The 66,250-nt window shown below is 56.1% G+C and overlaps 6 protein-coding genes across 10 annotated transcripts; 4 read left to right on the plus strand and 2 right to left on the minus strand.

The window, feature by feature from the left end:
• Positions 1 to 1,984: 1,984 nt before the first annotated feature.
• LOC101910511 (protein PML) lies at positions 1,985 to 11,009 on the minus strand. Its single transcript, XM_055818392.1, has 10 exons — positions 10,915 to 11,009; positions 10,096 to 10,196; positions 8,740 to 9,307; positions 7,751 to 8,328; positions 7,259 to 7,311; positions 6,669 to 6,749; positions 6,363 to 6,579; positions 5,639 to 5,691; positions 2,866 to 3,022; positions 1,985 to 2,777 (listed from the first exon to the last, which is right to left on the minus strand). Exons 1-10 carry the CDS (start codon positions 11,007 to 11,009, stop codon positions 2,203 to 2,205), a joined length of 2,478 nt encoding a protein of 825 aa, XP_055674367.1. The 3' UTR covers positions 1,985 to 2,202.
• Positions 11,010 to 11,188: 179 nt separating this feature from the next.
• Positions 11,189 to 16,467, plus strand: STOML1 (stomatin like 1). 3 transcript variants are annotated; one of them, XM_005232596.3, is made up of 7 exons: positions 11,189 to 11,582; positions 11,782 to 11,888; positions 12,033 to 12,182; positions 12,682 to 12,885; positions 13,703 to 13,931; positions 14,552 to 14,767; positions 15,468 to 16,467. In XM_005232596.3, the coding sequence occupies exons 1-7, from the start codon at positions 11,417 to 11,419 to the stop codon at positions 15,668 to 15,670; spliced, it is 1,275 nt and encodes a 424-aa protein (XP_005232653.3). In that variant the 5' UTR covers positions 11,189 to 11,416; the 3' UTR covers positions 15,671 to 16,467. The 3 variants fall into 3 exon arrangements, with proteins under 3 accessions (XP_005232653.3, XP_027635867.2, XP_055674401.1); XM_027780066.2 differs by having other exon boundaries at positions 14,552 to 14,691; XM_055818426.1 differs by having other exon boundaries at positions 12,772 to 12,885.
• Positions 16,468 to 17,474: 1,007 nt separating this feature from the next.
• Positions 17,475 to 22,606, plus strand: LOC101910853 (protein PML-like). Of its 2 annotated transcripts, none has more exons than XR_008749753.1 (4): positions 17,475 to 17,618; positions 18,280 to 18,749; positions 19,694 to 21,406; positions 21,496 to 21,633. XR_008749753.1 is itself a non-coding variant. In XM_055818401.1 (4 exons), exons 1-4 carry the CDS (start codon positions 17,598 to 17,600, stop codon positions 22,317 to 22,319), a joined length of 1,893 nt encoding a protein of 630 aa, XP_055674376.1. In that variant the 5' UTR covers positions 17,475 to 17,597; the 3' UTR covers positions 22,320 to 22,606. The 2 variants fall into 2 exon arrangements, 1 of the variants encoding a protein (XP_055674376.1); XM_055818401.1 differs by having other exon boundaries at positions 19,694 to 20,271; positions 21,496 to 22,606.
• Positions 22,607 to 22,740: 134 nt separating this feature from the next.
• Positions 22,741 to 27,430, plus strand: LOC101911030 (zona pellucida sperm-binding protein 3-like). The gene is made up of 9 exons (XM_055818414.1): positions 22,741 to 23,857; positions 24,724 to 24,842; positions 24,917 to 25,020; positions 25,246 to 25,423; positions 25,516 to 25,636; positions 26,034 to 26,125; positions 26,308 to 26,450; positions 26,725 to 26,814; positions 26,906 to 27,430. Exons 1-9 carry the CDS (start codon positions 23,462 to 23,464, stop codon positions 27,013 to 27,015), a joined length of 1,353 nt encoding a protein of 450 aa, XP_055674389.1. The 5' UTR covers positions 22,741 to 23,461; the 3' UTR covers positions 27,016 to 27,430.
• Positions 27,431 to 30,964: 3,534 nt separating this feature from the next.
• Positions 30,965 to 33,579, plus strand: LOC101911203 (zona pellucida sperm-binding protein 3-like). The gene is made up of 9 exons (XM_005232599.3): positions 30,965 to 31,333; positions 31,790 to 31,908; positions 31,993 to 32,096; positions 32,306 to 32,483; positions 32,560 to 32,680; positions 32,774 to 32,865; positions 33,059 to 33,195; positions 33,272 to 33,361; positions 33,435 to 33,579. The coding sequence occupies exons 1-9, from the start codon at positions 30,965 to 30,967 to the stop codon at positions 33,557 to 33,559; spliced, it is 1,335 nt and encodes a 444-aa protein (XP_005232656.1). The 3' UTR covers positions 33,560 to 33,579.
• Positions 33,580 to 35,079: 1,500 nt separating this feature from the next.
• On the minus strand, positions 35,080 to 44,758 carry LOXL1 (lysyl oxidase like 1). 2 transcript variants are annotated; one of them, XM_055793650.1, is made up of 7 exons: positions 43,460 to 44,758; positions 38,282 to 38,390; positions 37,089 to 37,226; positions 36,597 to 36,753; positions 36,417 to 36,512; positions 36,104 to 36,219; positions 35,080 to 35,755 (listed from the first exon to the last, which is right to left on the minus strand). In XM_055793650.1, the coding sequence occupies exons 1-7, from the start codon at positions 44,511 to 44,513 to the stop codon at positions 35,749 to 35,751; spliced, it is 1,677 nt and encodes a 558-aa protein (XP_055649625.1). In that variant the 5' UTR covers positions 44,514 to 44,758; the 3' UTR covers positions 35,080 to 35,748. The 2 variants fall into 2 exon arrangements, with proteins under 2 accessions (XP_055649625.1, XP_027635886.1); XM_027780085.2 differs by lacking the exon at positions 43,460 to 44,758 and adding an exon at positions 39,592 to 43,438.
• Between the last annotated feature and the right edge of the window lie 21,492 nt (positions 44,759 to 66,250).

Raw genomic sequence — 66,250 nt, forward strand, 5'->3', positions numbered from 1 at the left:
TGAGGGAGGAGCCCTCCTCACCATGCTGGTTAGGGGCATTGCCTATTTAAGGAGAAGGCTGATCTCCTGGTTTGGGTTTTGGTGGTATCTTTATCTTCTAGCCCCAAGCCACCTCTACTAAGATCAGGTTCCAGCATGAGCCACCACCCTCAGAGCATCCTGGCTGCAGGACCTGACTGGCCAGAGATGATGTGGCTTCTCCTTCCATCCAGACAAGTCTTCCCTCACCTTTGCCTCGCCACTTCTCAAAATATACAAGTCCTGACCACCCCATCCTTGCTTTTGATGGTCCACAGGATGCAAACCTGTCTGGATGCTAGCAGTCTGATGTTTTTATTAGAAATGTAATCCAGGTAACCTTTGTCAGGCTCATTGGGGTGAATCCTTCTCTGTCTTGGACTTCTACCCACCCTGGCCAGCCAACCTGAGTGATCTCGCAGGGGATAATCAAATGCAGAGGAACCAGCCCTTTGGCTCTAATTAGTTTTGCATGATTGTTGAGGGAAGAAATCCATTTTCATAAACAGAAAGGATTTATGCTGCTCCTTCTTGCCTTTTTTTCCCTCCCCTGCTGAGTCCCAAAGCACTTTGCTCAGGGCTAGAAGGGAGTCATTTTATGAATGGTTTAGATTGAGCAATGCATTATTAATAACAGCCAATCAAGCAAGCAGCGTATTATATATCATTTCAGGAGATTCGCTTAATTCAGTGAAGTTATTTATTGCCCATAAAAAACCAGAGAGACTGATTCTTCCTTGTACCTCTGGCTTGGAGGGGGATTTTCATGGGTGTCTCTGGGTGGAAGGGAGGCCCAAGCAGGGCTGTAGCAGCCTGTGGGTGTGTAGAAGCTACCTGTTGGAGGTGGAAGGTGGTGGGACCTTTAGGAAGCCCTCACTCCACAGGGAAACCCCCACTGCAGCCCTTTCCTGTGGGGCTGGGGCTTGCTGGGTGCTGCTCTGCTCACCCTGCAGTGACAGCCCTGCTCTTGCTGGATGGATGAGCTTTACGGCAGCTCAGGGCACAGCAGCAGCTAATCTGGCTCCTGCAGCCCATTGACTTCGCTATTGTTTTACAAGACTTTGATGAGGCGGGTGACAGCAGACAGATGGGGTCTGCTCTCCTCCGGCTGTGCCCCTTGTAGAGGCTGCTCCCTGAACACAACCCTTGATCAGACACCAGAGAATCCCTAGGGTGAAGTGGCATTGTCTGGATCTGGTGACAAGCCCTGCGTGCCACCATGCAGTCGTAAGGGCTCCTTTGGGGTTGCTCCCTCTAAACTGCTGGGTCTGGCCTGATTCTCCCCTGGCCCGGGGAGGGCAACAGGCAGGGCAGGCAAGGGGAGGGCAGCAGGCAGGGGGAGGGCAGCCTCTCGCCCACCCCTGCCTCACTGGCCAAGCTCCAGCTCCAACAGCTCACAGCTGTGTCCAGGCACTGCTTGATCCGGGGGCAGGTGGCGGGGTCTCCCAGAAGGGGGGGGTCACGCTTCCTCCCTGTCTCCCCGCAGTTTCCAAGCCTGGCAGCTCCCACCGCCCAGTCTGGGAGACCCTCACCGCGTCCCTTTCCTGCCCGGCTTCACCCACGTCGAGCCACCCAGAGGACCTGTTCATCCCCGCCCCGTGTCCAATACAGCACCCCAGGCGCCCCGGTGATGGTCGCAGTGCCTCCCAGGTACCCGAGGGACCGCCGGTGGCTGCAGGGGTGCGTGTGCGGGCACAAGCAGCGGGGACCAGCCCTTGCACGCCCGGCGAGCGCGGCTGTGCAAAGAGGACACCTGGCGGTGTGTGTCCCTCACTGCCGTGTCACACAGCCCCGGCTGGGGCCACCGGGGGCCACCTCTGCCTCTCACCGGGGGCCAAATCCAGGCTGCGGGGGTTTGGGGAGGGGGGGCAAGGTACCTGCTGCTGCCCGGGCAGGGCGAACAGCGCTCCGAGCATCTCTCCTCCCACCTGACCGGGGAAAAAAAGGAGGGGTAGGGATGCCCCGATGAATTATGTTGGCCTGCGCTGTGTAATTTATTTTATAAAGATATTAATTTGGGTGATTTCTTCCCCCTAGAACTGACCCAGGGTCCTGAACCTTTTAAGCCCTGTGCTGGCAGCAGAGAGGGTCTGCGAGTCCTGTTTGGCACCACCACGAGCATCCCTGCATCCCTGGTGCGTTTGGCCTGAGACCTGGCCAGCTCAGCTCACCCCACAGTTGCGCTCACGCCTCTTCCAGCTCCCAGAGGATGAGGTTGCGCTGGGCCAGGATCTTGGCCGCCCTCCTGGTGAGCAGCTTCTCCCGCACCAGGGGCTGCAGGGTGGTGTAGCTCTGCAGGTTGCAGTGGGTGAACATCATCCCCACATCAGCGCAGGCAGGGAGCTCCAGGGCTCCCCAAAGCTCCTGCAAGGCCTTGGCTGTGGCCAGCGTGCTGTCCTTGTTGAGATGCTGCTGCAGGTGCCTTCTCATCAGGTTTTTCAGGTCGTAGGAAGATGCCTTGGGCAGCTTTTCTTTGATCAAGGACAACATATCCACGTAACCACCCACTATGTGGCAGAATTCCACTTTCATGCCTGTGGCATCCAGGGCTTTAAAGAGAGCGGGCATCTCCAGTGCCCAGAAGTTATAGATGACGAGGATGGGCCTGGGGAGTGGGGAGAGGTACCAGAGGAGGTGTTGAATCCCCTCCTCCATGGTGACGCCCTGGGAAAGCAGCGTCAGCACCGACTCTGGCGTCTGAATCAGTGCCTTGAAGGTGTGCTCTCCATTTGCTGCTGCCACCTCCGTGATGTGGTGGGCTGCAGAGGGGAAAGGATCAAGCTGGAGTAAGTATCTGGGGGTGCCCCGCTCTGCCCTGCCCCCAGCCCCAGGAAAGGCAATGCTCACTTTTCTGGTCAAGCTTCAAGCTGAAGAACACTAAGGTGTTCAGCTCCGACCTGTCGTCCCAGGGGCTGGTGGGGCCAGTGTTGTGTTGGGGTGAGGTGCTGCTCCCAGACCATGTGGGACTGGAGGACTTCTTGATGTCCTTGAGCTTTCTGGAAGCCTGCAAGAGATTGGACAAGGGGGCCAAGTCCCCTCTGCTTGCTTGGACTTGGCTGGGAAGGCATGTGGAGCACCCTTGGGTGCACCATTGGCAATGGGTAAGGTCCTGGTTATGCACAATGTCATGAAACTCAGTCTGATGTCCTGGCACTGCCAGGATGGGTTGGGTGTGTGCTGTACCTCAGGACTGTGCTAGCCAAGGGGAGCCCTGTTGAGAGCCCAAAACCAGGGTCTGGACTAAGTGGGCAAGAGCAGAGCCCTGAATGAAGCTCATCCTAAGCAGGCGGGGGCCAGAGGGACACAACACGCAGGTCCTGGGACTTGTCCCTTTCTGCACATCTCATGTGGATGCAGCTCATGCAGGGACATAAACGTGGCTGAGCAACCTCACCATGTGAGATACTGCTAGATCTGAAGATCTGGTTGGTGTCTAGAGGAAAAGAGGACTAAATCAGGCCAGGAGGAGGTTCGGTGCCTCTCCAGGCTCAGCAGATCCAGTGCCTACAGTGGTGCTTCCCAAGGGTGAGTAAAAGCAGCCACACCAACCATCCCCTGCCTAGCCTCAGCAGGGGTGGGCATCCACAGCAAATAACTCCCTACGGGAAGAGCAGGACAGCAAAGTATTCAAGAGGCTCCCAAGCTGGGTTTCCTCCCTCCTTCGCCCAGGGACACCCTGCAGTGATGGGGTGTCCACCTCCCTCTGCACCAGCACTCTGCATCTTCCCCTGCAGTCCAGAAGTGGCGGAAACATGGCTGGACCGATGTCTGCAGGCACTAAGCGCTCCTCAGCTCACGGGACATGGGGTTGCTTAAATGCCTATGGGCTTCCTCTGTCTGGGAAGGGACAGGAGAAGGATGGTACCAGTGGCGGAGTGGTGGCAGCGCCCTGTGTCCCCCTCTCCTGGTTGTGCCCAGAATGACCCATCTGGCCCGAAGGGAGTTAGATGAACCAAACTCAGCAACAAAATGTGATCACAGATGCTCTTGTTACCCAAACCAGCAACAAGCAAATTGAATTTCTATGCAAAAAGGTTTTATTGAAGGGTTAAGCAGAGGGAAAAGGTGTGGGATTTGAGGGGAAGAAATTAATCCGTGCAGAGACACACGCTTGTAGCACCGTGGTGGCCGTGGGCAATGGAACCGGGCAGAGCCAGATGCTGGCGATGCTCTTGTGGCTTCAGCTCAGTGTGCAGAGTGTGACAGTCCCCAGGTGACCCCACAAAGGTTCCTCCCCAGCACCAAAATCTCCTTTTAAATGTCTGAGCCTCTAGACAGGTGCTCAGCCCTTGTCCTCCACACCCTGAAGGCTGCAGCTTCCCTGGGCTGCATCCTGCCGCCTCATCCCACTTTTTTCTCACTCTGCTGATATTCCTTCACTGCCCACTGCCCCTTTTCCAGGCTTTAAGCCATTTTTTCCCAGTTCTCAAGGTTGCGCTTTCCTAGTGCCCAGCACCAGACTATCGATGAGATGTTTATACCCCTGGGACATCTAATTTTCCAGCCTACACCTTTGCTACACCCTTAAATCCACATCATACCAGGGGACACCCGATCCACACAGGGATTTCTCACAGCAAGCCGCTAACATCCCCAAAAGCTCCAGCCCCGGGATTTTTTGGCAGTAGGAGGGAGTGGGAACAGGGTTTCAGCCCCACAACTCTTTTTTTCCACCCCCCCTCTGTTACAGATTAATCAGAAAAGCAAAGAAAAACAGAAAAGGAAAAACTGAATAAGTCAGCAGCAGGTTGGGATTTAATCTGGGAACAGCTTTATTGAAGAGTAAGAAGAGCTTCTGCACTAGTTCATACAAAAAAAGGGGGCTGCTAACCCCTCATTAAGCCAGTGCTGGAGAACCAACTCCACCCAGCTCCCAAATCAGATGTGCTTGCCTCCCTTTCCAAAGAGATCCCCTGCCCTTGCTGGTGATGGAGGATCTCAGCAGGGGTTCCATGCCCTTGGTTCATCTAACCACCTCGGCCAGGGCCATTTGGTTGCAACACACCAGTTTGCAGCATCAGTGCCGTGAAATGTCATTGTAGGGAGCTTGGAAATGTCACTTGGGGGGTGCTCAGATGGTCCCTACTTGCCCTGGTGCCTCCCGGGAGCTTCTCAACCTGTGTAGGCACAGGATTGATGAGCTCCGCGAGCACAGATGCTCATTCAACTTGCAAACTTGATTTTTATATGAAAATTGATATTTTTTTTAAGCTGAGAACAGCCTTCCCAGTGAGATGGAAAGGAAGAGGCCATAAGGACCTACTCAAAGGGGTTGTCTTGGGTGATCAACTGGTGTGGAATCCCACCTCAGAGCAAATCAAATTTGGGTTTGCTGCCTGTGAGAGGGGACCCTGGCTGCTCCAGAACACCAGGTGATACCAGCAAAAGTCTTAGTCCAGGAGAACTAGATTTGGGATGGCCCAGATGCCCACCCACCTGGTAGCAACTGAAGGGGAAGAGAAAGCCATAAGCAAGTCTCTGGCTGATGCTGGGAAGGCAGAAGGCTCAGGTCTGAGCACAGCTGGAGAAAAGGGAAGGCATCCCAGAGATGATGGGGTGCAGCTGCCTCTTCTGCCTGCAGTGTGGCTCAGCAAGGAGGAAGGTCTGGCATTACACTCACCACCGTATCTTCCTCGCTGTCCTCTGAGCTGCAGATGATAATGCTGGTGTCTTCTGTGGAAGGAACAGGAGGGTGTTGAAGCTTCAAGACCGTGATTTTGGATCATGCCGGTCTTCCCATGGGAAGACTGATCTCATCTCCTGATTTTTGCAGCAGAGGACAAATGCTTCTACCAGGACCATGAACTACGCAGCCCTTGGTTACATCCCAAGGTGGGCGCAACCTCTCAACTGCTGTTTCACCCCATGGGCCCTGTACTAGCCCTTCCAGAAGATGCATTTCATCCTCCCTCCTGTTTGCAGAGCTGAGCTCAGGACATCTCATTGAGGGATGCTGCAGCAGGCTGGAGTGGGGCTGGGTGAACTCAGGGAAGAAAATGTGTTTTGTGAAAAATGGTAGTGTTTTCTGCTCCAGAATCCAGAGCTCCTGGAGCAGGTGGCAGGGGAGTCTCTCTGCACACTTACCCTGCTGCAGTTTTTTGGCTTGTTTTTTGGCTACCTTGGAGGAAGGGCATGGAGCTAGATGGAGCATCCACACCCACCCCTGAGCATTGCTCTCATTTTTACCCCCTGGCACCCAGCTCCCACCCTCTGCTTCTTCGACCCAGGGGAAGTTGGCCAAGGCTCTGAGTGCATGGGGGTGCCCAGAGGTTGGGAGAGATGGGGCATCCCATAAGTGTGGGGGGAAATGGGGTAATGAGGAGGGCCACGTCCCTGGTCCTCACCTGCATCATCAGCATGCCTGCTGGTGGCAGGGATGCTGCCACAGTTTTGGCTCGATGTAGAGGTGCTGGGCCCACTTCTGTCATCCCACTGGTGTGAACTGGGATCACTGGGGTCTGGCATGTTGTTGCACTCCAGCTTCAATAGCTTGGGTGAGATTGGGCTGCCCGTTCCCACACAATGTGACCTCCGCTTGGGCCATGTGGTGACAGGGGGAGCCTGGAGAGAAGAGAGTGCAGGGGATGTAAGGTGCTGGGGTGGCAACTCCTAGTCCCCAATGGCTCCTGCCTGGCTGGGGCAGTTCTTACCGGGTTTGTAAGTGTCTCCTCAAGGTTGATGGTGAAGGTGGGTAAGACAGTCTGGTTCTGAGGCTGCACCAGCTCCTCTTCCTGCAGACAGAGTGCGGACCAGCGTTAGGGTGAATGTTGAGACCACCGACCTCTCTGCAGGGCTGGGGTGTCCCCCAGCAGCAGGCAGAGCCAGTGGAGGGGGGCAGAAACATGCTCAGCAGGGGGGAAACTGAGATACATCCTAGCCCTGTGGCTTGGCTCAGTGTTTGTGCTTAAGCTGAGGGTGTTTGGCAGTGCTACAGCCAGGGGAGGCTACAATTTTCCCTGCTGAAATTGAGGGATGGAGCAGCAGGCTCAGAGAAGCGGGATGGGGTAGAAGCACACTTGCATGGTGGAAAATGATGGCTACAAAGCATGTTCTCTGCCCAGGCAGAAACATCCCTGCAGGCATGTTGTTGATGAAGAAATGGGAGTGATGGGTTGGGGAGGGGAAGGCAGACCCTTGAGAAAGGTTTGCAAAGGTCAGAGGAGGGGGGGATCCACATTTCAGCTGATGCAGGAGCCCTCCCTGCATGGCAGTGCACCAGGACAAAAGATGGATATCTCACCAGGTTGTTCTCCTGGGCCACCTCAACCACAGGGACAGATGGAGAGTTAGTGCCTGCAATGGAGAGAACAGGGTTGCAATTCTGAATCAGAGGCTCCAGAGCTCCCACCCAGTCCCAGCAGACGCTGAGCTGGGAAAAACCTGCTCAGCAGGTGCATCAAGGAAGGGGCAGCTCTGGTCTCCTTTCCCTTTCCCAGTCCTTTGGGGTGGGATGACCCAAGGAGTTTAGGATCTCTGGGACCCAGAAGTCAGCATCACCAGAGCCTGTCAGAATTGTGGGAGACCAAAAAGGAACTCTGGCCATATAAGCAAAGGAGCAAATGCTCGCCCCAGTGGAAATAAGCACTTTACAAGAGTGAGTCTTGGCTCACCTTGCTGGAGGGAGATGGCTCTAAACCCTGCACGACCCAGAGCTGGGCGATGGCTTTCTGAGCTGGTCCAACTACTGACTGCCTGTGGGATGGGTGGATCCATCCCCCTGGCAAGTCCTCACCTGGGTGCCCCGTGACACGCTCCACCAGCGCCTGCAGCCTGGCTTTGCACTCGCTCAAGTCCCTGGGCTGTGCTCGGTCCCCAGCCGCTGGCAGCTGCAGTCGCTGCAGCTCCTCCAGCGAGCCCTTGATGAAGGGCTGCATGTCCATCACCTCCTGCTCTGTGGCATAGAGCCTCATCTTCTCCACCAGCTGCTCGCCTGCCTCCATCCGCTGCAGCACCCCTTCCACACGCTGCAGCTCCCTCATCAGCTCCCGCCGGCCCTGCTCCTGCCGCGCCTCCACCAGCCCCAGCAGCTCCTCTTCCTCCCGTCGGATCAGCCGCACCAGCTGCTCCACGCGCTGCTGGATCAGCTCCCGCATCTCCCGCTCTGCCTCCTCCAGCCGGGCGGCCTCATCCTGCAGCGCCACGTAGGTGGCCTCAAAGCCACTTCTCTTCTGCCTCAGCTCCTGGCTGATGGTGCCCAGCTCCTCCTGCCTGCGCTGGGTCTCACTGCGGATGTCGCAGAAGGAGGCATGCTGGCTGTCCAGCAGCGCGCAGATGCAGCACAGCGCCTTCTCACACGTCTTGCAGTAGATGCTGGAAGGAAATGGGAGCATCCTTCAAAGCTGGTACATGAGCAGAGGGAGAAAAGCATTTCCACTGTGCTGGGCATGATTCTCCCTCCCCAGGTGACAGCAGAGGAGTTTAACATGAGAGGAAACTGAGGCATGGGACAGGAAAGGGCTTTGCCTCATGTCACCAGCTGCGGGTGTGGGTATGAAGCTGGGTGTTCAACCTACCTTTGCTCCCTTCCCTCCTCCTGGGGACCTGCCAGCCCCTATCATACTCTGCTCCTGGCCAGGATCTCACTGGGATTGCAATGGTTGCTCTCCAAAGGCAGGTGATAAAACCCCCTTGTCTCTGCCTTCCTGGCAGAGTTGGTCCTGGAGCAGCAGCCCCAGAGCCCTTGGTGCAGGATGGGATCCAGGGACAAGGCACCACTCTCACCTGGAGATGTAGCCCTGGTCAGCGTGACTGGGATTGGAGCACAAGAGGTTGCAGGACTTTCTGGTGTCTTCCAGGAACTGATGGGCTGACTCAGCACAAAGCTCCTCCACCCTCCTGGCCTTGTGGCTCCTCTTCTTGAAGAACCACTGGTGGTCATCAAAGCACTTGGTGCAGAGGAACTCCTCACACTCACAGCACCACACCACCGCTGCTTCCCCCCGGCACCGGCTGCAACTCGGGCCACTGCTGTTACTCATCTTCTTGTAGATGCTGAGCCTGGCCTGCAGGTTGGTGAAGAGCAGGTTGTCCATGTCGGGGATGCCGCTGGCCTGCGGGATGGCCGTGCAGCACTTGGGGCACTGCCCGATGGGCTTGTTCTCACTCAGGCAACCGAGGCAAAAGGTGTGGAGGCAGGTGAGGAGCTTGAGGTTGGGCGATTCCTGCTGGCAGCCCTCGCAGAGGATGAACTGGAAGTCGTCCTCCACCTTGGAAGGGTGGGCTGGAGGGGAGCACGGGGGTGTACCCGGCTGGGGTTCAATCTCCGTGGGGGCAGTGGCACCGTCTCCATCTAGGTGGGATGTGGGAGAAAGACCCCATTGGAGCACATGAAAAAGAGGAGGATGGCAAGCTCAGTTTCCCCCGTGGGGGCCATGCAGGCCACCCATGGGCAGTCCGCTTCACCCACGAGTCCAAAGGGAAGCGATAAGTGAGCCACAGGGTGGGTGACTGGCTCCTCACCCTCCCTCCTGCTGAGGGCAGATGGGTGGCAGCACCCCGGCAAGGAAAAGCATTCTCTTCCGGGGATTCTCTGCTGGCTGCAAAGGGTTGTGCTCCCTCCTGCCCTCAGTGTGAGACCCTTGGAGGCTCACGTCCCCCCTCCCAAAACTCTTTCCCTTTGGGGGATTTTGGATTTCAGAGCTGGAGGATGAGAGGGCGATGACACAAAGCTGCAAAGGGACGTTTCCTTCACTTTGCTGTCAGTTCCCTCCCCTGCCCCGAGAGCAGGGGAGGGCAAAGGGGGGGGCCTGGCGACGGTCCCCCCGGGCTCCTGCAAAACCTCCCGGGCAGCACCAGGATGCTGGCACCAGCCACCAGTCCCCAGAGGTGCCCCCTCCCCATCCCTCGCCCCCTCAGACCTCCCCCAGCCCAGCAGCACGGGCAGGAGGTCCCCGAATAAAGCAGGGGACCCTCCGCCTTACTCCTCCCCACACCCATGCGATGGGTTTGCACCCTAAAAAGTAACACCCCCCACCCAAACAGGCAATCCCCGCGGCTCCCTTTCGGGGGAGGCAGGGCCAGACTTTGCCCCCCTCCCCGTCCCGCCTCTCCCTCCCGAAAGGCGGCGACCCCCGTTACCTGCCGGAGGTCCGGGGCTGGGCGGCCGGGGGGCGGCGGGGCTGTCGGGCATGCGAGCGGCGTGGCCGCGCGGCACTCCACGCAGCTTTCGTTTCTCCAGCCTGACAAAGGGAGGAAGAGGAGGAGCTGGCGGGAAGAGGTGGGGAAGGCAGGGGGGTTCCCACTCCCTTCCCTGCCTTCCCTCTGCCCTGGGGCAGGGGAGGAAACTTCGCCGGGAGGGGGCACGCAGGCACCGGGGGGCGCTTGGCTTGGCACCGGGGATGCAGGCACCGGCGGCGGGGATGCTGGTACTGGGGGGATGCTGGTACAGGGGGGATACAGGTACCAGGGGGATGCAGGTACCGGGGAGATGCAGGTACCAGGGGGATGCTGGTACAGGGGGGATGCTGGTGCCAGGGTAGGGGGGGAAAGGTGGCAAAGCTCTGCTTCAGCTGCTAGATAGGACCCCCGAGCTGTGCTAGGGTGCATGTCTGGGTGCTGGCTCGGCTGCAAGGGCAGCTGCTGTGTCTGGGGCAGGGTCTCAGGCCCTCGCTTCAGCCAAGGGGGCTTTAAAACTGCCCTCTTGCCAACCCCCATCCCCTACAGTGCTGCTCTGGGCTGCTCTTTGCGCTCCACTACCCTTTGCATGCCAGTGAGAGGGAGTGGGAGGGTTTTGGCACGGTAAGAAGGCCATGCTGGACAGGAATTGCTGGGAAAAATACCTCTCCTGCTTCCCTGTGGGGCTGGGTACCCTCTGGAGCCCCCCAAGGTGAATGTGCAATGGAGGATGCCATGCCTGGCAGAGCAGTTCCTGGGCAAGGCCTCTCTAGGAAAACTCACCCAGCCGTGGGCCGTGAACCATGAGCCGTTTTGTTTCGTCCCTGTGCCGTCAGCAGCCACATGACAAGCGGACCAGGAAGCACAAGTGGCTGCATCCTTCCCCGCCAGCATCCTCGCTGCGTCTCCGGTCCCCACGGCCACAGGGCTGGTGGTGGGGACACCCCAGGGGTATCTCCCAGCTCCAGGGGGCTGCGAAGCAGAGGGCAGCTACGGGGCTGCAGCTTTTGTCTCCCAGCTCAGAGGGTCGCTGGGAGGATATGAAGACCCCAGCCCCCCAGCCTGGGTGAGACCCCCGCAAGGAACCCCCCCGAAGGATTGGATTTCTTCTAGCAAGCATCCTTTGTGATCCAGTGGCACATCAGGACAGGGAGGTTTGTGGGCAGCTGGGCAGGGACGTTGGATCAGGGCAGGGACAGGCAGAAGCCGTGCTGGGCACAGAGGTGGCTGAAATGGCAGCGGGAAGGTGGCCTTAGAGGGCTCTGAACACCGGGAGCAGGACCCCATGCAAGGCACCAGCACCATGTTCAGTCGGTCAGGATACCAGGCCCTTCCCTTGGGAGACTTTGACCGCTTCCAGCAGTCCAGCATCGGGCTCTATGGTGCCCAAAAGGGCTTCTTCTCCTTCGGATCCAAGGAAGACTCTCTGGGACCGGCCAGGAATACCACAGGTGAGTCCCAGCCTTAGAGGGGAGTTGCTGCCTTCCTCCCTTTTGCCACTGTTGCTGTAGGTGCTGTGCTGGCTGGGTGCCCCCCGTGCTGTTGTCTTCCCTGGGATACAGGGTACATGGGGGGAGAGGCTTGGATGGGGGTTCACGGGCAGGGCAGGGGGTTTTGGAGCAGGTACATCCCTCTTTCATCCCCTTGCAGACACCTCCCAGGGCTGGCTGTCCTGGATCTGCCATGGGATTATCACCTCCTTGGTCTTCTTGCTGATGGTTGTCACCTTCCCCATCTCAGGATGGTTTGCCTTGAAGGTAAGGGAAGAAAGCAGGTGAGAAGGGGGATGACAGCCCATCCTCCATGGCAGGGACTGTTCCCAGCTCCCCTTGCTGGCATAGCTCCTGGCACTACAGGATCCAGGGTTTTGCTTCTGCCCTGGTCTGAACTTCCCGTTTCAGATCGTGCCCACCTACGAGCGAATGATCATCTTCCGCCTGGGCCGCATCCGGGCGCCACAGGGACCCGGCGTGGTCCTGCTGCTGCCCTTCATCGATCACTGGCAGCGAGTGGATCTGAGGACGAGGGCCTTCAATGTGCCCCCCTGCAAGGTGAGCTGGCTTGGGCCTCAGGGCAGGATGGAGAGGCATCCCTGAAATACCCAGAGCAGGTGGATTTTGGGATGGTTTGACCCTTGGTGCTGTGCAGGGACCCAACTTTCAGTTCCTCCGTCATCACGGCGAGGTGAGGGGAGTTGTAACTGGTGCTGGGAAGCCAGAGTCCTCACCTGCCTGAGCTGAAAAGCTCCTCTGGACTTTGCACACCTTGCTCAATGGGTGTTCCTGGCTGGAGACCTCTCAAAAACATCAATCCCTATCCTTCCCAGATGTCATTCAATAACAGCCCTGTGCTAGAAACTGTCCTCACCATTCAGTCTAGTTTAATCTAATTATTTGGGTTGGTTTTGTTCCTAATAACCCTCTTAATAAAGAGATCTAGGGCTGGTTGCCAGCTGGGAAAGAAGTGAATGCTTTTGCTCCCAGGCTCTAAGCAGAAGGGTTGGGCCATGGGGTAGAGAGAGGAAGAGATCGTGACTCCCCTCTGCCTCAGCTGACCTCCAAGGATGGGGCAGTCATCTCCATGGGTGCCGACATCCAATTCCGGGTGTGGGACCCCGTGTTGTCTGTCATGATGGTGAAGGACCTCATCGCAGCCACCCGGATGATGGCACAGAACGCCATGACCAAGACCTTGGTAAAGAAGAGCCTCCGTGAGATCCAGATGGAGAAGCTGAGGATCGGGGAGCAGTTGCTGGTGAGGACTGCCCCAGCCCTGTGCAGAACCCCCTTAGGTCCCTCGAACCCTTGGGGTCTTGGTGTGGAAGTAACAGTAAGGAAAAGATGGAGCTGCTGAAAGTCCATCTGACCATAGACCTGGCTAGGGAAGGGAGCTGGGAAAATGTGGTGATTAGCGAGGAGCAGATACCTTCAGCCTGTGGATCTCTGGAGCTTATCTCTAAGGACTTTGGCCACACAGAAAAGCCCATGTGTTGTTAGCACATTTGACCTCCATATCTCCACCAGGAAAATGACTGGGGGGGGGGCTGCAAACTGGAAAAGGCTTTTGGGGAGAAAAGCAGGACAGGTCAGTGGCAGAGAGGGGATAAGTAATACCCACGGTCGATGTGGGCCAGGCCAAGATCTTGTGGGTTGAATGCCTACAAAAGATGATGTAAAAAGAGGCTGGAGGGATATACTGGTATGTCCAGCATGGTTTGGAGGCCAGCCATGCTGCCCGGTGGAGCACCACACCAGGCCATGTTGCTCAGGGGGGAGAAAGGAAGGAGGCCAGCCTGGGAGAGAGCCATGGAAAGGGGAACAAGACAGACCTGTCCTCCCTGTCCCAACCTCCTCCAGGCTGGGAGAGCAAGTAGAGGAGCAGGGTTGAATGTGAGCGTGGAGGAGGTGGACTGCTGAGCCTGGTCCAACACTCCACATCTAAAGCTGGTGGGTAGCAGAAGTGTAAGCTCTGGGATGCCCACGGTTGGGGGTGCTATGGTGGGTGGTCACCATAGCCATACCCAACTCTGCCTGGGCTGCTAACGCCTCTCCCTTTCTTCTCGGCTCTGCAGCTGGAGATTAACAACATGACCAAGTCCTGGGGCCTAGAGGTGGACCGGGTGGAGCTGAGCATGGAGGCTGTGCTGCAGCCACCCCGGGAGAGCCTGGTGGGCCCTCTGGCCACCATGCCACCCGTGCCTGGGCTGGAGGGGCTGGATGGCACCATTCAGCAGCTGGCTGCCCATCTCTTCAGCAGCACCCTGGCTCTGGCAGGCAGTGGGACCAATGCTCCAGAGGCAGGTAACAAATCCAGGGCCACTGCTGGGCGATGTCCATCACGCCTGATGACCTTTTTGTGCACTGGCTGTTTGACAGAGGAGTCAAAGTCTGGGAGATATCACAGTCCTATGAGCACAGCACAAATAGTCTGGCAGGGGGGAGGAGAGAGGACCGCTTTGGGCACAGATCCATACAGCACATGGCACAACAAAACCTTTCTAACAAGACACCAGTGGTGGGATGGGGGAGGGTGGGACCCGATCTGCAGGAGCCTGGGCTCAAGACCAGCTCAGATCTCAGCATTTCCATCAGTCAAACCCAAGCCTGAGCTTGCTGAGAGAGTCACACCTGAGGAGAACACGGATCTTTTCCCAGAAACCCTGAACAGTTTGTGCTCCGCTATTTCTTTCAGGGTTAATCTTCCAACCCCCAGTAGCAGGGGGAGAGTAACCCATGGCAGGCAGAGAAGCAGGTGTAGGAACTGGCAAAATCAGTTGTCCTCTTCTGGCTTAGCTGGAAACTTGCTGGATGAGTGGGTTTTTTTGCTCTGGAGACCTTTTCTGGTGGGTCCATGCAGACCAGCAAAGCTCACCACCCGAAGGTGTCTCCTCAACCCACTTCTGTCCCGTTGTGCCCTGCAGATAGTGTGGAGACAGTGAATGAGGTGGAGCCTCCCACCGCTCCCCTCCTCACAACCCCGAGCAGTGCCTGGAGGAAGCCCAGTGCAGATGAGCTGTTCTCAGCAGTGGAGCCTGTCCTGTCTGAGGCCCTGGTCAACCAGGTGGGAGCATCCTACCAGGTCAACATCACCCTGCCCAGCGGCGCCCAGAGCACCTACTTCATAGACCTCTCCTCAGGTCACCACTCTTTGGGGTTGTTGTGTTGGAGGTGGGAGGGTGTTTTGTGCATGTGTCCCCTTTGCATGCTGTGAACCCCACCGGGCTTGGTGGTAGCTGGTCCCAATCCAAGCCCATCTGGCAGCTCCATGAAAGGCACCCCCCAGAGTCCATCAGCTGAGCACTGAACTTTGGTGTCCATGGCCTTGAGTCTGTGCTCCCTGGAAGTCCGAAGTATAACTTGGTTTGGGTTAAACCCATGAATTTTCCTTCAGAGAGTGTTGATAGAAAATTGGCAGCCAGGTCTCCTCATGGCTGGCCAAGTGGGATGGCTCAGCGACCTTAGGGTTTGTTGGCTCTCACATGCCACCAGCCCAAGGGGGTAGTGATGGAGGGACATGCATGGGCAGTGCCTTGGGCCACTGCTATGCTGGAAGATGTTCCCCCATCCCCCTCATGGTTGCTGATGGTTTTCTTGGTGGCCATGGCAAAAGTACAGGGCTTGGAGGTGGACCACTGTAACAGGGCATTGGCAGAGCAATACAAAGGAAATTTATCTCCTTAAGGAGTAAGGACCCCTGTCCCCACAATCCCCCTGCCAGGCCCTTGCTGTCATCTGGCCCAACTCAATCCTTATGAAATGGTGGGGGGAAGTGCTGACAGGCAAGGCTGGGTCGTGAAGCACCCTGTTTCTCCCTCTCCCACCCATTGTGTCCTATAGGCAGCGGGTGGGCTGGCCGCAGCATGCCTGAGGGCAGCCCCGATGTCATTCTGGAGGTGGCAGAGAAAGACCTGCAGGACCTCTTCTTAGGTGACCTGCGCCCCTTGAGTGCCTACATGAGCGGGAGGCTGCAGGTGAAAGGTGACCTGCATCTGGCCCTGAAGCTGGAGGAGCTCGTCAAGGCGATGAAGCAGCGTAGATAGAGCATGCGTGTGGTTGTGTGTCTGTGTGCATGTGTCTTTGTAGGTGTGCGAAGGCGGGGGTACACATAGAGGTGTTGTGCAGTGGGGGCCTTGCCCTGCTGGACCTCCTGCTGCCCTCCCTGTGGAGGCTGCAGGAACTGGGTGAAGACCTGAGCAGGGAAACTGAGGCTGAGCTCCATTGCCTGTCCTTGTCCTTGGCTTTACCTCCCCTGCCCATCCTTCTCTTATGATGTTACGGGATGGGAACCAGTTGGTACCCCAGCATGTGCCAGTTTGCTCTCAGGCCCCATGGCCAGTGTGCCACCAGGGCACGGGGCGATGTCCTGATGCCCTGACAACAGGCTGCATGGCCAGGCATCTCAGACTGGAAGGGACATGAGCTGAGCAGAATGGATAGAGAAGAGCATGGGGACACTGTGGCCAAGGACGGTAGTCATGGGCTGGGGTGGGCAGCCAAAGCGGGGCACGAGGGCTGGCTGGACCAGGCTGGGATGCCACCAGCGGGCTGGAGTTGGGGTCCAGCATGGCACTGATAATGGGATACTGGCACTTATAGGGAAGGAGCAGAGATGGCATTTTGGGGAACGACCTGTCTGGAGGTACCTGAGCCTTCCCGACACATTGGTTTGTAATAAGTGATTGCGCTTATTTGTGCTTCAAAGTGCTTTTGCATGCGTGCTGTGAGGTCTGTCCACGGGGGTGTGTGGACTGTATATAGCCATATATAGATATTTATTTATTTTGTAAGCTTCCTTTCTATCAACTTTTGATGGACAATAAACCTGGTCTGCAGCCTTGGGCAAGATGAGCTGATGACTTATGCAGGCAGCCGGGGCTGCACCCCTCGGTGCCTCAGTTTCTCCAAGGGACCCTAGGGTGCTGTGTAAAGAGGCCATGTGCTGGTCAGGGCATGGGAGCTGCTGCCAGTCAAGGAGGCTGTGTGGTGGGACTCCATCTTACCATACGGTCGTGACGAACACATGAAGTCCTGTGGTGGCGAGGAAGCGTTGCCAGGATGCGGCATGGCTTCTCCAGGGATGCTCAGCTCCCCAACAGCACCCAGCACCCCAAGGGTTAAAAGGTCTTGGAGCTCCAAGCAGCTTTACCAGCCCCCAGGATGTTTTGCTGGGACAAGCCCACTGGTCTTGCTGGCCTAGCAAGGGGCAAGGGGGAGGCAGGGGCAAGGAGAACTGAAATGTCTCCAGAATTGAAGTGTTTGGAATTGAAATATTTCACGGGTGAAATCAGGCCAAGCCTGGGGCTGGGTGCCACCAGCCTAGGCTAAGCTTTAGAGATCCTACAGGGATGAAAAGCCCCGAGGAGAGGTGGCAGTAGTGCCCCACCGTGCCCTCTCCCTTTGGGGATGCCGGGCTAGGGGAACCCCAAGTGCTCCTGGTGGTTCCCGTTCATGGTGGTCCCCATGGTGCAGGGGGTACCGATGCCCTGCAGGAAGGAGCGAAGGAGGGCCAGATACAGCCCCCCCAGGACAAAGAGGGATGTGGAGAGCGTCTCCAAGGCGGGGGATGGTCCCTGAAGCCCCCCCTCCCAGAAGGGTGCAGACGGATAGGGTGGTCGCAGCAGCAGAGACCCCTTGCACAGCCCCCCCGGAGCCGGGCAGGGCACTGCGCCCTGCAATACATGTCCTGGGAGATGCTCTTCCTTGGGGAAATGCCTTTGGTGTTTTTTTTTTTGGGGGGGGGGGGCTGTTCTTGGGGTCTCCTCCCAGTTTCCTCGCTGCTGGATGGCCGGGAGGAGCTGGGGGTGTAACCGGGGCTGGGAGCGGGCTCTGCGCAGCGCGCCCCCCCCCCCCCCCCCCCCCCCCGAAGGAGGAGTCAACGGCAGCACCGAAGAAACCGAAAGTGCCGGCGGCAGCGCGGGCAGGGGGGCTCGAGGGGGGTCCGTGGGGCCCTGCCCTGCCCGCCCCGCCATGGCCGGCAGCGGCTCCCGGGTGAGCGCTGGGGGGTGCGGGCGGTGGGCTCCGGCCCTGGGAGGGGGGGTCCGGGCCACCAGGAAGTCCCCGGTCCCAAGGCGTGGCCCTTTTTTTTTTTTGGGGGGGGGGGGGGCGCGATGGGGTTAAGAGTTTTGGGGTGTTCCCCACCTCCTCGGGTTGGTGGGTGGCAGGGAGAGGAGAGATGGTCCCCAATGCAGCCACCCCACCCCAAGCCCTGCAAAAGCACAGATACAGGAGGGAGGAAGGCTGGAGGCCAGAGGGATGGGCTGAGCGAGGGGGGGGGCGGCGCATGGCTGGGTCATGGCCCCCACCCTGCCAGGCTGTCATCCTGGGGTCTTTAGAAGCTTCCTGTGCCCCATCCTCTGCGCTGCCCCCTGCAGCCCTCCCTAGCCCCATAGCCGGGGGACCATCTTGTTCCCTCTTTGCTAGAAAGGGATACGCTCAGCAGGGCCCCATCCGTCCTACCTGACCACCGTCCCACCTGACCACGCTGCACGGGCCATAGCTGCCCTGCTTATGGGGCCTGAGTATCACTGGTGGGAACTGGTTGCTCCAAGTAGGGTTTGCAGGTCACCTCCCCCTCCAAGATGTCATTTCAGAAGCTCTTAAAAACACACCCCAGCACTCATTCCTCTTCCTCTGTTCCTCCCTCCACAAGCTCCTAGAGGATGACTTCCAGTTCATCTTCTGCGAGGGCTGCCAGCAGGAATCGCCCAACCTCAAGCTCCTCACCTGCCTCCACACCTTTTGCCTCAGTTGCCTGAGCAAAAACAAGCCTGTCAGGCAGTGCCCCAAGTGCTGCACGGCCATCCTGCAGGCCAGCGTCATGGACAACCTGCTCTTCATCAACCTGCAGGCCAGGCTCAAGGTCTACAAGAAGATCATGGATGGAGCTGACTTCTTCTGCAACAACTGCAAGAGAGCCGGTGAGTTCTGGTGCTCCGAGTGCCAGGAGTTTCTCTGCACCCAGTGCTTTGAGGCCCACCAGCACTACCTGAAGAGGGAAAGCCATGAAGCCAAGAGGGTGATTGACATCAGGGCAGGGTCTGCTAAGGACTTCCTCAAGGCTACCAGAAGGACTGGTAACTTGTCCTGCTCCAACCCGACCCACAAGAACCAAACTGTAAGGTAGGTCTAAGGAGGTCTGTCTCCAATGCGTGTGGTTTCTTGTCACAAATATCTTTGTCCTCGTTCATGATGGTACTGAACAGCATGTTCTCCACTGCCCTGATTGGCACCATGTCATGCAGAAGATGGGTGGGAAGTAGTGACTGGTGGGCTCTAGGGCATGGAGGGAGGGTTTGGATGAAGCCAGGTTTGAGGTGATGACAGGAGAGGGTAGAACGAGGGAGAGGAGTGCATGGAGTTCTCCTTGCTGGGGTAAGGAGGGTGAGGTTGATGGAGCTTAGCAAGAAGAAGACCTTGCTGTGATAGGCAGCAGAGTGTTTTGCTGATGGTACTAGACCATCTTGGAGAGGATTTGGGGAATAACATGGGTGCAATGCAGGACAAGATTTAACTGGGTAAGTCCAAGAAAGAGGGGAAGAGGCAACATCATCCATGGAGGCCAGCACTGCTGCTAGCCACGATGGCCCAGATGCAACCCCTCCCTGGTTGTCCCTGATGTTCCTGGCCCACCACTTGCCAGGGCTACCAAGACTTACATGAGAGATGATGTTCTCCACTCCCCACTTGTTATATTCTTGCCTTAGGCATCTTATGGAGATAAGGTACTCTTTGGTCTTATGTTTTTATACATAACCCCAAGAGGCGCTCATAGAAGGGCAGAGAGCTCATTTCTTCACTGCCCGTGTGGTACATGGAGAAGTGTCTACCATAACATTTGCACAGTCACGACAGTGACTTTCACCAGCCCAGCAGATGAGCAGAAACCCCATGGAGACAGTGAACCAATGTGTTTTTTTGCAGTTGGGAGAGTATAAAACCAAATGCCCGTCCCAAACTTGGTGGTGACTTAAATTCAATGAATGAACTAATTTGCAATTTGATAAATGAATGAATTGCAAAGTGCATGGTCTAAATTACCGCTTTACTTGTGCTTGGCCTTACAGCATCTACTGCAAGAAGTGCTGCAAGCCTATGTGCTGCATCTGCGCGCTGCTGGACAGCCAGCATGCCTCCTTCTGCGACATCCGCAGTGAGACCCAGCGCAGGCAGGAGGAGCTGGGCACCATCAGCCAGGAGCTGAGGCAGAAGAGAAGTGGCTTTGAGGCCACCTACGTGGCGCTGCAGGATGAGGCCGCCCGGCTGGAGGAGGCAGAGCGGGAGATGCGGGAGCTGATCCAGCAGCGCGTGGAGCAGCTGGTGCGGCTGATCCGACGGGAGGAAGAGGAGCTGCTGGGGCTGGTGGAGGCGCGGCAGGAGCAGGGCCGGCGGGAGCTGATGAGGGAGCTGCAGCGTGTGGAAGGGGTGCTGCAGCGGATGGAGGCAGGCGAGCAGCTGGTGGAGAAGATGAGGCTCTATGCCACAGAGCAGGAGGTGATGGACATGCAGCCCTTCATCAAGGGCTCGCTGGAGGAGCTGCAGCGACTGCAGCTGCCAGCGGCTGGGGACCGAGCACAGCCCAGGAACCTCGCTGAGTGCAGAGCCAGGCTGCAGGCGCTGGTGGAGCGTGTCACGGGGCACCCAGGTGAGGAGGCACTTTGCCAGGTGGGCTGGGGAAGGGGGGACTGAAAAGAGAGTTGAAGGTTATATCCCTGGTTAGACCATGTTCTCCACGAGGTTGAGGTCTCCTTCCACATGGTGACTTGATGGACCTGTGCCTCCAGCATTTGCTCATGTGGTGAGCACACTCCAACCTCCCCCAAGGATGGCTGGGTGTTGCTGTGTCCATCGTTCCCAAAGCAATGCTTGTCTCATGCCCTTGTGGGGTACAGCGGTCCCCCAAACGCAGTGGTGCTGGGAGGGAACATGGTGAATCACTTGGGATGGAGCCATGCCATGGGTTGAAAGACAGAGGAGGTGAGTGGCACCTGGAGATGGGGCGCGTGGATCAGGGGCTTGCTGAGGCTGGTGTTCACAAGGAGGAAGCAGGTGGAAGGGTTGGATCAACCACACATCCTCTCTGAGAAATGTTTGTGTGGGTGACATGTGCCGGTCCCTCAGGGGTCATAACCATCCTCCAGGCCTTAGTGTCCTGCCACTCACTGACCACTTCTGCTCCTCACATCTCTAGTCAGTTTGTCTTTGCTCAGCGCCTTTGTCCACAACCGCCTGGGGCAATTCCCCTTTCTGGTTGTTGTTTACCGCCTTGGGACTTGGGACGGCTACCCAACCGGGAAGGTGAGACGTTCCCCCAGAGCACTTCCCCCAGAGCACTCCCCGACAGCGATGGCAAGAGGTCCATGACCACTGCTAGGTTTGCCCAGGTCTTCTCCCAGCTCTTCAGCAGAAGCACCGTGGTGGAGATGGTGGTGGTTTGGCAATGGTGAAGGCCTTGGCATCTGTGCTGCGTGCAGGGACAGGTTTGGTCAGAAGGTGGTAGTGTCCTTCCAGAAAATAGGGGAGGGGGGGAAGAAATGGGAGGAAGAGGCTTTATGGGGTCTTCTGCTCCGTCCCCCTGCTGCTGTGTTCAGATCTGGGCTATGACCAGTGTTCTCCTTGGCCCTATGTGGCCATCCACCACTGAGCTCCCCAGGGCAAGCTCATGGGCTATGGATGATCCATAGAAGAGCCCAAGGGGTAGGGGTGATGCCCTGGATGGAGCTTGGGGTTTCCTGGAGAGGAGCTGCCTCCCACCCCACACCTTCCATCTCCATCACATGGTAAGTATTGTCCCCCCATCTCCCCTCTCCACCGCACCAAGGCTGGGAGGACCCTCTGAGCCCTGATTCTTCCCTTCTGTTTCCTTCAGCCCCCCTCCCCACAACAGGTACCTCTGCTCCCCAGCATGACTCCCCATCTGAGGATGAGATCACCCTGATCCATGACCTTGAGCCTCCCAGGGAGCAGTGCCAACCACATGGAGGTCTCCCCATGGGGCTGCCTGCCCACCGCCAGCCCTGTGTCCCTGCGTCAGACCCATCTGGTGGCAGAGGAGACATGTGTCCAGGCCAGGAAGGGGATATGCCCCTCACCCAACCCACTCCTCCAGCCCTTCTGATGCAGAGGGATGAAGAAGCAGAGGAAGACTCGGGATCAGCCCACGGCAACACTGTGTCTCTTCTCAGGAGCATTCAGGACTCTCTGGCCTCCCTGCAGGAAGGTTTTGGTGGCTGGGCCAGGTCCAACATGCAGCAGGTGGACAAGTTCCTGAAGATCAGCGATCGCCTCCTGCAATCTCAGCACAAGGCAAACAAGCACCTGGTGTCCATGACCCAGGAGGTCCAAGCCATGTCCCACTCCCTGGCCACCATTGCCTCTGCTGTGGGACCCTTGCTGCAGCCCACGGCCAGCACATGGGACCCCCCTACCACAGATGACTGGCCATTGCTGCCCTCCAACATGATGGAGTTATTCCCTCCCAGCACTCTGCAGAAGCATGAACGGCTGGTCCCAGCAGCTGCCACGGCCCCTTCCCCCAGCAGACCCCATTCTGCTTCCCCCCCTGCCAGCCCAACACACTCAAAGACCCCCAGCCCAGCCTCCAAGGGAGAATGCCCCAAATCAAGGCACCCCACCAGGGGCAAGCGTGGTGGGAAGCCCAGCACCAGACTTCAGAAGCAGAGGAAGAAGTGAGGGTCTGCAAACCAGAACATTTGCCTGGACTGCAGCCACTTGGAAACCCCTTTAAAGGTCCCAGTGGAGGACTTGCAGGGTGATTCAGCTGGGTCAGCCTGCCCCAGTCCACTCCTTCTGGGGACCATGGAGGAGACAACCTGCTGCTGCATCATCCCAGGAAGGGATGGACTACCCACCATGAGGACCATTTTGCCCCAGGTCTAATAATTCTAATAATTTGTAAGAATAATGATTATGTATAATACCTAATAGCTTTAATATTATCACTGATAATGATTATTCTATTAATTATTTTACTGCCAGTCATTTCAGCACCACTCCTGCCCAGGAAGCTGGTGGCTGTTCAGGAAACTGGTTCCTGTTCAGGAAACGGTTAAACAGCCATGTGTGCACAAGCATTTTCCGCCCTTTTGCTGAAATCCCAGGAAGCACAAGGAAACACAAGGAAACAGGGGTGACCATGTCAGTGTGGATGCCACCATGCAGAGTCTGGTCCTGCAGGACCAGGGATGTGGTTCAGGCCAACCCATGGGGATCTCCTCCACGAACCTCCCTTTTCCTTTTATCCTGATTCGAATTTAAGTTTCCGCTTCTTCCTCAAAAAAAAATCAGCTTTTGCTTGGTAGTGAAGAGTCCCCTGCACCCTGGAAATGCCCCGTTGCCCTTGATGTGAGCAGCTCCATGAGAACCATCAGCACCTTTGAGGAGCTGGGGACAAGGACAAGTTTGAGCACATGAAGAGTAGGTTCCTTGGGAAAGTGTCACCTCCACACCATCCCCCAGCTGCAGAAGGGCCCCATGATCTAGAGGTGGGACATATGGTCTGGAGGTGGGACACATCTCTGGATCTTACAGAGCTGGCTGGTACCTTAAACAGGAGGAAAAAAAGCAGTTGGCTGCACATCAAACTCATCACCTCTCCCAGAGGGAGACCTCCCAAGGGACCCAGTCCAGCACCTCGTTAGCTCATTAGAGCCCACCAGGATGGGTTCCCCAGGGAACTGAGTGCTCTCAGCTGTTGCCAACTGCCTTTATGGGAAGTGTGCCGCTCACCTGGGTTAGGAGCAGCTGTGGGAGATGTGGGCTATAAAAGGTCCCTGGGCAGCAGTTGCTCCTTGTGCTGGACCCTGGTAGGCAGGATGAAGTCTGGAAGCAGCCTGGGGTTTGCTCTTTTCTGCTGGGTTTTTGGGGAGGTTGTTTCTTACAACCCCTGGGGCTTCTTTAGAGGGGAGGCAGAGCTATGGCGGTATGGAGGGGATCTTTCCTTGGGACAGCCCCGTGCTTTCTCCCAGCCCTGGGCATGGGTGGATGTGTCCCAGCTCCAGGCTGTGGCCCCACTGCACCCCGTGGCTGTGCAGTGCCAGGAGGCGCAGGTGGTGGTCACGGTGCACAGGGACCTCTTTGGTACGGGGCGGCTGGTCAGGGCTGTGGAGCTGACCCTGGGCTCGGCTGGCTGCCTGCCTGTGGCCCCGAGTGCTGCTGAGGGCACCGTGACCTTCGTGGCTGGACTGCACGAGTGTGGCAGCACCCTTAAGGTAAGGCCTGGGGGGGGGGGGGGGCAGCATTCCTGGGGGGGGGGCTGCCTCTTGGCTTGCACCTTGGTGCCTTGGGGTGCTGACTGGCAGGGTGTCGCGGTGTAGTTGGGCTCAGGGAAAGGCTCCTAAGCCTTCCCTGGAGGCTGAACATCTCAGTCTGCTTTTCAGGGGCAGCAGGAGCTTTGCTGGGGGTTGTGTGAGGCGGGAAGGGTAGGCAAGAGGCAGAGAAATTTTTTCCTGATGAATACAAAAGTATCTAAATCTTCCAGGACTACTTAAGCTGGTGCTGCCACCTCCAGGGTGGAGCCCAGAGGAGCTGATGCTGGGAGCCGCTGCACCAAGCCAGCAGTGGATGCTCACCTCGGGAGGCACCCGAGTGCTCCTACTGCTGCTGGGGTGTAGTGTGAAGCTGCCTGTCACAGAGAACTGAAATTTGAAGTGATCTCTCCCCTAGGACAGGCTTGGGCTCAGGAGGGTGAGCAAGTGACCCCCCCACCGCCATACTCCAGCCAGCAGATATCTTCATTAAATCCCCCTGAGCAGAAGTCATCCTCTGTCCTGGAGGGCAGACCTTCTTGTCTGTTGTTCTGGGGTACAGGAACTAGAAGAAAAAAAAAATAATTAGCTTGAACACCTCTGTGCGCAGCTCGGCTGAGCAGAGGCAGTCCTGGGAAAGGCTGGAGCAGCTTCCTAGTCCTGAGCATCCCTGCAGCAGGCTGAGCACCGCTCCCCTGTCTCCACTACAGATGCTGATGGCCAGAAGAAATATCTCAGCACTCTGTGTCCAGGCTTAAATGTGCTGCTCTGTGTGTGGCTGAAAGAACAGGGCTCTTAATGACTGGGTAATGTGTCTTGTCTTTCCCCAGGTGACCCCTGATGCTCTAGTGTACAGCACGAGCTTAAATTACAATCCAGTTTCTGCTGGCAACCCTGTCATCATCCGCACCAGCCCTGCCATGGTTCCAATTGAGTGCCATTACCCAAGGTGAGCTGATGTGCAGGGATACGGAGCAAACCCCCCTCCTGCCCCAGAATTTAACTATGGGCATCTCTCCCCAGGAGGGACAATGTGAGCAGCTATGGTGTGAAGCCCACCTGGGCACCCTTCCACTCCACCCTCTCTTCTGAGGAGAAGCTGTCCTTCTCCCTGCACCTCATGAATGGTAGGTTGTGGGTCAGGGTTGTCCCTGGTGCAGGGCACCCTGGGCTGGCCGTGCTTCCACTAGATGCACAGGTGGTGCTGGTGTTGCCCCAGGGCTTCTGGAGCAGCTGGGATTTGGTACAGTTCTGGGGAGTGCCCTTGGACCTGTTGGGCTTCCCTGGGTGGAAGCAGTGAAGGACAAGCTGGCTTCCCATTCATGAGTACCTGCTGACCTCTCTCCTTCCAGATGACTGGAGTGCTGAGAGAGTCTCCACCATATTTCGGTTGGGAGAGGTCCTCCACTTCCAAGCTGGTGTCAACACTGAGAACCATGCACCTCTGAGGCTCTTTGTGGACAATTGTGTGGCTACCCTGACCCCGGACAGGAGCTCCTCTCCCCAGTATGCTTTCATTGACTTCAGTGGGTAAGAGCTGGCTGTGCCCTTGCTTAGGGGTGCCTTTCTGCATGTTATTGATATCTGACAGTGAGATCCTGCTGGCCTTCGCTTTCGTCTAGGTGCCTGGTGGATGGGCAACTGGATGATGTGACCTCAACTTTTATATCCCCAAGACCCAGGCAAGATGTGCTTCAGTTTGCAGTAGATGCATTCAAGTTTGCAGGAGACTCCCGCAATCTGGTAAATCCTTTCTAAAGCAAGTGGATTCTCTTGTCTTAAATGGAGTTATAGCCTCGCTCTGTTAAGGTTAAGAAAGTTCATGTGGTTTTTTTGTCTAGAGTTACATTCCCAAGGCAACTGCCTCCTAGCAACGTAGGAATGAGGTCACGCTGTATTACTGGTTCTGTGTCATGGCCCTCTGAGCCAAGGATCTTCCTTGGAGACCAGTACTGACACTGGCCAGGACAAGCCCTCCTGATCACCTTCAATAGCTGAATGTTAAGGGGTTTGAAGGAAATGGAGGGGCTTGAGTTGCCCTGGGGAGCTGGTAGTCCCATTGGAGACCACCTTCACGGTGCACAGGAAAGCCATGAAGGTGAAGGACAGCCTAACCCTCTGTTCTGCCGGGCCTCCCCAGATCTACATCACCTGCCACATGAAGGTCTCCCTGGCTGACCAAGCTCCAGACCCTCTGAACAAGGCTTGCTCCTTCAACAAAGCCAGCAGCCTGTGAGTGTTTGAACAGCAGCTTGCCTGGGGGTGAGGGGCTTGGGCTTTGCATTTGGTGTGTCACCTTCTAGGAAGGTGGGGCTGGCCATCTGGGTGGGTGGCTTTTGGCCTCTTCTAGGACATCTCAAAGCACGTGAGGGGTTCCTGCCATAGGGTGGGCTGCTCACCAGGCTGTCTTCTAGCTGGACTCCTGTGGAAGGCACCAGGGATGTCTGCTCCTGCTGTGAGCTGAGGAGCTGTGGCTCAGCCAGGCACTCCAGGAGGCTCTATGCTCCCTCACAATGGCAAGGAGGACGCGTCCGGAGAGAGCTGCCCTCCCAGCTCGGTATGTCTGTGCCCTTTGGGCTCTGTCACCATCATGGATGGAGCTTTGTGCAACCTGGTCTAGCAGAAGGTGTCCTGGCCCATGGCAGGGAGGTTGGAACTAGATGATCTTTAAAGGTCTCTGCCAACCCAAACCATTCTGTGATCATGGTCACTTGCTCAGAGCTGGGTGCCTGGAGCTGCCTTACTACCTGTTGGCTCCTCAGTGCTAGTCCAGGACTTGGGAGAGCTAGGTGTTCAAATAAGCTTGAGTGTTCAAAGGTCCTCCCTTTCAGATTCTGTGATGAAAGAAGCAGATGTTGTGGTTGGACCTCTCTTCATCCACAGCTGGCAGGACCACCCAGTTAGGAGGAAGCCTTCCCCAGGTAGGGTGAACCCAGGGAAGGTGGATGGCTTGTGTGGCAGGTCCTGGCTCTGGCCCATAACCACCCCTTTACTTCTCCTTCCTACATGCAGGTCACTTGTGGATGGTGTTGGGGCTGGCTGCGGTTGCTGGGTTGGCCATCCTGATCATCGGTGTCCTGGGAGCTCTGGCTGTCTGCTGGAAAGCCAGCAACCCTGTCTAAGTCACTGGCTTCAACTTTTCTAGTCTGTCCAAGAAGAGAATAAATGGGAGGACTGTGAGGCTTGGTGGGGAGACAAGTCTTCCTAGAGGTAGACAAATACTAATCTTCATGCTAACTTGTACCTGTGCCTCTTTGCCTCCCTAAACCCAGTTTAGATACCTCATTATGCTGAAGCCCTGTCCTCAGCAGAGCTTTGTACAGTCTTGCACCCCCATGAACTCCTCCCTGAGCACCCAGCTGGGAAGTGATGCGGGAAAAATAGCCACCCAGATGCTCTGTTTTCTTGTCTGTAGAAGCTTGGAGTTGTGTTTAGCCCCAAAACCTTTTACCTTTCTGTGGAGCTACTCGGGTCTGCTCCATACTGGTAACTCCTTACTCAATAAGCTAAGAGTTTAATAAAACTTTGATCATTCTCCTCCTGTCTAAAGCTGTTTCTGGGAGAGAAATCAGGCTTTGCTGGGTGAGGAAGGGAGCATGACTTGAGGGCTGGTGGGTTGGACTCTTTCTGGGACAGGCAGGAATTCCAGCGCCTGCCCCAAGGACTGTTTATACATTTCAGCCAAGGCCTGTTACACATAACTATGTGTAAACAGTCCTTGGGGCAGGCGCTGGAATTTCTACTCTTGCTGCCCCCTCTTCAGAAAGGGACTTTCTGATATGTCGGAGTCACACTTGCACTTTTTCCCCCCCCTCCCAGTGCTGTGAAAATTTGGGCTCTTCTGCTTAGCAGTGTAGCTGTAATGGGGCACAAACATCTTGCCAAAGCAGAGTCCTGCTGCTCACAGTAGCTGGGAGAGGTTCCCGCTTTAGGCAGTGGTGGGAACTGGGTGAACTGAACATCTTGGGATGCAGTGTTTGTTTTCAGAGCTAATTCAGGTGGCTGGGTTCATGGAAAACAGACATGTGAGGCGCTGGGGCTTGCTTGCCGCGTGGCTGTCTCTTGAGCTGGTTTTACAGGGAGCAGGAGGACTTTAGCAACCTCTTTGCCTGCTCCAGGGGAGCTGGGGCAGTGCTCTTGGCTGTGGGGGGCAGGAAAGTGGTGTCTCATCTTTGGGTGTCATCCAGCACCCTGAAGACCCTCAGCCAGGTGTCCTTTGATAGATGTTGCCTTGCACAGAGGTTCCTTTGGTACAAGGTGCCAAGCTGGACTTGGGAGTTCAGGTCACCTAAACTACTGTCTCAACCCTTCCTTTGCTGTCAGTTTGGCTGCTCACAGCTCTAAATGCAAATTTTGAGGCCCTCCCTCATAACTAAAAATTAGTTTTGGCTTGGGTCAGGGAGCTGCACACTGAGTTTAGGCTGCAGTGGTCAGTGCAGCTTATTTTCTCATCCATATAACCTGTTTGTTGCTGGGAATGTTTTGCAGCAAGGTGGGATGTAGGAGCTTCTAAGGGGAATAGCTGGGAGAAGTCTTCACTATCCCCTGGGAGCTGTGAGCTACATGGTTTTGGGGCAGAAGGGAGAGGAAGGGCCATGGAAATGTGCACGGAAGGGGTCTCAGAAGGTCTCCAGTGCAACACTAGATGTGTCAGCCTGGTGCTGGCCTGGCTGAGGATGGCAATGGCTGTGGGGGAAGATTCCCCCAATCCTAGGGCTGCACAACCCTTCGGAGAAGAAGTATTTCCTCGCTCAGCCTGAACCTCCCAGACTGGGAGTTGTGTTGATGTGTTAAATCTTTGCATAACTGATTTCTTCTTGATCAGCATCTTTTCTAGATGCCCAGTACCCTGACCATCCCTTGGCACATGTGTTCTGAGCTGGCACTGTCTCTCCAATGAAAACCCTTCTCCATGCCACTCAGCACAGCTGGCCTGCAGCTATTCAGCCAAAATACTTCTGCTGCCTCCAGGAAGGGAGACATCGGCCAAATCTGGTCTGTAAGGGAGCTGGGGGATGGGGAAACACTGGATTTCCCAAGCAGCCATCCTGCTCTGGCAGCCCCTGCCCTTTCCTGGGCAGCATCCCTGGCTCCAATGAGGCTTGACTGTGCCATCTGATGAGAGGTTTTTTACTTGAAAGCACATCTCATTTTTCCTTAAAACTTCTTGTTATAAGTCCCCCCCATTGTACGAAAGAGAAAAACACTGGGGTTTGTGCTTGTCCGGTGCCCTGGGCCTTTCTGATCTCTGCCTCCTCCAAAAAAAAAACTCATGCTTTTTCCCAACTGTGCTGGTCCATAGCCAATGTGCTGTGCTTGGAATAAAGATGGACAGCTGGTCCTGGCAAGGGCTAAGCTGGGAGCAGAACTCCCCTTTTTCATAGAGAAACACCTCTGCCCTGAGTCTGGGTGTGTGACCCGTGAGAGGGATTTACTCTCCTGCTGGGATCAAGCCCTGGTACCCAGAGACCCACAACCTAACCCCAGAGCTGGCTCCTGAGCTCCGGCGCTATGGGGTGAGACCAGGCATCGCCTGTGGTCCTTGCAGCCAAGGACCCAGCCAAGCAGTGATGTTCTTTCCCCCAGGAGGGGGTCAGCTGCTTATTTACTGATTCAGCATCATGGGCTGGTGTTATCTTCCCTGACGCATGCACTGGGCTCGGTATGCTGGAATCCCTGGCATTTCCACACAAGTGCCAGCCTCAAGGTATTTTAAACATGGAGGAGAAGTCCTGGACTTGCTGACAGCAGCAGGGATGGGGAATTGGCTCCTGGGGGAAAGGCAGAAGGTTTTTTGCTGGCCCATAAAGCTTTACATGGGTGGTTTTTGGGGTTGTTGTCAGGCACAAGCTAGTCCCAGCCCCAAACCTGGTGTGATTCCTGCTAGGAGCAGGCTGGCCAACACCTGCCCCAAAACTTTCTGTTTCTTTTCATTTTCCCAGAAATGGCACAGCTTCTCCAGCTTGAACATCCAAACCAGAGGCTTTCTACTGTCCCTAGAGCTTGCCAGGGGTATCTCAAAAAATAGAGAGGGATTTGGGGTATAAAATGGAGCACCCCATGTATGGAGTCTATGGGATGCTTGCAGAGCCCTGGTAGGGGAAAAGTGTTCAAAAGAAGGGACAGAAACTCCAATACCGAGGCTTGAAAACATGTCTGGTTTATTTTTAAGCAGCTTTCCCTGTTCTCCAGCTGTGACAAGCCAGGCAATGCCCAGCCCTGCTTGTGGGGGGTGGGATACAAACCGGGGTGCTGCGGCACGGGTGGAGTGAGTGCTTTGCCTTCAGCTTCTTATACCCTGAGCCTGTTTCCTTGAATGCAACAAAACAAACACAACGGAAAGAGCTGGAGAAGGGCAGGAGAGACAAAAAAGAGAGGTTGTAGTGCTGCAGCTAATGCCCTCGCTGCCGAGGCTGAAGCAGGGCTGGTTTGGCCCAGGCTGAGAACACCCACACTCGTGTCAGGGGTGAGGGTTCTCCATCAGCTGCTGCTGCCTGAAAGTCCCCATCCCGGCCCTGCTGAGGAGCAGGGGGATGTGTAAAGTCCCCATTCAGGCTGGAGCTGTGAGTGCGTGGGCTCCCCAGCTGCCCCAGCACATCAGCATCTGAGCGGAAAACCAAAGTCCCAGGGGAAACAATGGCGCCGGGCAGGGATGGTCCCCATGGAGGGGATGGGAAGCACCCGGATTGGGATCATGGATCCTGTGCTCCCTGCCGCTGTCACCTCCCCAGCAGCCTTGAAAAGCCCCTTATCACCTTATAACCTAAACAAGTCTCTTTGCACCAGTCTCCCCGTCTCCGGCTTCTGCTGAGTTTTATAAACAACCTTCCCCAAAGAGGCTGACAAGGATGTTTTCTTTTGCCTTGGGCAGCCCAGGAACAGGGGGTCCCCACACCCCGGGAATGACGGGGTTGTGCCTCCCCTCTCCCTGCACCTATGAGGGCTGGCCTTTGGGTGCCATTGGTCCCCAAATGGGAGACCAGGGGCGGACGGCTCCTGCTCCAAAGTGGATATAAAGGCTGGAGGAGCAGCTGCAGCTCTCTGTGCTGGGATTTGCTGGAAGAAGGCAGGATGGGACCCGAAAGCGGCTTGATCCTCGCTCTTCTCTGCTGGGTGGTGGGTGAGGTGGCTGCCTACCCACCCTGGGATTTCTCCTGGGGTGACCCAGCAAGCCGGGGGGTGCGGGCAGGCCCCCACACCTGGTCCTGGATGGAGGACCCCCAATCTCGAGCCATCTCCAGCCAGCAGCCGGTGATGGTGCAGTGCCAGGAGGCTCAGCTGGTGGTGACGGTGCACAGGGACCTCTTTGGCACTGGCCGCCTGGTCAATGCAGCTGACCTGACGCTGGGGCCAGCAGCGTGCAAGCATTCCTCACTGAACCCGGTCCACAACACCGTCATCTTCACCGCCGGCCTCCACGAGTGTGGCAGCATCGTGCAGGTAAGTCCTTCTCCCTGTGGTGCTTCCCGCCGGTATTCCCCCTGGGAGCATCTCCAGGCTGCGGGGACCGTGCACCGGCCATCCAGTGTGATGCTGGGGGGAGCCCTGTGTGCCAGGCACAGAGCCCCATCAGGGACCAGCCTGGGGGAAGGACAAGTGGCTATTTTCCCCATACTGGAGTATTTTTGCCCCACGGCTGCTTTGCCCTTTCAGCTGGAAACATGCTGACGGTGCAAAGCCCCCACGTCAGGTCCATTTCACTCACATTTTGGCCCATTAGGAAGTTTAACTTGCTGAGAATGAGGCCGGCCTCCTTCATCCCTTTTCCACCGGCTTTTCCCCCCTTTCTTTGGATTTCCCCGGCATTTCCCACTTAGGAAAGGGTGGCTATGTGGCTTGGTTGTGGTGGGAGGTGGGGTGGCCTCTCTGACAGCTTCTCACTGCTTCCCTGCCCAGATCACGCCAGATTCCCTCATCTACCGCACACTCCTCAACTATGACCCCAGCCCTGCCAGCAACCCTGTCATCATCCGCAGCAATCCCGCTGTCATCCCCATCGAGTGCCACTACCCCAGGTGAGGCCTCCCCATCCTCAGTACCCCCCCAGTCCCTGGGGACCAGCACAGGGCTGTATCCTGATGCACAAGGTCCTTGCCCAGGAGGGAGAATGTCAGCAGCAATGCCATCCGGCCCACCTGGGCTCCCTTCAGCTCCACGCTGTCAGCAGAGGAGAGGCTGGTGTTCTCCCTGCGCCTCATGAACGGTAGGTGGGAAGCCATACCGACCTGCAGACAGAGATTTTCCACCCTTTTCCCAGTGTGGGGAACTCAGGGACCCAGCACCCCACTGGGTACACCAACCTACCCCATGCCAAACACCAGCACTCCTGCTTTTGGGCTAAGCTCTGGTCCCATGGACACTTGGGGACAGTCAGAGCCACCCCCACCTTGTCACCGCGGCACTGCCTTGCAGAGGACTGGAGCGCTGAGAGACCCTTCACCGGTTTCCAGCTGGGTGATGTCCTCAACATCCAAGCAGAGGTGGGCACCGAGAGCCACGTGCCGCTGCGGCTGTTTGTGGACAGCTGCGTGGCCGCCCTGAGCCCCGGCACAGATTCCTCACCCCACTACACCATCATCGACTTCAACGGGTGAGCCCCGGGGACCCGCCTGCAGCAGTGCTGGTGGGGGGCTCACTGGGATGCTGACCCTCCCTTCCCACCTCAGGTGCCTGGTTGATGGGAGGTCAGATGACACCAGCTCTACCTTCATCACCCCGCGGCCTCGGGAGGACATGCTGCGCTTCAGGATCGACGTGTTTAGGTTTGCAGGAGACACCAGGAACCTGGTAAGGCTGCGTGTCTGTCCCCCTGCCAGCCCCAAACCAAGCTGGTGTTCCCCACCAGTGGGTCCCCACCTCTTTCCGTTGCCCTCCCCACAGATCTACATCACCTGCCACCTGAAGGTGACCCCAGTGGACCAAACCCCAGACCCCCTGAACAAGGCTTGTTCCTTCAACAAAGCCAGAAACACGTGAGTAGCTGCTGCACCCTGCACCGGGATGTGGCACACCTGGGTAGGTCCCCACCAGCACCCTGCAACCCAGCACAGCACGGGTGTCACGGTCACCCCCATGATGGGGGTCATGGACCCAGATTTAGGGGGGGCATGAATGCTCCATGGGTGCCATCAGAGCTCTGGTGATGATGCTCCCACCCTGCTACAGCTGGGCACCCGTGGAAGGCACTCGGGACATCTGCAGCTGCTGTGAGATGGGCAACTGCGAGTCCCCTGTGCTCTCCCGGAGGCTCAACCCCCTGGACCAATGGCCCAGCCGCCGCTTCCGCCGCCATGATGCCAACGGTAAGGTCCCCATGGGGATGGAGGGGACACCCTGGGGTTGTGGAACATGCCCGCCTCATCACTCCTTCCTCCCTAGGGAAAAAGGCTGAAGCAGACGTGGTCATCGGCCCTGTGCTCCTCTCGAGGGATGCAGGCGCCGTGGGAGAGTGGCAGGAGGAAGGTCAGGGTGAGTCCCGGCGGGCTGTGGCCCCATGTCACAGCCCTGGTGACAAGCGCTAACAGCCTCCTTGGTTTTGCAGGTGGGGTGAAAGCGGTGCCCAGTGTGGGGACAGGGCTGATCTGCATGGTGGCCGGTGTGGGGCTGGCCGGCGTGGTGCTGGCCGTGGGCATGGGGCGCAGGAGGTGCGCCCGTGCCTTGGCCTGAGCGCAGGGCGAGAGCGGAATAAAGCCTGGGAAGGACAAAGCGTGTCGGTGCTGCTCCTCTGCAATGGTACCCTGGGGGCGGGATGGGGCTGGGTGCCCTGCTGGAGAGGGAGCATCCATCCCTGGCACGTGGCTGTGGGGGTGCCAGAGCCCCCCAGCTCCCGGGGAGGTCCCTTCACATCCTCACCTGGGTTTCGGACCTCTTTGGGGCTCAGCTTTGGGAGCTGCCCCACTCATGGGTGACACCGGGAACAGTCCCCTTGCCCTAGAGGAATCCCAGCTGGGTCCTCTGACCTCTGGCCACTGCTCCTGGGGGGGGAGGCTGAGCCTGGGGTGGGGGGCTCGGGCTCGGCCAGGGAAGGACCCCAGCTCCCTCGGGAGGGCCCTCCTGGAAGGGGACAAGTGACAGCCCCGGCACTGGCACCCCCCCCTTGGGGGCCACCCACCCGAGGTAGGGGCATGAGGTAGGGGCACTCCGCTCCGGTGAGGGGCCACCTGCCGGGCCCCTGCACAAGCTGGGGGGGGTCGGGGCTGCCTGTGGGGATCCGAGCCCGCCCGGTGCCGCCTGCGGGGCAGGGGAGCTGGAGACGGTTGGCCGTTCCCAGCCCCCAGATGCCGGCTGGGGGGGCGAGAGCCGGGGGGCAGCGGGTGTCGAGCAGGGCCATGGGACCCTCCGGCAGCCCCGGTGCCGCCTCTGTCCCCAAACGGCCGCGGGGCCGAAGCGTCCATGGCGCAGCCGGGGCTGGGGGGAGGCAGCCGGGGCTGAACCCGAGCTGGGGCAGCCGCGGGGGGAGACGGGGCGGCCGTCGGTCGGGGCTGAATGAGCCGGAGGGTCCGTTAGGGCGTCGGGGGGGGCGCCCGGGTGCCCCTCAGCCGGAGCGTCCCTTACCTAGGGCGTGCGGCCCCCGGAGCCGAGCTGCTGCCGGGCCGGGGCGTCCCTCGGCGGGGCGGGGGCCGGGGCTGCCCCGCTGCGTCCCGGGGCTGCGCGCCTGGCAGCTGCCCCCGGGCCGGGGGGCTCTTCCCGAGGAGCACCCGCGGAGCCCACAGCCGCCCCGAGACCCCCCGCAGCCCCCCCGGGCCCCCGGGCGGAGCCTGGCGGCGGGCGGGACCCGCTGGGGACAGGAGGTGGCCGGGGTCGGGGTGGGGGTGGTGTCGAGGAGAAAGGGGGAGCAGGGGTTGGGGCGCAGGGGCTGATACAGGTCTGTGGCTCCCGAAGCACAGGGGATGTCACCAAGGGGGTGGCCGTGTCCCATGCTCCTTCCCAGGCAGGGCAGGCGGAGGAGCCCTTGGGGTGTTTTGGGGAGCGCAGCCTTCCCTGCCCTCCCCACGTGTTGTGCCCTTTGCTCTCCAGCGTTAAAGGACAACGTGGAAAAGTCAATGGCTTTCCTTAGGTCACCCCTCGGGAGGGACCCATATCCCATTCCTGGACTGGGGCCATCCTGGGACATCCCTCCTTTGTGGGCCGTCGTGTGGCACCACGGCCTCAGTTAAACACCGAACCCTCAAAAGCAATGTGTTTTAATGATTTCTGGTTTTAAAGCTTGTGAAAATAATAATAATAATATTAATAACAATAATAATAAACCAAGACTTCCAGTCATCTCAAGGACTCCCTCCCTATTCTTAAAAGCCAAACAGACGGAGCGAGCCCCTGTTACAGTGACGGGATTTCCAGCACCTTTGGTCCCAAAGTAATCAGAGCATCCCGGCATGGCAGCCGCCTCGAGAAGAGGGGTTGAGCATCCCTGCCAGGGCAGCACCTCCAACTCCAGGCTGTCGTCTTCCCCTCCTGGGGAGGCGGCATTGCCAGAGACACCCCCCCAAAAATGCCAAAGGGGTTAAAGACTACAGAGCTCTCTATTGCTAATATGCGATTTACATCATTTATACTGCCATTTATGGGCCCGCCCCTGCCTTTATTCCAGCTAAACCTCAGCATCAGTTTCCCTTAGGAAATGGAAAAAACCCCAAAGGTTAAAGAAAAGTTAAGTATAAAATTATATTTTGCAGAGTCATTCTCGCTTCCCCTCCTTTTAACGTGAAGAAATGTTTTTTGATTTGGGGGCAGGGGGGTCTCGAGGAGCTGCTGATGGGCTCTGGGGTATCCAGTGGGAAAGAGGAGCCAGCTCAGGCACTTTCAAGAGGGGGTCAGAGGCTGGAGCAGGTGACGTCCCTCCGGCCCTGCTCCCATCAAGATCTGAAAGAAGACAAAAAAAAAATATCCCAGGAGTTGGGGAATGCGCTTAGGAAGACATTTAAAAACGTTTCAAAAGCAGAGGGGAGGTTCTTTTGAAACTCAGCTTTGTTCTTCCCCAGAATAACAAGGAAATTCAATATAAACACCCCAAAAGGGAGCAAGACACGACCCCCACCTCCACCGCTGCCAAATCCAGCTTTTTTTTCTAATACTCACAGAGAAAACCCAGATGCAAGGGAGGAAAAACAGAATTAAACCACTTGGGTCCAACCCCCATCTCTGGGTTTTTTTGAAGCTGAGGGAAGAACAGAGGAGAGATGGACAGAGGACAGACCGACATCTCCTTACTGTGAAATCTTGCAGTTTGTCGTGGCGACATAGCGTCCGGTGTAATGGATGTTGCACCTCACCACGTTGTTGGTGAAGTCCGACTCCAGGACAATGTATTTGGGGTTCACTTGAACCTAAAAATGGGGGAAAGGGGAGGAAAAACACCCCCAAAAATGAGTAACAGGGGAGACGAGCAGCCCCTAAACCCATGCTAAAGGGATGGCACCAAAGAAGGTGCATGGTCCCGAACTTCATGGTTGAGAAGATCCCAAGCCAACCCCAAACCAGTAATGTTCTCCCCTAAAAAATCTCCCCCAACGATCCCGGCCACCTTTAAGACGTAATTCCCTGGCTGCACATCCGTAATATCGATCCACTGGCAATCGATGTCGGCGTTGTAGGTGTCGTAGCAGCCTGGGCTCAAGCCCTGCAGGTAGAAAAAGGGGGTTGAGGGGGTTCTGGGAGGGGTGAACCCTGAGAAGCCCTTGGAACGTCCCCCCCCCAAACACACCTGGGTGTGGGCTGTGCAGGCGTAACGCTTCAGGTTGCCAAAATCGCAGGTGGTGTCCTCCAGGCAGAAGCTGGCTTTGTGGCCCTCGGCCACCTTCCTCCCTGTGGTGGCATCCAGCAGGTCATAGTGGCTGAACTCATCCATGCTGTGGTAGTGCCTGGGGATGGGGATGGTGAGGGGGTGACACACAGTCAGGGTGGCCACCCTCATGGTGCCGGTCCCTCCCCAGATGTGATTCTGGTGGCTCCCCATCAACTCCAGATCCACACCAGCTTGCCAGCTCCCTCCTTGGGGACATTAATGGCAGGAGCTTGGTGGCTTTAGCAACAAAGAGGCAAAGCAAGGTCACCCCCCACCCCCCACCCCAAGATCTCCAAGCAAAGCCACAAAAATGGGGAAATGCCATTTAAAACAGTTTTTTAAATGCCATTTAAAAAGCCTTAAAACTGCAGTGCAAAGGAGGGCTGGCGGAGGGGAGGTGGGGACACTCACTGGTGGCAGCTGTGCCACTCCCAGCTGTGCCGGGGCCGGCTGGGCAGAAAGTCGGCTGTGCCCTGGTTCTTCACCCGCTGGGGAAACCGCAGGAGCACCCGCACATCGTAGTCGGTGGCTTCAGCGGTGTAGGCAGTGCTGGGGACGTCAGGAAAGGTCAATGCCCATGGCCCCCCTGCCCTTGGTCCCAGCCCCGGGGACAGGAGCCCCCCCAGGCGCAGGGCATAGCCTCAGTGCTGGCACCCTGAGGAGGAGAATCCCCAGCAAGTGCCTCTGTAGGGAGGGTTTCCTCCACGGAAAAGGAAATTACGAAAAAAGAACGAGAGAAGAGAAGGTCCCCTGCCTGCAGCACCTGCCAGGCACCTTCCTCTGGGCTTTGCTTTGCTCTGTGCTTTGCTTCAGACTTGGCTTTGCCCTTTCCTTTGCCCTTCCCTCTTTCCTTCTCCTCTCCTTCATCCTTCTCCTTTCCCTTTCTGCTTCCCTTTCTCCTTTCCTCTTCTTTCGCCTTTGTTTCTCTCCTTCATCCTTCTCCTTTCCCTTCCTGCTTCCCTTTCCTTTTCTCCTCCCTCCCCTTCCCTTTCCTCTTTCCTGTTCCCTATCCTTCCCTTTCTCCTTTCCTTGTCTCCTCCATTCTTTTCCTTTGTCCTCCTTCTTCTCCATACCTCTTCCCTTTCCCTTCCCTCTTCCCTATCCTTCCCTTCTCCTCTACCCTTTTCATCCTTCTCCTCCCCTTTCCCCTTCCCCTCCCTATCCTTCCCTTCCCTTTCATTCTGTCCTCATCCTTCTCCTTCATCCTTTTCCTCCTTACCCTTCCCTCCTCCCTTTCCCCCTTCCTTCCCCTCTCCTCCATCCTTCTTCATCCTCCTCCATCCTTCTCTCCCACCAGCACATCCCTTATTGCCCGCTGGTCCCCCCACCTGCCCACTCCCCATCTCCCCCTCGCCCCAGGACCTCGCTCTCTCTCCCGTGTCCCCATGTACACTCTTGCCCCAGGACCCCCCTCTCTCCCCTGTGCCCCCATGTACCCCCTTGGCCCAGGACCCCTCTCTCTCCCCACATATCCCCTCGCCCCAGGACCTCCCTCTCTCCCCTGTGTCCCCATGTACCCCTCACCCCAGGACCCCCCTCACTGCCCTGTGTCCTCATGTCCCCCTCGCCCCAGGACGCAGCCCACACCCCGTGGCTGCTCCTACCTGGCCAGGCACTTCTCCTCAGCTGCGCAGCGCAGCGAGTACAGGTGAGCTCGCTGCACATAGGTGGATGCTTGCACATAGTTGGGGTCCGGCACCAAGTCGGGGAGACCTGCCAGGAGGATGGGGACAGCCCTGAAGACAAGGACAAGGCTTGGGGACACAGCAGTCCCTGCTTCGAAGCAGCAAGCCCCGACCTAGTGGGGAAATTTTGCTTCGGTCACCACCACGTTTTTTTAATTTTAAGCTGCAGACGGAAAATCCTCCCTTCCCCTCCCCTTCCCCTCCAGTTCCTGCTGGCAAATCCCAATCCTCCATTTTCCTACACCGGGATTGCTCAACCCGTCCTCCTGCAAGCAACTATACCCAGCCCCAGCTGCTCGTCGTGCTCGGCTGCCCTGTGAGGGGTTATTGGGGTCCCTTGGAGTCCCCCAGCTCCCACCACTGCAGCAGCCAGAGACAGGGGGTGACATAACCCCCAAAAAAGCAGGGGTGTGTGTCCCTATTTCCTGCCCTGTTCCCTGTTTTCCACCACAAAACAGGGGTGAAAGTGGGGGCTCTGCTAACCCCGGGGCCTCTATGCCATTATCCCTCCCCTCCTCGAATTCCCGATGTTGCCCTGCGCTTGGGGCCAAGCCGAAGCGGGCTGTGGACAGACAGCGGCAGGGATGGGCGGGGGCTGCCTCACTTTCCAAAAGAATTACAGAGCCCAGCTGGAGCTGGCACTCCCCCCCAGCAACACCCTTTCACTCCTCCCCCTCCCAAAGGCTCCTCTGGGACCACCAGCTGAGAAAGCATCCTTACATCTGCACCTCAAGAAGGACTGGGGTGGGGGGGAATGCTCCCCAGGCACTCTGTGCCTCAGTTTCCCTTCTCCTAGCCCTCTGCAAAGTCAAGCCCTGCTCCACAACCTCTGCTTAGCACCTCTCCTTCCTGTGAGCTCACCTGCCTGTCCACATCCCTATGCTCAGCCCCATCTCCCTCCCGGTCTGTCCCCAGCCCCATCCTCATCCTCATCCTCAACACCAAACCCCTTCCTGTCCTCATCTTCATCCCCATCCTCATCCTCGTCCCCATCCTCGTCCTTGTCTTCATATCCATCCCCGTCCTCATTCTCAACCCCATCCTCATTCTCAACCCCATCCTCATCCTCATCCCCATCTTCATTCCCATTCCAGTCTCCATCCTCACCCCCATCCCCACTCTCACTGCCATCTTCACCCCCATCTCCATCCCTGTCACCATCATCATCCCCATCCTCACCCTTCATCCCCCTTCCCATCCCCACACCCCTCCCCATCCCTCATCCTCACCTCTATCCCCTTTCAAGGGACCAGGGGTCTCCAGCCACACCAGTTCCACCCTTTGCACCCAGTTTCCAGCACATTTCCTTTTTTTCCCCCCTTTTTCCCTTTTTTCCCCCCTTTTTTTTTTCCACAGGCAAAAAGAACAATGCCTTCTTGTTCCTTGGCCTGCCTTCCCTCGAGGGATCACGTCACTCCTTTGGAGCTCATTTCCTGCCCCGCTTGCTTGGTCATCGCTGCTGATGTAATACCCAGGGGGGGCCATGTACGCCAGGGGGGAAATTGGGAGAGCTTGGAAAGACTTTTTCCCCCCACTTAAAAAAAATTAATAATGAAAAAAGCAGTGCAGAAAGACCCCTGGGCCCTGTCCCGCTTGCGAGAGGAACATTTGTCATCATTTATAAAACAGCTTTTCCTCCCTGCTGTTGTTTATAATAAATTCTTGTACGCTCCAGAGAGAAACCCGACTCCTTTACCAACGGGGAGTTTTATTTTCCCCCCACGACGGAGCTTGCCCTGGATGGCCCCGTTGTTATTGTAGGGTCTCACGCCTGATTTTCAGCTCAGACATGGCAGCAAAGGGTCAAACCGCAAGCGCCGGCATCGCTGGGGTTAATGAGATGGCAGGATCGGCCCCACCATCCTGCAAATGTCCCCTTATCTCAGCAGGGCACCAAACTGTCCCCATCTGGGGCTGGCCAAGTCCTGATCCGTTTTTGCTGAGCCAGCACTTCTCCACCTCCAGCAAGTCAGGGGGCCTGGCAGCCCCCCCCTATCGCCTCTGAAAAGGGACAACCACAGCAAGAAAATGTTTGTTTTTCCTCCCCCACCCCTTGGCCTGCCCCGGGGAGCTGCCAGAGAAGATTTCCTTCTTATTCACCGTGAAAATTAGAATAATAAAAAAAAGCAGGCCTGCTCCCCACCGAGCTGTTTGTGCAGGTGTGCTGGGCTTAGCCGAAAAATCCCAGCCCCAGCAGTTTTCAAAGAGGGCAGCTGCTTTGCCTCCCTGTGCACAGTCGTGCTGGGTCCCAGCCCTGGAGATGCAGGGACCACTGAAGGGGGTGGCTGTGAGCAGTGGGGACAGGGACATGGGGACACCCCCGAGCGACCAAGATGCAACCCTTTGTGTCCCCATCCCATCCCCACAGCATCCCTCCTCCAGCACCTCCAGATTCAGTCCTTCACCCCCACATCACACTCCAGCCCTGCAGCATCCCTTTTCCAGCACCTCTTGGCACTCCTCTTCATCCCCCCATCCCACCCCCACTGAATCTTCTCAAGATCCCCTGTTGGTTGTTAAATGCCTGAAGATGGCAACAAAATCAACCTAAACCCATTCCCAATCCCACAAAAGGAAGACTTTCCCAACAAGATTGTCATCTCCTGGCCCAGGTGCCCCATTCTCAGATGTCACCACAGCCACCACAACTCAGCCTTAGTGGGTACCAAAATCCCCCATGGGATTTCCAAAACCTGCTCCCATTCAACAACAAACCCCAGACAATCTGTTTCCATGAGGGCAAAGCAAAAAAAGTCTGCTGGAGATGGAGAAAAGCAGAGGGGAGGGGTCCGAGGAGGGGTCAGGGTGAGGAAGGCCCTGGGGATGCCTCCTGGGGGTCAGCTGAGAGTGGGGACCCCCAGTGAGAACTGGCACCTTGGTCAAACCCCACAAGGAGGGGCGAGGTATCTGCCCCCATGGCTTAAAAGGACACGTGGGCTTGGCTTTCACCAGCCAAGACCTCCTTTGCATGAGATGATTCAGCCCCTGAGCAAGCCTTGGGTGGCACTTGAGTCCTCTGCAGAGGCTGTGAGCAGGAGACACGAAGACTTTTGGTGTGTCCTCCCCATCTCCTTGCCAAAGCTTGGTCTTCCCCTTCCCTTGACCAAGCCACATGAGATGCTCCTCCCGCACCTCCCCCATGGCCTGGCCACTTAAAGATTTAGGGCTGGAAGCTCTCATATCTCAAGATGTCTTCATTGGCTGGTTTGGGTGGAGGGAGGCAGATGACCCACGATGCTCACACAAGCCCCAGTAAACCCCCACACAAGCCCCAATAAACCCCCTCATAAAAACCAGTGGGATCTAATTGCTTAATTAACCCTCCAGGTGCCCCAGCGAGGGGCCAGGAATGCCGCACATTCCTGGCAGAGCCCCGTGGGATTAGGAGGCTCTTAAAGAGCTTAGGTGCATAATTAACATCTGATTCAGCTTTATAAAGTGTTTTGACTAATTAAGAAACCTGCCCAAAGGGTGGCCCTGCAGGTGACAGGCTTGGAGGTATTTTTGGTGACCCCCAGGGAGGTGACAGCTTTCCCCAAACAAACTTTGGTTGGAGAGAGCAGCAGGTGACCCGGAGGAGAGGCCAGGCAGCAGGGTGGCTGCAGAGAGCCACCTCCCTGGGCTGGTGGGATGATCTTTATTCCCTTATTTAGATTCATTAAGGAAAAATGTAAAGGAGGAGGCTGGGGGCTCCTTCACCGGGAGGTAGGTGTCCCAGTGGTGGGCTCATTGGCTAACAAGGGTTGTCCACCCACCTGTGGGCAGCCCGATCCCCCTGGCAGAGCCACAGCCCCATCACCTCCTGGCCCAGCTTCCAGGTATCCTTGAAGGACACAGCCTTTGCCAACAGGAATAAGATAAGCTTGGCAGGCATCTTCCCATTTCCCTCTGTCGCCTCGTGTCATCTGCAGGGCAGCTGTCCCCAGACATCCCTCCCCAGAGACACAGGACTGCCAGCATCCCTCACCCCTGCATCCCTCACCCGGCAGAAGCGGCTGCTCCTGGCAAGGTAGGCAGAGATCTGGAGGAAGACCTTCTCTGCACAAATTCTGTTCCCAAGCTCTTTCCCACACATTTTCGGCAGGGCTGGCCGGACCTCAGGCTGACCTAGCCCGGCTGCTCTCGCTGTGTTTACTCACTTGCACGCAATGGGGCAGGGCTGGGATAAACACTTCCCCCAGTACAAACCCTCTGGGATGGGTTTTTCTCAGAAACTAGGGATGGGGCTGGATGGGTTATGGGGTCAGACAGGTCAGAGGCTCCAGCTGACATGGGTTTCCCAAGGGACAGGCAGGGAACAGATCCCCCAGGCTGCTGCTCCTCACGCCCTCCAGCCTTGCTTCCAATTTCACCACGGAGCAAAAACACTCTTGGCAAGCCTCAGAGAAAAGCCACAGGATTTCATCAGGATCGGGGTCAGTAGGACGTGAAATGACAGCGTCCCTGCAGCAACCTTGGTCCCCTGCTGTGGCCGGCACAGGGAGGTGATGGGGTGACTGGCCCCCAGTGAGGCAGCACAGATCCAGCTATGAACTGAGCGTGCCCTGGCACAGGGCATGTGGCCAGGATGGCCCAGGACACGGCACTGTCCCACCCCAGGAGCACGGTGTGTCCCCAGTCCACGGCACACAGCCACCCCATGGATGCAGGATGACCAGGGACATGGCATACGGCCACCCCAGGAGCTGGCATGACCCCAACCCACGGCACACAGCCACCCCACGCAGGCGGGCTGGCTGGGGACACAGCACAGACCCACTCCACAAAAATTCAGGGTGACCTGGGACATGGCACAGCCCCAGTCCAGACCCCACTGGGACTTGCTCCTTCACACACCTTCCCTTTCCTCCCTGTTTTTCACCGCCTCAAACATCATTCCCAAAATATGTAGCATCTCTAACAGCCCCTTGGTGGCCCCTCTGCCACATTTGTCCCCATAGCACTGCGGCAGGCAGCATCCTTGGAGTGCAACTGGCCCCAGACACGTGCAGAGGGCTGTGCCCTTGGGGACGCCGTCTCCCCCAGGTGATGGAGCACCCAGGGCACCATCCCACCCCGGGGAGCTGCCACCCACCCCGGGGTCCCCCCCAGACTCACCCCGTCCGCCGTGGCTGGGCCTGTAGACGCTGCCCACGCTGACCCGGGCTTGGCTATCTGGGACGGCCTGCGGTATTTCGGGGCTCCTGGCAGGCAGGTAGGACTCGGGGTGCGGAACCCCATAAGGCTCCAGCGCCCGAAAAGGCGGCTGTGGCTGCGGCTCATAGGGGGGATACTGGCCCCCGTACCCAGTCCCGGGTGCCTGCAGGTTGTCGGTGGGCGCGATGCCCTGCCCGGTGGGATGCTGGCTGGCATACGAGTCCGAGCCGCCCTGCTCCGGCGGGCCCCCCGCGTCGTGGTACAAGCTGTGGGAGTACCGGCGGTCCAGCCCATCGGCCGGCTGCGGGGCGGCGGGCACGTAGGGGCGCTCGGCCGCCGGGTAGTAGCCCTGGGCTCTGTAGGGGCTCTGCTCCTCCCCGTAGTCCTCGTAGCGTGCCCGGGGCTGGAAGGGGTACACCACGCTGGCACCCGCTGCCGCCGCCGCCACGGCCGCCCCGCCGGTGCCGGTGCTGCGGTAGTAGGTGTACGCCTCGTCGTACGCCCGGGGCGCCTCGTAGGGCTCGTACTGGGGGGCGAAGGGGAGCTGGGGGTACGCGGGCTGCCCGGCGGAGGCGTAGGCGAAGGAGGAGGCGGAGGAGGCGGAGGAAGGCTGCCGCAGGCGGCCGGCAGGCCGGGCCCGTTGCGAGGGGGTGCTGTCGCCCACCGGCCCCTCCCGCCAGTTTTCGGGCACCTGCCCGAAGCCGAAGGGGTGCCGCGTCTGCCCCCGCACCGTCTCGGAGCCCGGCCGCGGCGGGACGGCCGGTGCCTGCCGCCGCACGCTGCCCGTGCCGCCGGTCACCGCTCCCGCCAGCAGCAGCCGGTTCCCTCCGGGTCTCTCCTGCCCCGGCGGCACGTACTCGGCGCCGGTGTTGAGCAGGCTGTACACCCGGCCGTTGTTCTCCCACTGGATCAGCTGCCGCCAGGGCTGCCCGCCCGCCTGCTGCTGCCCGCCCGCCAGCAGGCACAGCCCGCAGCCCAGCGCTGCCCACAGCCCCCACGCTGCCCGCCGCGCCATCCCGTCAGCGCCGGCCCCGGCCCCGCCGCGGCTCCCCCAGCGCCCGCCGCCCAGCCCCGGCGGAGCGGCTGCCGGGGCGGGCGGAGCGGTTCCCGGGGCGGGCGGAGGGGCTCCCGGGCCGGGCGGAGCGGCTGCCGGGCCGGGCGGAGCGGTTCCCGGGCCGGGCGGAGCGGCTGCCGGGCCGGGCGGAGCGGTTCCCGGGCCGGGCGGAGCGGCTGCCGGGCCGGGCGGAGCGGCCGCGCTCCCCGGCGGCGGGAGGGGAGCGGAGCGCGGGGGGCAGCGGCGGCCCGGGTCCTAGGCACCGCCTCCGGCACGGAGCTGCCCTCCTGGAGCGGGGCGGGGGGGCTGCGGGGGGCTCCTGCGCGCGAGATGCAGCCACTCGGCGTCAAACGCTGCGCTTTTGGGGGCTTTACGCCTTTTTTTTAACCCTGGAGTGATTCACGCCTTCAGCTTTGGGGCGAACGCTGCGGGGTTTGGCCCCAGTACCGCCTGCCGCACGCATCCTGCCCGCCGGGCGCCGGGAGGACGGGCTGCGGGGCGCTGGCTGCCCGCCCAGTGCAGCCGCTGGCGTAAAAACCCGAAATGTTGGGGGTTACACTTTTTTTCACCCTGGCACTCTGCACACCTTCGACGTTTGGGTTGAATTCTGCAGGTTTTGGTGTTGTACAATGGCCTCAGAACAGTGTTTGGGCTCGTGGAAAGCATCGGGGGGGGGGGGGGGGGGCAATGCCATGTGACCCTGCCCCGCTTCCCTGCTCAGAAGGACCCTGTTCTTCCCCAAAGGGACCCAAATTCACACCAGTGACTGTCCCACCGGAGGCCTGATACCAGGGTGAGGGCCTGGACAAGCACCTTCAGTCCCTCACGAAAGCTTTCGGCAGGTTTCAAAGGGGAAACTGTGCCAAAAAAATGGAGCTTCCCCCCAGAATTTGTCTGTTGATGACAATTTGGGGTTTTTTCCCTTGCTTTTGTATCCCAAACGAAGACGAATCCTGCACAAAAGGTTTTAAGCCCCAGGGAGGAATTAAAACCAAAGACTGATTGGTAACTCAGGGCTGGAAATATTAAACAGAAAGGCTGGGTGGGGGCGAGGAACACATCTGGGGGGCCCCAACCCTGCTGCTGGCTGGAGCCAGCCCATGTGAACCCCGAACCCATCACCATGCTGGGGCCATCGCCCTGGCTCGCTCCTCCACATCACCGCATGAAGAGCCTGGGCAAACTGAGCCCCAGGGCCTCGTCCTCCACAGGGACGCCCAACACCCCCCGCCCCAGCCTTTTTACAGCCCCGCGACCCCAGCCTGGCATCCACAGGGGGATATTTCAAGGCAGAGATGAAGCTGGGAAAAAGCATCCCAGCATCCTTCCCTCCATCTGCCACCCTGGGGAAACTGAGGCAGCACCCCGAAAGCTGGAGTGGGCAGCCCAGTCCCTGCCACCCCCCTGTCCCCAGAGCTGCCCTTGTGCTGCCTGGCACTTTCCTGTTGCTTTAAGTCCTGACTGTAGGGCCGTGTGTTTTCCACGTGTAGATTTTTCCTTTTCTCCTTTCCCCCCCCTCCTGCTGCGTTTGTTCCCAGCCCCAAAGCTGGGGATGAAGCCAGGATGAGGCCAGGGGCCAAGGCCAGCCTGACCACAGGGGATCCTTGCACCAGGCTTTTCCAGAGGGCCTGAATCCCCTGCGTGGGACCCCCCAGTTCCCTGCATCCCCCAATATTTCTTTGCTTTTCCTTGCTCCCCCTGCTCCCGCCCGCGCTCCTCCCTTCTCCCCGCAGGGACTGGAAATACCAGAGTTGATGTAATAGGCAGTGCGGCTGGCCAGGAAGGAAAGCCTGGCCTAACCTCCTCCTCCACAGCCCCACGGCTGCCTGGCCTGAGTGGGGACAGGGACATGAGGGGGCTGGCCGCCGGTCACTCCCCTCTGCATCGCTCCAGCCCACCAGGCAGCCGGGATCTGGGGGAGCGATAGGACTTCGTGGGACATAGGGACACACACACAGCAGGCACAGGGTTACCCCCACACCGGTGTGAGGCAGGAGGGGACTGGAGGGATGATGGGGGGTCCCTATAGGTTTGGTTCATGAGTGGGGGTCCTGCATGGCTCCGCACCCCATCCCACTCGCCAGGCCATGAGATGCCACCTGGATGTGGTGTCCGAGGGGACAGGCTACCAGCCCCATAACCCTTAACGGGGAGGGTTGGGGACATGCAGGGTCCCACCCTGCAGCCCCACGCAGGTTCAGCATCCCCAGAGAGTATGCAAGAAGGGGGTGGCCAGAGGGCATCTGCCTCAAAGCAGGACCCTGAGCCACCAAGGTGTGACAGGAGGGGCTATGTCCTGCTGTACCGGGGGTCCCACCCCCACTAGATGGTGCCAGCAGCCCACGCTTGCGGTGCCACCGCACCTGGGGTGACAGCAGCGAGGAACAGCCAGCCCTGCAGTGGCTGCTCCCACCCTAGTCCCACAGAAACCCCTTCCCGAGGTGGGGTGGGAGAAGGGGGCAAAGGTGCTGGACTCCCGGAACCATTTTCTCCCCCTTTCTTTTTATAAGGATCCCGCAGGAGTGTATGTGGGTGCCGGCATCCAGCACCAGAGCTGGCAGCATCGTGGGGTGGCTCCCAAAAAGAGAACGAGGCAAAGCCACGGTGCTGGGGAAACTGAGGCAGCGCTGGCCTGGGGCAAGCCCCCAGCACAGCTTCAGTGCCTGCATCCCTCCCCGCCGGGCTCAAACCCCCAATTTCAAGTTAATCCTTCAACCTGTTCATTCTGCTTTCCCTTTGCAGAAATAATTACCAATAAGGTGAATTCGTTTAATTCCCAAGTGACTAAAAAGTCATTTAGCAACTTAATTACTTGAAGACTAGTTTTGTCTTACTATTATTTTTAGGCCATTTGGGATAACCAGTCACGTGAGTAATTGGGTGTCACAATGTATTAACAGGGACAAATGGTCACCATGGGGCATGGTGGCACAGAGGCTCCTAGATGGCTCTATCCATGTCAAACTCACCCAAAAGCTCACTCCCAGAATTTTCCTGCCTCCTTTTTAATACGCATTTTCTAGGACTGACTTGATTTTTCAAGACAGCCAGGTGAGGGAAAGCACGGGGGAGAAGAAGGGGGATTTACCTGAACTTGAATCTCCACTTTCTTGTGCCAAACCAGGTTGTTTCGAGGAACAGCAGACTTCTCCCACAATCAATTTCTAACAACTTATAGCAAAAATCCCTCTTTTCCCCGGTTCTCACCATACCAAGGACCACCAAGCCCCAGGAGCAAGGTCAGCATCCCCCATCTCTTCAACCCCTGTGCTACATGGCTGAGTGGATGGGACCAAGGCCTCCCAGCTAAGCTGGTGACAGGACAAGGACAGCCACGTCTCCCTGCTAGAGCTGGTCTCTTGCTGTTAATATTTCCTCAAAATCAGCCAAACTGAGAGGTGCTACACCCTCACTGGACAAGGAAACCTGCTTGTGCTGCTGCTGCAGAGGAATCACCTCTTTTCCCTGTGACCTTATGGCTTTGCTCTCCCCAGGCAAAAAAAAAAGGGGGGGAGGGAATTAAAAAATAATCAAAATTAAAAGGAAATAGTCAAAATGTTTGTTCTCTGTGCCCCTTTGGTCACTGAGAAAGCCAGGAGGGGAGGCAGCCGTGAGACCTTGCATGCTATGAGTGTGCCAGGTCTCAGCCATCCTTCAGGATGGACCGCAGGGGAGCTGGGATGTCTCCTGCTCCATTCCTTCTTCCCTGTGCCTGTGGTGGTGGCCCTGCTGTTACCTCCTTCCTGCCCTGGGCTGTTGGGAAGGTAAACTGAGGCACAAGGGACTTCCCCCTGGCCAGCACAGGGTACACTCACACTGGGACCTGAGCAAATCCCACCTGGCATTTTGGCATCCATCGGCAGACAAAGGAGCTGGCAGTCAAGGAAACCTGGTGTGCATCCTCCTCCACGTAAGTCACCCAAACTCTCCAGCCAGAGCCAGAGCTTTCAGCAGGGGAACGTGTTTGAAACTTCATTTATCCACTGACCTAAATGGAAGACACTTTATTACTTTTATTTCTGCATCTCTGTTGAAACACTCACCAGGTGGGTGTAAACAAGCCCTTAACGTCTCCTCTGCCAGCTGCCGACAGCCATGGCGGTCAGCTGCCACAACCAATGCCTTCAAAATCCCCTGTTCAACCATCCGCTTCTTAATTTTAAGCATGGGGTAATTTCCAAGCCAGGGAAAGGTGGATTTGTCATCTCAGCCACAGCCATTGAAACTGCCAAACCCTGCTGCCCCACAAAAATCCCCCCAAGCCTTTGTTCCTGGTTTCCCAGGGTGTGGAGAGCATGAAGCGATGCTGTATATCTTCCAGCAGTTAGTGGCAGAGGGATTTTTTGGATCGTCTTGTCCTTAAAAGCCTTTTTCCTCTGTGAATTTGTCTGGCGATGATATTCCGTGGGAAGGAGCTCCAAAGCTGAACGAGGGTTGTGCAAGCTCTTTCATTCCTAGAGCTGGTCTTGAGGCAAGAAGGCATTAAAAGAGGGGAGGAAAAAATCTGATTTGGGGCAATAAAATTAAAAATCAAGCCTGGAGTGAGGTGGCTTCTCTCCTTTTTTCGCCCCAACCTGGACACCACCACAAATAACACAAAATTCGAGAACAATTCCATGGACAAACCTATGGAATGGAGCAGGGAGGTCCCAGCCCTGCCACCACCTTCCCTGGGCTCGGCCAGCTCCTTCCCCACCCCACGGCTCACCCAGGGATGGCTGGGGAGGGTCTGCAAGGGGTGGTGGTCCTTCCCCAAACATGTGCTCCCCTAACTTGCTTTATGGCTTCCCAGTACTTTTGAACCCTTGCAGTGCTCCTCACTTTCCAAGCTGACATTCCTTTGTCATGTTTAGCAATTAAAGGCTATTTTCTACACCACCCCCCCCCCCCCACCCCCCCCCCACACCCCTGCCCCGTGTTCTTAATTAACTTGCTTCTGATTGCATCCCTGTTTGTGTGCTGGCCTCATCAGAGATGCCAGCAAAGTTCTTCAATAACGTCACCCCTGGGCTTTTATAGCCAAGCACAGCTTGGGATGTGAATCCAGGGGGGTTTCTTTTCCAGAAGGATGAGAAACCCCCTGTCCCCAGGAGATGCTGTCCCTCAGCATCCAGCCTGCAGGGGCATCTACAGGCAGAAGGAGCTGGCAGGATCTGTGGCTTCACCCAGATTCCTGGCTCCCAGCCCTACCCGCGCTGAGCATCGCATCCAGAGTGGCAGGGTTTTGGCCAGCTAGTGGAGGAGGAGAAATACAGCTTCTGCAACTTGTTTTGGTAGCTCAGATTGGCCTTTAGTGTAGGACCAGCCACAAGGGACATTAAAGGTGACCAAGAGAAGCATTCTTTTAATCCGCATGGCTGCCTGCTCCCAGCACACTTGCAGGAGTGCCTGTTTTGCTGGAGGTTTTCTCAGCTCTTGTAAATTGAATAAAGTTGCCATCACCCTAATCTCAGCAGTTCTGCATGAGGAACTTTCCCTCCCTTATCTCCCCCAAACTCCTGCCTTGGGTTTCCAGCCCATTTGGATTGCCTTAATGCTTTACAACACAACCTGGCTCTTAGCTAAGCTGGGGAAATCCGTCACATTCCTCGAGGTGAAACTAAAGTCCATGAAGCTTTCCACCATCACAAACCTTCCCAAAGGGCATCTCCTCCGATCTCCTGAGCCTGGCCACCACCACAGTCCCCAAGTGCAAGCCAGCCCTTGCTGGGGGATAACACTTACCCCCAGACAGGGAGGATGGAGTGGACATCTCCAGGGGCATCACCCTCAGCAGCTCGGGGCTCCTTTTCCAGCCTTCCCGTGCTCCCACAGTAGCAGCCGGGTTGGATTTGTGGGCAGTGGAGATCTTCACCCAGGAGCCCAGGGAGAGATGTGCTCTGCACAGGGTGGGCAGAGGCTCCGAAGTATCCATTAGCTGCTGGGAAAAAAAAAAAAAAAGGCGTTAAAGTTTTCTTTGGGAAGTAGGGAGGGGTTTTCTCTGGTGTATTCCCACTGGGAGGCATGGAAGCAGCCATGGGTGCACGGTTGGGTCTGACCGGGCTGCCTGCACCCGGCCGCGCAGGGGAGGCACCCCAGTCACAGCCAGCTAGCAAAGTCCTGCAGGAGGCTTGGTACCTTCATAGCATTGCTCTTTTGATTTCCACAAGGTAAAACCAAACGTTTCCCCCACCCCCATTCCCCTCCACCAAGGCACCGGAATCATTAATCACAACCAGCATTGCAGCACCCAGGGACTGAACACCCCCAGCCAGCCCTCCCCGGACCTGTTACCCCCAGCAGCCAAATAACACCTGAAAATAACACAAACCCACTATTCCCATGGGTAAATTATATTTTTTAAATTATTGTTAAATGTTAATGCAAGCATCGAGGGTTTCCCTGACCAGAAGAGGTGACCCCAGGTGGCTCAGCTGTCCCAGCATCAGCAGATGGCAGCCTCGGCAGCCTAAAAACCACCCACCCTTGTCTCGCATCCCTGCAGCATCGGCTGGGGGGTCTCAGTATCCCCCCTGGGGGTCTTACCCCCTCCAAGGGGTCCCAGTACCGCCCCCCCCGCCGCGGTCCCAGCCTGGCACACATGCAGGGTACCCTGCAGGCTTCACTCATGGATGGCAGGAGATGGAATTAATTAGGAAGGCAGAGTGGATAATAACATGTTTTTTAAAGCATGTTGTTTGCAGCAGACTTCTCTGGAGTGGGTTATTTATAGGATGTGTCTATAACCTAAATAAAGCAGCTGCATTTTGCCACGCTGCTCCGGGGGATGATGCTGGCTGGGTCCCGAGGGGGTGCAGACCCTCCCACTGATGCTCCCCAGGCACCCCCAGCCCCTCCGTGGGTGCAGTAGCACGTTTCAAAGCAAGTCACCAGCTTGAGGACCCTGAGCATCTCCCTCTCAGCAGTAACACTGGTGAAATGAGCCGGTTTAACCAGCAGACCCTCATTAGGGTACTGTGGCCCCCTATGCCTCATCCCCCCCCCTTGGGACCCTGAGGAGGAGGATGCAATGCTCACTGCAGGCTGGACCAGCTGCTTCACTGTGGCTTCATCCCAGCCCTGGGCTGCTGCAAACAGGGAGCAGGAGCCAGAGCCATATCCTGAGCAGGGCAGAGACAGGGCAAAGCTGTCCCACAGCCCCAGTGGTCCCAGCCACAGCCCAGATGGGAACCGGGGCAGTCTCAGATACCTCAGCCCCAGCTCACCCCAAGGGACCCTCACAACATCTGGCAGGGATGCTACAGCCACATCCTCACACCAGGAGCAATGAACCTCCTGCCACAACCCTCTCTGGGGTGGTGGTGCCACCTCCTTCTTCTTCTTCCTCCTTCTCCTCACCCTTTATTCCTTCTGGCTGCCCTCAGGTTTTAATATGTCCCCCAGGTTTAACCCATCGCTGCCCTCCTGCCTGCATCTGCTCTGGCTCCCCTGGGCAGGCTGGGACAGTGGTGGCAGCTGCCACCAGCAGATGATTGTCCCTAAACCTTGCCAGAAGGGCACATGCTTGCAATGGTGTCCCCCAAAACTCTCATTTAATTCACCAGACACAGTCAATAGTGGGGTTGTGACCATGCTCCCCTGTGCCTCAGTTTCCCCCCTTGCCTGGGAGAGGCTCCAAGCCACCAGTGGGAAGCTTGAGCTGATGGCAGGGAGGATAAATAAACCCCAACATGTCCCTTGTCTTTCCTACAGCTTCTTTAAAAGGAGAAACACCACCCACAGCTGTGACAAATGTCTTTGTCTGGCTCACAAGTGGAATAGCTAACACCCAAAGAGCGGTGGCTGCTTATGTTCTGGAGTGGTAGGTGTATAAATAATAGTGAATAAAATGAATAGTTTTGTTTGTTCTGCTCTTATCTAATTTAATAGCTTCTGGGTGAGCAATTACTCTCTGTAACAAGAGCAAATAAGCAGCATTAGCGTAATTGGTTGAATATTACCTTGCTTTATGCTATATAATGCAACATTAGGACCTTAGCACTTACACTTAAAAGAAGGTTTTCTGCTCCAGTCAAGGCTGGAGAGATGCTCAGTGTGGGTTAGCCCTGTTTTCACCCCCAAACTAGCTCCTTTTTGCCATTTCTGGCTAGGAAGAACTGCTTGCTTTCCTTGCTATCTGCTGCAGAAGGTCTGCAGCATGAAATCTCTCCTGGAGGAAGGGATGAGAGATCTTGGTACGGGTCTGGATGCATCTCACCATGATGCTCATCCTCTCCCTCCACCAAAACATGACTGAAGCTGGCCTGGGCAGCCTGAAAACCTCAGCCCTGCTTGTGGCTGGGTTTAAAAGAGAAGGAAAAAAAAATTATCTGTCAGAAAAGCAAGAGAAATCAGCCCATCATCCTGGGCTGGACCAAATATGTACACAGGTTTAAATGGTCATTAATGCATCTCTTCTCGCTTGAAATCATATCTGGGTTAATGTCCTCGCCCGCATGCTCCATGATGGACATCTCCATTAGGAGCAATTGAGAAAGTGACAAGAACTGTCTGGGGAAAAAAAGAGAAATTGGCTTTTGAGTTGGGGAGAGGTGGAAATTTCATATAAATCTGCTTATTTGCTTTGTTGCTGATGAGTAAATGGAAGCAGCAGCTCTGGATCCAGGTGTGTGCCTAGAAGGAATTGGGACATGGTAGCTAAAAAACCCAAATCAGAACAGTTTTGGGATTTTGCTGGAGTGAGAACAAGCACCGTATATTCTCCAACAACCCCAAATGCTTCTCCCCACACCCCTCAGGAGCTGCCACATCTCTGCCCCATGGAGGAGGTGTTCATCCCTGGGAAGCAGAAGTAAAGCCCAATTCTTCCAGGTGGCCCTGTTCCCCTTTGAAAAAGTCCCAGCAGCTCCCAGTCTTTCCAGTTGCTTCACTGGTCTTGGAAGAAGGAACTGGAAAGCTGAAGGGCTCTTGTTCTGGCTGCGCCTCAGTTTCCCTCCCTGTGGGAAAGAAAGAGGGAGGAAAAGTGGACATGTAGACACCTTGAGTTTACCCAGAAGGACAGGGATGTAGCATCCATCCTGTCCCTTTGTCCACACACCACCTCTGGGTGTGGAGCACCCTCAGCCACTCTCATCTCATCTTATCCCATCATCTCTGCTCATTTCACCTCAGCATCCCATCCCATCCCATCCCACCCCACCCCAGGGACCCACTTCCCTGCGCAGGGATGGGCTGAGCCTGGCTGTATGCCTGGTGTCACCCCTGGAGAGAAGGAACCAAGACAATCTCTGTGCCCCCCAGCCAGCCTTGCCCCTCATCAAGGAGGCAGCAGCCAGCTGGGGGAAATAAAACAGAGGATGAGGAGGAGCTGGGAAGGCTGGTTTAACCCCATCAATGTCCATCTGCAGGAAGGGTGGCTTGTCCCCGGGTCCTACGGCAAGAGAGAGATCGCTTGTAAGCAGATATATTGGTCTGCTAAGGGCAGTGTGGAGTGAACTGGTGCAAACTGGTCCCCAGCAGCATTTGACACAGCCCTGAAGATGCAGAGCTCAAGTGTGAGCAGTTAGTTGCTGGAGCGAGGTGTTGGATATCTCTCAGGTGCAAAGAAACATGAAGCTGTGGCTCCTGTTACCTGCGCTGGGAGCAGGTGGGGTGGCTCAAAGAAAGCCATCACCCCCCACCTCTCCAAAAAAACCATGCACCTCACAAAAAGGCCTTTTGCAGGCAAAACACTTGTCCCCTTTAAACGTTTAGCAGGGTTACCTCCCAGCTGGTACAAGGCTGATTATCAATACACTTTCATTTATCCTGCAAAAGCCACCTCATGCCGTGAAGCCACACGTCCGCCCGTGCCACGGCATCTAAACCTGGCCCAGAATAGCATCAAGCCCAAATCAGCTCACACTAATTGACTAACCTTGTTAATCTTACCGAGAAAAAAAAACACAAACCAGCCTAGTAGGTTGGAGAATTCCTGCTGCAAGCCCAAAGCCAGCTTCATTTCGATAAAAGCAATTTATACTCTGCTAAATACCCAGAAGCATCCAATGAGGTGGGCAGAAAGAGGTTTGAAACAGCCAGAACGGTGAGGTGGGGTTTGCTGGGTGGGATGCTGTGGGCACAGCCAGGTTGATGCAGCTCCATCATGGACTAGATGGATGCAGAAATCACTTCATTCAAGATAAGAAATGCAAGATTTGCAGAGAGAGGGGTGGGGGTAGCTGAAGAATGGATGCAACAGGGGAAAACACATAATCCAGAGCAAGAAAGTGAGGTTTCAGGTATGGAGCAAGTGCTTCAGCAGCAAACTTCTGGCAAGGAGATGGGTCATGAGCACCCCACACCTGGGATAATGCTTCTACAAACAGAGAGCTTCCCCTTCGGTGCTGTGTTTGTCTGGATGCTGAGGTTCCACAATGGTGCCAAATCACCCCAAAACGTGGCCAGCACCTCATTACCCACGTGGCAGAGCCCACCATCTCTTGGGGCTTTCCCAGAGCAACCTGTCTGCCCCGTCTCATGCTGGAGCAAAGCACCATCATGACCTTCTCCACCTACAAACCCCATCCATCCCACCCTGCTCCTTCCCCTCCATCCCACCCCAGCTGTGGGTGCTTCCCCCGCCACGGCATGTGGGCTCCTCACTGCTGCCACCCCAGAGAAATCAAGGCAGCTATTTTCTCCATCGCTGCACGAACACAGTCAATCACTTGCAGCACATGAACATTAAAATGCCTCTCAGCGCTGGAGAAAAACCTGCTGCCAAGATGTTTTTGATCTCCCCCAACAAGTTCCCAGCTCCAGCTGAGGTTTTGCTCCTTTCCAAGCACAACGATGCCTCCCCTTGCATCTGCCCATGCCAGGAGGCTGCACAGGGTGGGACAGCAAGCACAGGCACAGGGAGAACCCAAACCAACTCAGTGCCACCCTGGAGAGTCTCAGGTCAGGGCTTGGGCCATTGAGATGGATCAGCATCCTTCTCGGGAATCAGATGAGAAAGGACCAGCAGCCTCCATCCCTCCTGCCCAGCGCAGAGGGAATTTGCTTCCGCAGCAGAAAAAAAGCCACCAAACACCAGCTCCACCTCTACAGAGCAGGTCCTACTACCATCTCCAGTGGGTTCCACCTTCCCACCCTCCTGGTGAAACCAGAGGCAGCACTGCCCAGGGAAAAGCAACCTCTTGAGCCCAGTACAGGAGCTGAAGCATGGTCCAGGGAAGGGCAATTCCCCAGGGACTCATTTGCCCAAGCCTCAGCCTGGGGTGACATCCCCCATGATGGAACTGCTGCTGCTGTTCCCTCCCTCCTCACCAGCATCCTGGCGGGGGGTCGGGGGGGGAAGAAAAACAACCCCAAAACCAAATCCTGCTGCATGCAATGTGCTTTGAAATGGGAAGGAAAGAGGAGGAGGAGAAAGTGAAGCAGTGAGTCTTGGGAAGCATAATCTTGTTAAAAATCTCAGCAGGGATGCAGTGTAATTAATCCTAACAAATTCATCGCGGAATGATCCCTCGGTCAGTTTGGCATAAATTGGGAGCTGGCTTCTATGGCGTCATCACGAGGAGGTAGCAGGTACCTCTGGGTACTTTACAGCAAGTGAAGCAGGATGAATCCTTCCCTTTCTGCTGCTGCTGGGGCTGCTCTCACTGCTGAAGAGGTGGCTGCTTGCTCAGAAGGGTTTTTGCCAGGTTATCAGGTGGCAACAGGGACAGGGACCCTGCGGGCTCCCGGGTACCCAAATCCCCCCAAACGGAGATGGGGAGTGGGATGGGGATGCTCAAGCGGGCACAGCCAGCCCTTCTCCTCTGCAATTACATTTAGGAAAACAAGGCTAGGATCTTCCCAGATTTTAGCGGCAGAGTGAAATGAATTGAGTAAATAAATACATGTTGATTTGCTCTGGATTTCTGCAGGAATAGCCTTTTGTCCCTCATTTTGCAGAGGCACCATCACAAACTAAGCCAGCACTGACACGACTGCACTGCTCGACCTCCCCACCTCCTCTCACCCTCAGCAGAAGCAATGGATACCCTCTGTCAGACAATTTTTGCCCTAATAAATGCCCCATCCATCTAAAATAAGAAGCATTAAAAATCTCTCCTGTTTCAGCTGGAAAACAATGTTTGGCTTAAAATATACAGGGATAAATGTGCTTTGATGTCTCATGAAGACAGAGAGGGACGTCTGTGCTTCATCATCATGTGCTGTCTTGTAAGATGTCCCAGGCCAATGAAATAATAAAGAAACACCCTCAACTTGCTGGAGCCAGGGAACCACTGCTTTTAGCATTCCGTTCAGCCCTGGACTGGGATGTTGGGTTTTGGGTATCACCGGCACCCCAACGCCCTTGTACTACCCTTCCCAGCGTGGGAGGGCTTTCCTCCCCAGAGGCTTTCCCAGCTTTCTTCTCCTCCTCCCCACCTCGCCTTATCTCCTAAACGAAGTATGTCAGGCAGCATTAGCTCATCCTTCCCCTGATCCCTGCCCAGGGAGCATCCCCTGCAAAACAAATAGCTCCGTGTCAGCAGAAGTGTCTGGAGTGATAAAAGCCATTCAGCGGCGGCAGGCAGCTCCGTATGACCAACCACTGGACACTCCCAAACTTATTAGGACCTTGAGTATATCGGCAGGTTTTCTGCCTCACCCCTCCAGCCTGGCTGAGGATGAATGAATTCCTCACTAGCTGAAGTCTCTTGCTTCTTCTTTAACCCTCATGGAGATTTACATTTCTTCGGGCTTTCATCTTTCTGGGGAGATGACAAAGTCCGATGCTTCCTTGTTCCACAGCAAGGTGCACGGTGGCTGCTTGCCTCAGTTTCCCCCTCTGTAAAAAAAAAAAAATAAATTGGTAATTTTTAGCAGTTTTGAATCTGTTTATCTGTTGCCCACATCCTTGGTGCTGGCATGACATGCTTGACTGCAAGAAGACAGAAAAAGCAGGAGGGTCCTGGGAGATGCTGCCCAGCGTCGTGTAGGGTGAGGTACCTGGATGGCTTCAAGCCAGGGGGCTGACACGTGGGCAGCACACGGAGCTCCCCTCTGAGACAAGCATTTCCCTCTGAGGCATCAGGCACGGTTCAGCACATCACCATGCTCTGTTTCAGGAGCAATTTTCCTCCCTGTGCTTGTTTAGTTTGTTGTGAACTTGTCTGGTGATGGGGAAGGTAAGCCCATCCAGCTCTTTGCAATGTGAAGCAGAAGGGCTTCCCTCCCACCACCACATTTTTCCCTCCCCCCTCCCTTTTTTTTTTCCCTTTTTTCTCCCTTCTTTTCCTTCCCCCTCCCCCCACCCCCGGCCCTTCCTTGCCCCCCCCCCCCCCCCCCCCCCCCCTTTTCCCTCTCCTGCCACTCACTGTCAGGATGTTGTTCCTGCTCCTGTTCTCCCATGGGACCTGCTCCCATACCACCAAGGCCACAAGCATGTAGGAATTTTATTTTGGTAGGGCTTCCCCAACAGGACAGCCTGGGGGGGCAGGTGGGAGAGGGCACGGAGGGAGTTAACATCAGGGGAAGCCTGCAGGCAAAATCTCCAAACCTGGATAACCAGACCCTCAAATATGATGGGTTAAACTCCCTGATAAGCTACAGAATAAAGCAACAAACCAAATTCCTTGATGTTCCTTCTGAAAAGACCCCAAATTTATCCCCTGCATTATGGTTGAGGGTCTTACAGACCTGGGACAGACCACAGTGGTCGGAGGGACACACATAACACCCATGCACACAGGTAGGTTTGGGCGCCCCATGTTTTGGTTTTGGTGTTTGCCTCCCCCTGCCAAAGAAAAACAAAAAACCAAAAAAAGCAAAAAAAAGCAATTTATGGTTCAGGGACCTCCTGAGTCATGGGTGCCTCTGAAGAGGTGATCCCCAAGCAGCCAGAGGATAATGAGAACAAACACATGCCACATGGGCTTCACCAAGACAGAAAGAGTCTGTGCAAATATTAATTTGAGATAATCAAAGCTACCAGAAGTGGGGCCAAAGGATGAGCTGCAAGGAGGAAAGACCTCTCTCCTTCCCATGGACCAGGAGCTGCTGATACGTGGGGCTGGCTGGATTGATGCAGGGTGCTTGGGGTGCCTGGACAGATGGATGCAGGATGCTTGGGGTGCCTGGACAAATGGATGCAGGATGCTTGGAGTGTCTGGACAGATGGATGCAGGATGCTCAGGGTACCTGGGCAGACAGATGCAGGATGCTCAAGTTGCCTGGGCAGATGCAGGACAGGTAGGGGTGACCAAGGATGGGATCTTAACACACACTCACCTCCCACAGCCTCCAGATATTGTCAAAGGAGTTGAACATTTGCTGGAAGGAGAAGCAAAAGCAGGGGACCAATGAGTGAATAACTTGAAGGCCTTTTCCTTCTGAAGATGAGAAAAGCAAACCCCTAGGGCAGAAACAACGCTGTATTTTAAGGGCAAACAGGAGCAGCTGAGAGCCATGGAGATGGGAGGTAAAAGCCAATGTGGCCAGCGAAAATCAGGCTGTTAAACCTGGAGGAGAAGGAACATTTTCCACCCAAGCAGCATAAGGACTGGCCCATGGCAGGACAGCTTGGGAGAGGTCTACAGCTGCAGCTTCGTCTCCTTCTTCATGCAGCTCACAGGGTAAAGGAGATAAATTCAGAGGAGTGAGTGTAAAGGGCTAAGGGCTTCCAGAGTCTTGCCATGGAGCCATCTCAGGGAGAGCCAAGACACATAACCCCTGCTCGGTGGCCTTGACCCATGCCCTCAGCATATTTAGCAGGTTTAGGTGACACCAATTGCTGTGCAAATATTTAAATCCTTTGCTGGCCCCCTCCCTAAATGCTGCTGCTGGATAAGAACATATGGGGGTGTTTCCCGCTGGATCTGTGGAGGTGCTGACAGGTTTGGGGACTCACCCAGGGGTTTTGCAAAGGTGGGATCCGTAAATCCAACCAAAGTCTTCAGCATGATGAAGCTCTTCCCCATACCTATGTTCATCACACACCTGTGCTTCTGGTGGACAGGGAAAGGCAGGAACCCAGGGCAGGGAAAGCTCCTGTGGCCCAGCTTGTCCATAGCCATAAAGGCCCCATAAGAGAGGATTCAGCCCCTTTTTACCAAAATTCCATCCCCTACAGGAATCAGCACTGCCTGGCAAGGTGGATGAAGGCCACCCCAAAGTGATGCTCACGGAGAGGTGGCCGGGAGAGGGACCTGGCCTGGGGGGGTGGGGGGGTGGCGGCAAAGGTGAGCTGAAGGCTGTAGGTGGCTGTTTCATCCACAGTGGGAGGACATCAGGCCAGGAGCAGTGATGGACTTTCACCACCTGGTCTGTTTGATCCAAGGAAAAAGCACCCAGAAACTTATTGTTTCCTGGAGGAAGAACTGGAAGAGCCAATAGAGCCCATGATCCCTCTTGACCAGGAGATGGAAGAGCAGGAACATCTCACTAAAGCCTTGCTGGTACACTGCCAATGGAGGGGCCATCCAGACACGCTTGATATACCAGGGGGCAGAGATGAGATTGTCACCACTGGATACCAACGGGAAAGGTACTCCCCCGAAAAAGCCCCTTGGGGCCACGTGGGACATGCTGCCCCCCCTGCCCTGCCTCTCCGTCCTCTGCATTGCACACACAGCTCAGCAAAAAGGTCTTCTCCAGCTGCTGCTTCTCCACCACACTTCGGCCTCATCTCATGTATAGTCTCTGCAGGTCCAAGCCCGGAGGGAGAGACATCCACCCACGCTGGACATTTGGAGTGGGGTGTTCATACCAGGCTGTTCACACCATCACATCCTGCACACATAAATACCTTGGGGAAAAAACTTCATGGGCAAAACAAGCCTGAGAGAGGGCAAAGCTAATTTCCTTACCTGGAGGACTCAAGGGGGCTCCAAGACAGCTTTCCTACCCTGATTTTGACCACAGTTTTCCTCCTGATCCAGGAGTCCCCACCATTCCTGCTGCCCCAAGTTTTGCCTGCACTCTTGCCTACATCCACAAGAAGTTTTAGCTCTGAGCAATGTGTGTAACCTCCAGCAGCTCTCTAAGCAGTCCACACAGAAGGTTGGAGAGTGATTCCTTCTTCACCCAGCCATGGGAAAGAAAGGGAGCAGAAAGATGTATCTGGCTGAAGGTGTGACAATTTTTCTAAGCATCTTCTCCAGCTGGATGCAGCACCTTTCATTTCTAAAGCAACTTTGTCACAGCAAGGCACTTGGAAGAAAAAAACCCAAACCTTACCTTCTTGCTTTGGCTGGGTTGATTTATGCAGGTTACATTGATTTGTAACATAAATTTTGCAAGATCATTTAATATTCCTTTTGTTGTACAACTTGGAGAAGCCTAAATGGGAATCTGAATATAATAACACTTTCCACTGAAGTAAGATCCTTTCATCCACCAAAAAAAAATGGACCCAGAGGTTCTTCCTTGGCTCCCAGCTTTGCTCTAATGACATCTCTATATCCTGTCTTTCTATATATAATTCCCTTTCTCTGTGTCACTCGACCCATTGCTGCAAAGCTGATGGCTCCAGGTGATGCAGTAGCAGGTGCCAGATCCAGCAGTCAAATGCTGCAGCTCACGGTGAGAAAAATGGTAGAAAAATTCCATGAACTGGAGAGGCTGTGGGGATTTTGAGGTGTTCAGAAACATAATGACGTGATGGGGCTGGGGCAGCCAGGGGGTAGCACAGGTGGTTGCCATCCCTCCCTCTGTCACCACCATGGGGCAAAGACACTCAGCCTGTTATTTCAGCTGGGTAAAAATCCAGCATAGATAGCCACAGTCCTGCTGCAGCTGATGAAGAGGAGGGAGGGTTTCATCGCAGCCTCCCCCCCAAGCCCCAGCACACAATTTCAAAATCATCTTAAGGTGATGCAAGATCTTCGCATGGTCTTTGGTGGCATTGACCCCATCCCTCCCGCAAGGACTAGTTGCCAGCCAGATTAGGGATCTGATCAGGCTTGCAGCTAGCTCTGTGCACATCTGCAGGGTTAGTTACCCTGCAGGGAGCTGGACACTGACATTCAAGTCACCGTAACCTCACTGGGGACCCCACGTTCCCCTCCCCACTGCCATCAGAACTTACCAATGAAGCTGTGGACATAGGAGAAACCCCTGTGCTGTGTCTGCAGAAGCAGTTGGATCTTGTCCTACATCTTGTACAGCCTCTCCTAATTCTGCCTGCTAGGAGGGGCATGGCTGAAAAACTACCCCAGGGTTTGGATCAGAATGGGATTTTTTATTATTTTACCCCAGTTTGGATCCAGAGGGCTGTGCAGGATCGGGGAACGGGCTGGCAGACAGACGTATCTCCACGTACTGTCAACCACAAGCATCTCATGAACTTCCCAGTGAGATGGGAACACTTTCCACACCTATGGCTGCGTGAAGGATGCCAGAACCTGGGGATGACAACCTGGCACCTCAGGCACCCCATCCATGCCCCCAGGAGTGGCTTTGTGGCCATTGTCTGCTTTTGTGGCCAAACAGACCCTTGTGAAGGTGGCAATGTCCCAAACCATGCTACTTGGGCAAGCAGTTTCAGGGTTTCCTGCTAAAGCAGTCCCAGTTTACAAGCTCATTTAAACCTAAACAGCTCAGCAGAAGATCCCAGATTTAGTCATTCCCAGATGCACTGGGGCTCCCTGGTGTCAGGAGAAGGGAGAGGGCTCAGGGGATGCTGCAGGGGCATGGATGGCAGCTACACCCCCTTGTACGGGGGGGATGCCTGGCACTTTTGCAAGATCAACCACATGTCATGACCCCTCTTGGACCACACAACTCCATTTCCAAGGAGGCAGAGGCATCCTCTCCCTCACCTCCCCATCCCTGGGTCCCAGAGCTGTAGGTCTGTACACCAGCTGGACAGATTCTGAGAAGTCACTCGGCCAAAAAGCACTGTCCCCAGCCTCCACGCCACCACCAAGCCAGCCCTGAACACCCCAGCTGCTTCCCAGACTCTGCTTTTAATCCCAGACAGGAACATTTCTCACTACCAGCCCGGCAAGAGGGAAGCAGATTGTTTTTGCAGCTTTCTGCAAGTGTGACAAGGTGTCTGGGTTCATCTTGGAGCTCTTCCCGACTGCTTTCAGAGGAATGAAAAGCTGTTTTTAGAGGCTTAAGAAAAGGAGGGAATTAAAAAAAAAGGTGTTTCACTGTAAGAATCAATTCTCCCTCACTGGGCAAAGCTGACTAATTTGTAAACTGTGAGAAAAGAATAAAAAGAAGCCAGCGAGCAGGAAACGCCAGATGAGGATAAGTGCAGAGCATCTCTAGGCAAAGGGATGCCGGTTCCTCAAGGACTTATCCTCCTAGAAAAACAGGGAGGAAAAAGTAAACTTTCTGTGGTGGTTTCCCCTTCAGATGGCACCTAGGTGGGCCTCCCAGTGAGGTTGGGGACCCCCTGGAGCCACCCTCTCTGCTGTGCAGCTTGCTTACCCTGTCGATGGGTACCTTCTTGGCTCTCTACAAGCAAGAGGAGAGTAGTGCCAGCCAGGGAAGGGTAGCAAAGGCTCCCCTGGCTCAACACCATCCTAAAGGTCATAAACTACATCAGCAACCTGCTTGGCTCCAGCACAGCTCCTATTGATCATGTACCCCAACTCCCTTGGTGGGAAAATGCAGCCCCAAGCCTACATCACTCCATTTAATTCCAGTCCAAGCCCACTTTTAGAGGATAAAAGGCAAGTGCAGTGTGGGTTAGCATCACTAATTAGAAACAACCAGAGAGGAGGAATTAAGGAGATGAAAACCAGGGGTGGAAATGGTATTGGAATCTGAAATTTCTGCATCCAGCAGAAGAAACACTTAATGACACGACTCCTGGGGTCCAAAGGCAGGTCCTGAAGGAGGGGCTGTGCAGACCGCAAGGCATGGGAACACCACCGATGCTGCTGCCCAGCTCTCTGAAGGGAAGGGGAGCAGGGAAATTCGCTTTTTCTTAAACCCAGCACCAAACCAAAGGGAAGCAAGAGTGAATTTGTGCTCCTTGTGCTTCTGCTCCCTCCTTACAAAAGAGTGGGCTTCAGCAGAAGTATGGCCATCCTGGGAACAGACAGGCCATGTCACCATCACCAGCACCCACGTAGCAGTTCTGCCACCTTGGGGCTATGGGACTGGAGAAATGGTGCAGAAAACCCGGGCTGGCTCTGGGTGAGCCAGATCAAGGTGTATTCCCAAACCAGGAGACCTAAACTGGAACATGCCCCAGGTCCTGAGTGATGCCAGCTCAGCCAGTGCTTATTGAGGCACAAGTCCGAGACGACTGACCTTTCAGATCCTGTCTCCGAAACACCTTTATGGCTCCTTTCAATCACCCTGTTTACATACAGTTGGACTTTCACCTCCCAAAGAAATCCCCTGGGCTGGAAACAGCATCTGGAGAGAGTTATGAAGAGGTATGGTGTAGGCTTGCCCGGTTTTTACTCCTCTCCAAGTGGAGTAACAGACAGGGACCAGGAGAGCTGCCCAGACCTGGGGAGCCCCATGTACCAGCAGGGAGAAAAAGGAGAGTCTGAGCTGAGGGATGTTGGTTTGGGAGGAGGCACTCTGCAGTGATGCTGATGCATCACCCACTTATAAGAGGAGAAGAGGGGAGGGGATCACAAGCCTGCAGGGCAGAGATGTGCTGATGGATGCTGTGAGGTCACAGGGACAGGAGTTTGCTGAGATACGAGGTCACGTGGCATTTTCAGCCAGCATCTCCTCTCTAATCCGAATCCGAGCCCCTCAGCAAAGAGCTAAAGGTGCCCAAGTCATTTAGCATCTCTTGGGTTTGCTGATGACCCATTTACAATGGCTTTGGTAGATCTCAGTCTACATCCCATGTATAATGTGATTACAAGGCTGTATAATTGCTGCATAATTGTCCTTCTTCCTGAGGCTGGTGCACCCTGGGGTTCCAGCTCCTCAATCTTAATTAAAAAGAATAAATCTTAATCAATCTCAATCGTAATTTCAGAGCCGGGAGGGGGGGGGGGGGGTAGGGGGAGCATCCCCCAGCATACAACCAACCTTTGGGATGAAAGGGGAACATGAACCCATGTGCAGAAATCAACCTGACAAAGGTCTCAGAGGTGCCATGCCCCATCATTAGGGGTCTAATTGAGGACTCTCTTCAACAGTGCTTTAACTCCTCAGTGGCTGCTCATTTGGCAGAGCAAAGCCTCAGGAAGATCCACCTCCCAGCTACAGAGCATTTCCAAGCAGCCAGGTATCCTCTTCCCTGCATTTTACAGGGAAGGAAAGCAGGGCATAAGCAGAGCTGCCTGCCATCCTCCGACTACTGGGAGGCAGGATGGAGCAGATCAGCCTCTTCATGTCCTTGAATCAAAGGGAGTGATGCCACATCTCATTTTTCTCAACAGAAGTTTGCAACAGGAGCTTGAGACTTCCAGTTCCCCTTTCACCCATCTACTGACAGCCCTTTTGGTTGCAGAAATGCACTGACCTGTGGGGCCAGGTCCTGCCTGCCAAGCAAGAAGCCATGTTAGTGATGGGGCAGAGCTAATAAAGGCTTGCCAGGATGTGGCTGCCAAGGTGCTGGGACCCAGGGAACCCGGGGATGAGGAGAAAGGGCTTTCCAAGAGAAGGGTTTTCCAGGGCAGGAATCTGGAAAGAACTGCTGAAGGGGAAGGTAGGAGTGAAGGCAGAACTTAAGGGCAGTGTGATGGGGAGGAAGCCACCCCAAAGGCTTTGCAGACGCCTGCTGAACATGAGCTGCCCCATGAAGAGAGCCTGCTCCTGGAAACAAAGCCTGTGCCTTGGCCTCATACCTGCTGAAGCGGTGGGTCAGACATCCCGATGATGGCTGGGGTAGTTGAACAAAAAAACAGGGAGAAAACAAACAGGAACTAGGGTAAGAGAAGCAAAAAGGAAAAGGAAAACAACTAGAAAGGCAGATAGACGTAGTTAGGGTCTGTCTCACTCCTCCAGTGCAGACCCTGGGTACGTGGCGGGAGCCTGCAATGCCTGGCTGGCTCAGCTGCAGACAGCTGTAAATCAACCTGTCAGCCCCCGTTATTGCAAGCGAACCACCAGTCACCTGAGAAACACAGCTGCTAACAGCCAGGAGGGCATGAGAGAGATGCTCGGGCAAGTACCACTCAGGGGAAGGTGTGCCCGCAGCCCCCACCGTGCTCCTGCATCCTCCTATCCAGGGCCAGGAAAGCGGCACCATTAGCCCTGATGCTTTGAGAGGAAAGCCACCCAGAGAGCAGGGTTTGCACTTGGAGGGCTGTCATGGTGTTAGATGATGCAGCACACAAAAGAAGAGAGGTCTAGATATGCAGAAATGTTCTCTCAGAACTGTCTCATCGAGGAGTAACTGGGCCAGCTCTCATCTCCTGTATTAACTACTTTGCCTTCGCTTCTGTCTGAGACCAGCAAGGATCTGCCCCACTTGGTGTCCAGGGAAACCTCAGTAAGCTGCAAAAGGGCTAAGACAGAGTGAAATGAGAGGAAAAGAAAAAAAGAGAGATCCCAAGAAGCTTTGGAAAGAGCTGATAGAGGAGGAGAACTCAGCTAATTACATCCTCAAAAACCTCGCTGCTTCCAAATGAATTTTTAATGAAAAAAATAATTCTCTTTTACAGTTATTTAACATAGAAAGGAAAATCTCTGGAGATTGCCACACCATCCCCCAATATCTACTGCATCTGGGCATCTCAAGACTACATGGACCGGTGAACTAGAGCTGTTTCCAGACAGATCCTGACCTTGGGAGGCAGGACCAGATATTAATCCAGTCTCACACAGACCGAGAAAATGCTCTTTAAAGTAGA

Source organism: Falco peregrinus, chromosome 1, assembly GCF_023634155.1.
Source record: "Falco peregrinus isolate bFalPer1 chromosome 1, bFalPer1.pri, whole genome shotgun sequence".
Classification (NCBI taxonomy): Eukaryota; Metazoa; Chordata; class Aves; order Falconiformes; family Falconidae; genus Falco; species Falco peregrinus.

Excerpts from the sequence above, each read along its gene's own strand:
- LOC101910511 (XM_055818392.1), bottom strand. The coding sequence starts at position 11,009 with ATGCAGCCACTTGTGCTTCCTGGTCCGCTTGTCATGTGGCTGCTGACG. Across the intron at positions 8,329-8,739 it reads GACCAGGGCTACATCTCCAG|CATCTACTGCAAGACGTGTG; the intron begins GTGAGAGTGGTG and ends ATTTCCTTCCAG. Across the intron at positions 2,778-2,865 it reads CTTGAAGCTTGACCAGAAAA|CCCACCACATCACGGAGGTG; the intron begins GTGAGCATTGCC and ends TCCCCTCTGCAG.
- STOML1 (XM_005232596.3), top strand. The coding sequence starts at position 11,417 with ATGCAAGGCACCAGCACCATGTTCAGTCGGTCAGGATACCAGGCCCTT. Across the intron at positions 11,583-11,781 it reads ACCGGCCAGGAATACCACAG|ACACCTCCCAGGGCTGGCTG; the intron begins GTGAGTCCCAGC and ends ATCCCCTTGCAG. Across the intron at positions 14,768-15,467 it reads CTTCATAGACCTCTCCTCAG|GCAGCGGGTGGGCTGGCCGC; the intron begins GTCACCACTCTT and ends TGTGTCCTATAG.
- LOC101910853 (XM_055818401.1), top strand. The coding sequence starts at position 17,598 with ATGGCCGGCAGCGGCTCCCGG. Across the intron at positions 17,619-18,279 it reads TGGCCGGCAGCGGCTCCCGG|CTCCTAGAGGATGACTTCCA; the intron begins GTGAGCGCTGGG and ends TCCCTCCACAAG. Across the intron at positions 18,750-19,693 it reads CACAAGAACCAAACTGTAAG|CATCTACTGCAAGAAGTGCT; the intron begins GTAGGTCTAAGG and ends TTGGCCTTACAG.
- LOC101911030 (XM_055818414.1), top strand. The coding sequence starts at position 23,462 with ATGAAGTCTGGAAGCAGCCTGGGGTTTGCTCTTTTCTGCTGGGTTTTT. Across the intron at positions 25,424-25,515 it reads GCTTTCATTGACTTCAGTGG|GTGCCTGGTGGATGGGCAAC; the intron begins GTAAGAGCTGGC and ends GCTTTCGTCTAG. Across the intron at positions 26,451-26,724 it reads AGAGCTGCCCTCCCAGCTCG|ATTCTGTGATGAAAGAAGCA; the intron begins GTATGTCTGTGC and ends CCTCCCTTTCAG.
- LOC101911203 (XM_005232599.3), top strand. The coding sequence starts at position 30,965 with ATGGGACCCGAAAGCGGCTTGATCCTCGCTCTTCTCTGCTGGGTGGTG. Across the intron at positions 31,334-31,789 it reads AGTGTGGCAGCATCGTGCAG|ATCACGCCAGATTCCCTCAT; the intron begins GTAAGTCCTTCT and ends TTCCCTGCCCAG. Across the intron at positions 32,681-32,773 it reads CAGGAGACACCAGGAACCTG|ATCTACATCACCTGCCACCT; the intron begins GTAAGGCTGCGT and ends CCCTCCCCACAG.
- LOXL1 (XM_055793650.1), bottom strand. The coding sequence starts at position 44,513 with ATGGCGCGGCGGGCAGCGTGGGGGCTGTGGGCAGCGCTGGGCTGCGGG. Across the intron at positions 36,513-36,596 it reads CCTGCACAGCCCACACCCAG|GGCTTGAGCCCAGGCTGCTA; the intron begins GTGTGTTTGGGG and ends TTCTACCTGCAG. Across the intron at positions 36,220-36,416 it reads CAGGGAATTACGTCTTAAAG|GTTCAAGTGAACCCCAAATA; the intron begins GTGGCCGGGATC and ends CCCCATTTTTAG.